General features: G+C 42.8%; 4 protein-coding genes and 1 pseudogene across 6 annotated transcripts; 3 read left to right on the top strand and 2 right to left on the bottom strand.

The window, feature by feature from the left end:
- Positions 1-12,870: 12,870 nt before the first annotated feature.
- On the bottom strand, positions 12,871-16,318 carry LOC139383584 (basal body-orientation factor 1-like; annotated as a pseudogene).
- An 8,822-nt stretch (positions 16,319-25,140) lies between these two features.
- LOC139383500 (ectonucleoside triphosphate diphosphohydrolase 5a) lies at positions 25,141-40,358 on the top strand. The gene is made up of 13 exons (XM_071128059.1): positions 25,141-25,632; positions 26,095-26,174; positions 26,471-26,614; positions 27,002-27,077; positions 27,678-27,713; positions 34,795-34,883; positions 34,982-35,061; positions 35,854-35,915; positions 36,108-36,209; positions 36,985-37,128; positions 37,348-37,404; positions 38,502-38,617; positions 38,719-40,358. Exons 1-13 carry the CDS (start codon positions 25,338-25,340, stop codon positions 38,800-38,802), a joined length of 1,365 nt encoding a protein of 454 aa, XP_070984160.1. The 5' UTR covers positions 25,141-25,337; the 3' UTR covers positions 38,803-40,358.
- Positions 40,359-41,451: 1,093 nt separating this feature from the next.
- Positions 41,452-52,236, bottom strand: LOC139383482 (coenzyme Q6 monooxygenase). Its single transcript, XM_071128039.1, has 12 exons — positions 51,859-52,236; positions 51,353-51,487; positions 48,363-48,421; positions 46,527-46,653; positions 44,696-44,826; positions 44,477-44,584; positions 44,333-44,395; positions 44,144-44,251; positions 43,206-43,408; positions 42,780-42,895; positions 42,279-42,445; positions 41,452-41,592 (listed from the first exon to the last, which is right to left on the bottom strand). The coding sequence occupies exons 1-12, from the start codon at positions 52,055-52,057 to the stop codon at positions 41,563-41,565; spliced, it is 1,446 nt and encodes a 481-aa protein (XP_070984140.1). The 5' UTR covers positions 52,058-52,236; the 3' UTR covers positions 41,452-41,562.
- Positions 52,237-52,479: 243 nt separating this feature from the next.
- On the top strand, positions 52,480-56,178 carry LOC139383480 (FAM161 centrosomal protein B). Of its 3 annotated transcripts, none has more exons than XM_071128036.1 (9): positions 52,480-52,715; positions 53,109-53,400; positions 53,507-54,012; positions 54,135-54,472; positions 54,571-54,692; positions 54,800-54,967; positions 55,078-55,177; positions 55,320-55,492; positions 55,758-56,178. In XM_071128036.1, exons 2-9 carry the CDS (start codon positions 53,120-53,122, stop codon positions 55,828-55,830), a joined length of 1,761 nt encoding a protein of 586 aa, XP_070984137.1. In that variant the 5' UTR covers positions 52,480-52,715; positions 53,109-53,119; the 3' UTR covers positions 55,831-56,178. The 3 variants fall into 3 exon arrangements, with proteins under 3 accessions (XP_070984137.1, XP_070984138.1, XP_070984139.1); XM_071128037.1 differs by having other exon boundaries at positions 52,490-52,682; XM_071128038.1 differs by lacking the exon at positions 55,758-56,178 and having other exon boundaries at positions 52,523-52,715; positions 55,320-55,688.
- A 3,984-nt stretch (positions 56,179-60,162) lies between these two features.
- On the top strand, positions 60,163-64,269 carry LOC139383992 (neuroglobin). The gene is made up of 4 exons (XM_071128624.1): positions 60,163-60,260; positions 61,207-61,315; positions 63,134-63,253; positions 64,117-64,269. The coding sequence occupies exons 1-4, from the start codon at positions 60,163-60,165 to the stop codon at positions 64,267-64,269; spliced, it is 480 nt and encodes a 159-aa protein (XP_070984725.1).
- Positions 64,270-71,043: the final 6,774 nt, after the last annotated feature.

Here is a 71,043-nt window from a genome sequence, read left to right on the forward strand (position 1 = left end):
GAGTAGTTGAAGGCCACGGAAGGAGTGTTGTATGGCATTCAAGCTTGTTTAGAGGTTTGTTAACACAGTGTCCAGAGAAGGGCCAGATGTATACAGAATGGTGTCGTCTGCGTAGAGGTGGATCAGAGAATCACCTGCAGCAAGAGCGACATCATTGATATATACAGAGAAAAGAGTCGGTCCGAGATTTGAACCCTGTGGCACCCCCATAGACTGACAGAGGTTCGGACAACAGGCCCTCTGATTTGACACACTGAACTCTATCTGAGAAGTAGTTGGTGAACCAGGCGAGGCAGTCATTTGAGAAACAAAGGCTATTGATTCTGCTGATAAGAATGCTGTGATTGCCAGAGTCGAAAGCCTTGGCCAGGTCGATGAAGACGGCTGCACGGTACTGTCTTTTATCGATGACGGTTATGGTATCATTTAGGACCTTGAGCGTGGCTGAGGTGCACCCATGACCAGCTTGGAAACCAGATTGCATAGTGGAGAAGGTACAGTGGGATTCGAAATGGTCTGTGATCTGTTTAACTTGGCTTTCGAAGACTTTAGAAAGGCAGGGCAGGATGGATATAGGTCTGTAACAGTTTGGGTCTAGAGTGTCTCCCCCTTTGAAGGGGGGTATGACTGTGGTAGCTTTCCAATCTTTAGGGATCTCAGACGATACGAGAGGTTGAACAGGCTAGTAATAGGGGTTGCAACAATTTCGGCAGAAATTTTAGAAAGGGGGTCCAGATTGTCTAGCCCAGCAGATTTGTAGGGGTCCAGATTTTACAGCTCTTTCAGAACATCAGCTATCTGGATTTGGGTGGAGAAGCGGGGCGGGGGGTGCAGAGCTGTTGGTAGGGGTAGCCAGGTGGAAAGCATGGCAGGCCGTAGAAAAATGCTTCTTGAAATTCTCGATTATTGTAGATTTATCGGTGGTGACAGTGTCTCCTAGCCTCAGTGCAGTGGGCAGCTGGGAGGAGGTGCTCTTATTCTCCATGGACTTTAGTGTCCCAAAACGTTTTGGAATTAGTGCTACATGATGCAAATTTCTGTTTGGAAAAAGCTAGCCTTTGCTTTCCTAACTGCCTGTGTATATTAGTTCCCAACTTCCCTTAAAAGTTGCATATCACGGGGGCTATTTGATGCTAATGCAGTATGCTACAGGATGTTTTTGTGCTGGTCAAGGGCAGTCAGGTCTGGAGTGAACCAAGGGCCATATCTGTTCTTAGTTCTACATTTTTTTGAATGGGGCATGCTTATTTAAGATGGTGAGGAAAGCACTGTTAAAGAACAACCAGGCATCTTCTACTGACGGGATGAGGTATGACTCCCATGTGTGCTGTCCAGCTAAATGGTTTGATTCATACATTTTTAGCTTTTAGTAATCCATCCGAAAATCACTGTGAAATTGACCCCGACATTCACCTTTGTGCCAGTTGCACTTCTATGACATTCCGGATTGCCGTAGTTGTACATTAATCCCGTCCAAACAAGAGGCCTGGAAGTTTAAAATGATATTTGCTTTTGTCACATACACCGGACAGTGCAGTGAAATGTTGTTTTACAATAGAGGTGTCCAACTCATTCCTTGGAGGGCCTAGTGTCTGCAGGTTTTAGTTTTTTCCTTTCAATTAAGCCCTAGACAACCAGGTTTGGGGATTCCTTACTAATTATTGACCATAATTCATAAATCAAGTACAAGGGAGGAGCGAAGACCCTCATACATTTGTCCCTCCATGATATGAGTTTGACACCTGTGTTTTACAGGGTCTGGCCATAACAGTACGGAGCCCCTGGAGCAAGTGCCTTGTTCAAGGGCACATAGACAGATTTTTCACCTTGTCAGCTTGGGTATCAGAACCACCCCACTATGAGGTAGTAGGATTAGTGCATCTACTTTGCTTCTCATGCTATATAGCTGAGAGTTGAAATGATACGATTCACAATAAATGCATGAACTCATGCATTATTATTATTAGCAGCAATTGCTAACCTCTTGCTTTCTACCAGAAGGTTGGGCGCATGTTACTCCTCCTCGGTGGTTAGTTAATAACATAAATAATACTTTTATAATAAACTGTTCATTATAGTGGTTGTACAGAATGACACAAATATTAATTTTCAGTCTCCTGCCTCAGTTTGTATGATGGCAATTTGCATATACTCCAGAATGTTATAAAGAGTGATCAGATGAATTGCAATTAATTGCGAAGTCCCTCTTTGCCATGCAAATTAACTGAATCCCCCAAAAACATTTCCACTGCATTTCAGCCCTGCCACAAAAGGACCAGCTGACATCATGTCAGTGATTTCTCGTTAACACAGGTGTGAGTGTTGACGAGGACAAGGCTAGAGATAATCAGTCCTGTGTCATGCCAACAGTAAAGCATCCTGAGACCATTCATGTGTGGGGTTGCTTCTCAGGTGAGGGACTGGGCTCACTCACAATTTTGCCTAAGAACACAGCCATGAATAAAAAATGGTACCAACACATCCTGCGAGAGCAACTTCTCCCAACCATCCAGGAACAGTTTGGTTACGAACAATGCCTTTTCCAGTATGATGGAACACCTTGCCATAAGGCAAAAGTGATAACTAAGTGGCTTGGGGAACAAAATATCAATATTTTGGGTCCATGGCCAGGAAACTCCCCAGACCTTAATCCCATTGAGAACTTGTGGTCAATCCTCAAGAGGCGGGTGGACAAACAAAAAAACAAATTCTGACGAACTCCAAGCATTGATAATGCAAGTATGGGCTGCCATCAGTCAGGATGTGGCCCAGAAGGTAATTGACAGCATGCCAGGGTGGATTGCAAAGGTCTTGGAAAAAGAAGAGTCAACACTGCAAATATTGACTCTTTGCATTAACTTCATGTAATTGTCAATAAAAAGCCTTGTAATTATATTCCATATTCCATAGTAACATCTGACAAAAATATCTAAAGACACTGAAGCAGCAAACTTTGGAAATTAATATTTGTGTCATTCTCAACTTTTGGCCATGACTGTATATGACAAACCGATTTTAAATTGAACATGTATTACAACCTGTTTTGAAGTACAATACAATCCTGAGTGGCGCAGCGGTTTAAGGCACTGCATCTCAGTGCAAGAGCACCATAGTACCTGGTTCGAATCCAGGCTGTATCACATCCGGCCCTGATTGGGAGTCCCATAGGGCGGCGCCAAATTGGCCCAGCATCGTCCAGTTTTGGTCGGAGTAGGTCGTCAGTGCAAATAAGAATTTGTTCTTAACTGACTTGCCTAGTTAAATTTAAATAAATAAACAGAAGCAAAGGTAAAATCTCATCATCCACGCTTCATTGCACATTTAGAAACATGAACTTGGCACATTGTTTTTGTCATATTATGGGGTTTAAAGACTACCCCTGCATGCCCTTGCCCTAAACATTTATACCCGACATATTTAGCATGCTTCTATACAATTGGTTTACCCTTACTGTTGCTCGGGTTGACTTTAATGCAAGTTACTCATTTTAAATCAGGAAACTTATTTGGTGTGTTGGCTCATGGTGTGTGTGTCTTGTTACAGTAAGAGCTTGCCAGGAGCATACTCTGGAGAAGGGCGAGACCCTGGCAGATGCAGAGGGGGATGTGTTCAGAGGATTGCATAAGTCTCATGTCCACCAGCCTTTCCGAAGGGAAATATTTGGGGATATGGTCTTTTAGCTTCTGTGGATACTTGTGGTGCAGCCAAGGAAATGGTTCATCTTTCCACGAGTGACCTAGACATTGAAATAATGTAAAGAGATCTTTGGTCTATCGCTTGTGACCGTCTCCGTGTGAGGGATAGTGACACACATTCTGTGACTGACCCAGCTTGTCTCTATCACTGACGAACATCCACTTCCGTCTCCAGAGGTGGTAGCATTCTGCTACACCCGCAATAACATCTGCTAAATATGTATGTGATCAATACAATTTGTTTTGATTTAGTAGAGCACACATGCAGCATCAACTCCCTGATGCTGGGGCAGACCCTCCGTCACCAAAGATGCTGCCTGCCCATTGGGCATGGCGGGGCAACTTCCCCGCCATGATCCCTCTGTGGATGTTGCCCGTTGGCATGGCGTGTGGCAACACCTACCTGCTGAAGCCCTCAGAGCGGGTGCCAGCCTGCATCATGCTCTTGGCCAAGATGCTGCAGGACGCTGGGATGCTATGTGGGACCCTGAACATCATCCATGGCAGGCAGGACGGTAAGAGAATAGCGACATGCCCCATCACCTGCTGTTCTCTGAGATATACAGTGGGGAGACCTATTATTTGATACACTACCGATTTTGCAGGTTTTCTTACTTACAAAGCATGTGGAGGTCTGTCATTTTTATCATAGGTACACTTAAACTGTGAGAGACGGAATATAAAACTAAAATCCAGAAAATCACATTGTATGATTTAAGTAATTCATTTGCATTTTATTGCATGACATAAGTGTTTGATCACCTACCACCAGTAAGAATTCTGGCTCTCGCAGACCTGTTAGTTCTTCTTTAAGAGGCCCTCCTGTTCTCCACTCATTACCTGTATTAACTGCACCTGTTTGAACTCGTTACCTGTATAAAAGACACCTGTCCACACACTCAATCAAGCAGACTCCAACCTCTCCACACTGGCCAAGACCAGAGAGCTGTGTAAGGACATCATTGTAGACCTGCACAAGGCTGGGATGGGCTACAGGACAATAGGCAAGCAGCTTGGTGAGAAGTCAACAACTGTTGGCGCAATTATTAGAAAATGGAAGAAGTTCAAGATGACGGTCAATCACCCTCGGTCTGGTGCTCCATGCAAGATCTCACCTCGTGGGGCATCAATGATCATGAGGAAGATGAGGGATCAGCCCAGAACTACACGGCAGGACCTGGTCAATGACCTGAAGAGAGCTGGGACCACAGTCTCAAAGAAAACCATTAGTAACACACTACGCCGTCATGGATTAAAATCCTGCAGCGCACGCAAGGTGGGGACCCTGCTCAAGCCAGCGCATGTCCAGGCCCGTCTGAAGTTTGCCAATGACCATCTGGATGATCCAGAGGAGGATTGGGAGAAGGTCATGTGGTCTGATGAGACAAAAATAGAGCTTTTTGGTCTGAACACCACTCGCCGTGTTTGGAGGAAGAAGGATGAGTACAACCCCATGAACACCATCCCAACCGTGAAGCATGGAGGTGGAAACATCATTCTTTGGGGATGCTTTTCTGCAAAGGGGACAGGTCGACTGCACCGTATTGAGGGGAGGATGGATGGGGCCATGTATCGCGAGATCTTGGCCAACAACCTCCTTCCCTCAGTAAGAGCATTGAAGATGAGTCGTGGCTGGGTCTTCCAGCATGACAACGACCCGAAACACACAGCCAGGGCAACTAAGGAGTGGCTCCGTAAGAAGCATCTCAAGGTCCTGGAGTGGCCTAGCCAGTCTCCAGACCTGATCCCAATAGAAAATCTTTGGAGGGAGCTGAAAGTCCGTATTGCTCAGCGACAGCCCCGAAACCTGAAGGATCTGGAGAAGGTCTGTATGGAGGAGAGTGCCAAAATCCCTGCTGCAGTGTGTGCAAACCTGGTCAAGAACTACAGGAAACGTATGATCTCTGTAATTGCAAACAATGGTTTCTGTACCAAATATTAAGTTCTGCTTTTCTGATGTATCAAATACTTATGTCATGCAATAAAATGCAAATTAATTACTTAAATCCAGAAAATCACATTGTATGATTTTTTTTGTTTTAGATTCCGTCTCTCACAGTTGAAGTGTACCTATGATAAAAATTACAGACCTCTATACTTTGTAAGTAGGAAACACTGCCGATTTTGCAGGTTATCAAATACTTGTTCTCCCCACTGTATCTCGAGGCATTACTAATGTGATGTGAATTATTAAATTTGTCTCTGTGCTTTGATTCTCATGCATTGACGTCGTTGTTGTATTACAAAGTGCAGAGATTATGAATTGATTTTGGCTGGCCTGTCAGTGCTAAATCTAAAATAAGTCCCTGTCTTTCATAGCTGTATACCTTATGTGATCATCCAGCCATCAGCTTTGTGGGCTCCAACCAAGCTGGAGAGGACATCTATGAGAGGGGATCCAAAAACGGCATGAGAGTACAGTCCAACATGGCAATTCTGACATTCATATGTTGTTTCTAGAAATAAACAGAGGGTGGCAGTGTTGGCTTAGAAACGGTTGTTGAAGGATGTCCTCTCTGCTTCTCTTCTCCAATTTGGCTGATTAGCTGTACAGCTGGAACAGGGATTGAGCCAGACAGCCAGTTACACACGTTGTGGAAGTTAGTCTAATATTTTTTTTTTTTGTAACAGTCTTTTTTTTAATTGGAATTTCACAATTGTCACCCATATTAAGAGAGACAACAACAGAGACAAAGCAAAACAAACAGCACTCACTTACACATACGTGTGTGTGTGTATATATATATATATATATATACTGCTCCAAAAAATAAAGGGAACACTTAAACAACACAATGTAACTCCAAGTCAATCACACTTCTGTGAAATCAAACTGTCCACTTAGGAAGCAACACTGATTGACAATACATTTCACATGCTGTTGTGCAAATGGAATAGACAACAGGTGGAAATTATAGGCAATTAGCAAGACACCCACAATAAAGGAGTGGTTCTGCAGGTGGGGACCACAGACCACTTCTAAGTTCCTATGCTTCCTGGCTGATGTTTTGGTCACTTTTGAATGCTGGCGGTGCTTTCACTCTAGTGGTAGCATGAGACGGAGTCTACAACCCACACAAGTGGCTCAGGTAGTGCAGCTCATCCAGGATGGCACATCAATGCGAACTGTGGCAAGAAGGTTTGCTGTGTCTGTCAGCGTAGTGTCCAGAGCATGGAGGCGCTACCAGAAGACAGGCCAGACGGTCAGAAACAGACTCCATGAGGGTGGTATGAGCATGTGACAGATGTGACAGAGTCTGGAGACGCCGTGGAGAACGTTCTGCTGCCTGCAACATCCTCCAGCATGACCGGTTTGGCGGTGGGTCAGTCATGGTGTGAGGTGACATTTCTTTGGGGGGCCGCACAGACCTCCATGTGCTCGCCAGAGGTAGCCTGACTGCCATTAGGTACCGAGATGAGATCCTCAGACCCCTTGTGAGACCATATGCTGGTGCGGTTAGCCCTGGGTTCCTCCTAATGCTAGACCTCATGTGGCTGGAGTGTGTCAGCAGTTCCTGCAACAGGAAGGCATTGATGCTATGGACTGGCCCGCCCGTTCCCCAGACCTGAATCCAATTGAGCACATCTGGGACATCATGTCTCGCTCCACAGACTGTCCAGGAGTTGGCGGATGCTTTAGTCCAGGTCTGGGAGGAGACCCCTCAGGAGACCATCCGCCACCCTATCCGGAGCATGCCCAGGCGTTGTAGGGAGGTCATACAGGCACGTGGAGGCCACACACACTACTGAGCCTCATTTTGACTTGTTTTAAGGACATTACATCAACGTTGGATCAGCCTGTAGTGTGGTTTTCCACTTTAATTTTGAGTGACTCCAAATCCAGACATCCATGGGTTGATAAATTTGATTTCCATTGATCATTTTTGTGTGATTTTGTTGTCAGCACATTCAACTATGTAAAGAAAAAAGTATTTAATAAGAATATTTCATTCATTCAGATCTAGGATGTGTTATTTTAGTGTTCCCTTTATTTTTTTGAGCAGTGTGTGTGTATATATACAGTGGTGCAAAAAGTATTTAGTCAGCCACCAATTGTGCATGTTCTCCCACTTAAAAAGATGAGAGGCTTGTAATTTTCATCATAGGTACACTTCAACTATGACAGACAAAATGAGAAAAACAATCCAGAAAATCACATTGTAGGATTTTTAATGAATTTATTTGCAAATTATGGTGGAAAATAAGTATTTGGTCACCTACAAACAAGCAAGATTTCTGGCTCTCACAGACCTGTAACTTCTTCTTTAAGAGGCTCCTCTGTCCTCCACTCATTACCTGTATTAATGGCACCTGTTTGAACTTGTTATCAGTACAAAAGACACCTGTCCACAACCTCACAGTCACACTCCAAACTCCACTATGGCCAAGACCAAAGAGCTGTCAAAGGACACCAGAAACAAAAGTGTAGACCTGCACCAGGCTGGGAAGACTGAATCTGCAATAGGTAAGTGGCTTGGTTTGAAGAAATCAACTGTGGGATCAATTATTAGGAAATGGAAGACATACAAGACCACGGATAATCTCCCTCGATCTGGGGCTCCACGCAAGATCTCACCCCGTGGGGTCAAAATGATCACAAGAATGGTGAGCAAAAATCCCAGAACCACACGGGAGGACCTTGTGAATGACCTGCAGAGAGCTGGGACTAAAGTAACAAAGCCTACCATCAGTAACACACTACGCCGCCAGGGACTCAAATCCTGCAGTGCCAGACGTGCCCCCCTGCTTAAGCCAGTACATGTCCAGGCCCGTCTGAAGTTTGCTAGAGAGCATTTGGATGATCCAGAAGAAGATTGGGAGAATGTCATATGGTCAGATGAAAACAAAATATAACTTTTTGGTAAAAATTCAACTCGTCGTGTTTGGAGGACAAAGAATGCTGAGTTGCATCCAAAGAACACCATACCTACTGTGAAGCACGGGGGTGGAAACATCATGCTTTGGGGCTGTTTTTCTGCAAAGGGACCAGGACGACTGATCCATGTAAAGGAAAGAATGAATGGGGCCATGTATCGTGAGATTTTGAGTGAAAACCTCCTTCCATCAGCAAGGGCATTGAAGATGAAACGTGGCTGGGTCTTTCAGCATGACAATGATCCCAAACACACCGCCCGGGCAACGAAGGAGTGGCTTCGTAAGAAGCATTTCAAGGTCCTGGAGAGGCCCAGCCAGTCTCCAGATCTCAACCCCATAGAACATCTTTGGAGGGAGTTGAAAGTCTGTGTTGCCCAGCAACAGCCCCAAAACATCAATGCTCTAGAGGAGATCTGCATGGAGGAATGGGCCAAAATACCAGCAACAGTGTGTAAAAACCTTGTGAAGACTTACAGAAAACGTTTGACCTCTGTCATTGCCAACAAAGGGTATATAACAAAGTATTGAGAAACTTTTGTTAATGACCAAATACTTATTTTCCACCATAATTTGCAAATAAATTCATTAAAAATCCTACAATGTGATTTTCTGGATTTTTTTCTTCTCATTTTGTCTGTCATAGTTGAAGTGTACCTATGATGAAAATTACAGGCCTCATCTTTTTAAGTGGGAGAACTTGCACAATTGGTGGCTGACTAAATACTTTTTTGCCCCACTGTACACATACACCCACACCATTTTCCTCTTCCCGCTCGGCGCTTCTCTCACCCCATCCTGATCATTGCGTCTCTCAATATATACATTTTAAACAAACTTACAAACAGAAATTAAACAAAAAAGCTCAGTTTAAACCAAGACGTTACAGTGTAATTCTGAAATACAAAGATCACCACCATTCTCTAAGAGAATCCTTGCAGCATAATAGCTGATACCTCAGGTTCTAGGTAATTTAGATAAGGTTCCCATACTTTGTAGAACTGAAGTCTATTTTTTTTACACATTCACATCATCTACAAATGAAATGCACTGGTGTAATGTAAAGCACTTACAATATTGTACTTTCTATTGTTTGTTCACTAAAGTTCTTTAAGAGGATGAACTTTTGAGACCATCTCTGTTTGAATCTGCATTCAACCACATTGAAGACATGATGTAATGGGCTTTTACTTGAATTGGATCACTCTCCTTGGTATTGAAGTCAAGTGCTAGGAGGCTAAACATTTCCCTCTTATGCTCTGCTGTAGGGAGCAAAGAACCATGGTGTGGTGATGCCTGATGCCAATAAGAACACTCTGAACCAGCTGGTGGATTTAGGGAACCAGAACAGCGCTGCATGGCCCTCTCCACAGCCATCCTGGTGGGCAAAGCCCTCAGCTGGCTGCCTGAAGTGGTGGAACGTGCCAAGGCTCTGCGCGCTAACGCAGGTACCTCACCCTGCTCACACCTCCCACCCTAACCAGCCCTAATGGGCCCTCTGCTTAGTCCTCTTAAAGCCACCCACGCAGCCCTAACCACGTCTCGCCTCTTAGCTGTACCATAACTTCAGATGGGGCTGAGCTGGGAGAGAGGGCTTGAGTCACTCATGCTGCAAATTTGCGGTGTCATTTGCGCCAAACGCTTAAGAGTAGCTCAGAGCATCAAGTCTTTGTGAAAAGAAGTTGTTGGGGAGAAGAATAAATGATGCCTCTTATTTGCAATGATATACTCTCTAATTTGTGTGGCTGCATTTAAACAGCCATTTTAGAGGGAGTGCTGCTGGGTGCCCCTCGCCCTAGCTGGGCTTTTGTGTTTGTGTTTGGCTAAAGGGGTATTTGTGTGGCTGTGAGGGAGAGTTCTCACCGCAGGTTCTTTTTCGGGAACCCTCTCAGGGGACAAGGTGTGAGTGGACGTGGGGCCCCTGATCTCTCAGGCCAAGCAGAGGGTCAACAGCCTGATCCAGAGTGGGGTGGATGAGGGAGTCCAGCTGCTACTCAACGGCAGGAAAGTCAAGGGCTATGATAATGGCAACTTTTTGGGACCAACCATCATCGGCAAGGTCACAGTAAGTTTGTGTGTGCTTGCAGATGACACGCTGTAATGCCCAAAATTATGTTCATTTCTGTGCAAATCCTGAATCTGTCAATTCATTTTATCTTAGCCCCAGATGAAGTGCTATACTGAGGAGGTCCCTGGGCCTGTTTTGGTGGTCCTGGAGGCTGAATCTTTAGATGATGCCATCAGCCTGGTCAACGATAACCCCTATGGCATTAGCACAGCTATCTTCACCACAAACGGAGCCACAGCACGCAAATACACTCACGAGGTGGACATAGGCCAGGTGAGTAGCTGTGGACCCCTGTGTGTCCCCCTATGTCCTGGGAGAATGGAGCCATTCATATCCTTCTGCCATGTCTATACCTTAAACAAGGCGGACATCGCACCTCTGTTCTAAATCATACACTCAACAATAATTATTTTCCATGAAAAGTATAGCCTTGTTTGCGTCTGCTCTAAAATCAACTCTTCTGCCCCTCACCACCTGGCCCCATGTGGACTACAAATAGCTATAGCAAATATGTGCCTTTTTAATCAAAACAGGGGGACATAGAAATACATTTTCCTGGTAGGATTATAGGAGAGAATCTTAAATTAAACTCAAAAGGGATTCCTTAGGACCTGTTAAATATTTTAAAGCATAAATATGGCCTGACTTTACCCTATTTGTTTGCGGGCCTCAGCTATACCCAGTTATCTCTTCACATGACGGAGGACACTGTGTAGGGCAGGCCATGTGCTGTAATCACCTACAAACCTCGCTGTAACAAAAGCCTCATCTTTTTTCGCTCCCTCAGCCAAAAGGTTTGACTCCGGTGTCCAAAATTACTCCTGCTTTTTCAAACATTCTCAACCAACCGTGAGTTTCCAGTGGCCTCAAAAACAACAAGCAATGCTTTTCGGTTTGATGTAATGAATTTCATGCATTTAGTACACCTTCCTCTCCCAGAGTTACTCATCCAGTTGCTCTGATCCTGTTTGAGTCAACAGCTTGTATTTCCAGTGCAGTAATGGAAGTTTGTGTTTTTCAGATTGGGATAAATGTTCCTATCCCTGTTCCTCTGCCCATGTTCTCCTTCACTGGCTCACGAGGTTCTTTCAGAGGAGCCACCAACTTCTACGGCAAAAGTGTATCAGTTGACATAAGGTAAGGTAGACAAACAGGAGGTTGTGCTGGACAATTTCCACATGAAGGTTGGAATTTCTGTGGCTGACTAGTGATGTAAACCACCCGGTCCTCTTAACTAGTTATAACTGGTCAAAGCCAACTGTATTCAGTCCAGATTTTCAGCTTTGTTTAATGTTCTCAGTGATGTAATACGGTCATGATGCCACATCTAGTTACAGAGCAGCATATTATAGTTGTCTTCCCTACTTTCTACTGGTTCTTACCCTACTTTCTACAGGTTTACACACAGATCAAAACTGTTCTTCACAATGGAAGGCAGAAGACTCCACTGTGCAAACTCCTTCAGTTTACATGCCAACCATGGGACGCTAACTGGTCTGGAGGAAAACATTTCCCATGTCTTCTATGAAGCAAAATGTCAAAACTTCTGTGCAGTCCCGTCGTCATTAGTTGCTAATTACCCACAGATGTGTTTTTTTCTTCTTCAATGGTATCTCAAGATTCACTCACTCACTATGCATAAATAGTTTGGCTTCATTGTTGATTGACAGTACCCTTGTTCTATGCAAGTTTCTAGTAATTATGTGTATATTAGGCTAGCAGCTCCCAAGGGTTCTCACAGATCATGACGATCTATGTTACGTTTTTGGCAATAATGCTAAAAAGGAGTTAAAAAGGAGCTTAAACAGTGTGAAGTACTTGCATAGCTTTTCTTCTATGCAACGTCAGTGTTCAAAATACACTGCCTCAACAACATTATGATATTGATGAATGTGTAGCTGCCAAATGGGATGCCACTATTAATCATGGATTCAGTTCATCTGGATCTTAGAAATGTGTGTTATGCACACATCCTGTGGTGCAGTTATTCCTGCATGTGTCAATATTTCATTACCTTCAGTACATGTTGCATTTTAATAAAAAGCAATCCATTTTAATTGAACCCTTTATCGTTCGTCTGTCTGTCCTGACTCCTTTTAAAAAGTTAAAGTTTTCCTTTTGTACGTATTAAATGATGTCTATCAGAAAATACCACACAAACGTTTTTCACAAAACCATCAACATAATTCTGGAGACTTCATTTGGAGCAGCAAAATTCTCAGACCGACCGTGACATTAACACCGCAGGGGACTGTCGGGGAGCTCATGTGTTCTGGATATCCGGCTGGGGTTGGAGGGCAGGGTGTACACAGGCGCCTGGGTGATGGTCGCAAGGGACGGCTCCTCTGTAATTCTGCAAGGCATATGTCATTATGTAACAACAAATCTACAAGGTCTGATGATAAATCACTCTCACTGCTGGTGTTTAAACATGCTCCATGGGACAGATAAATCTACCGAAGCTTTGTAATTACAAAGAGAAACCAGGACATTCTCCTCAAGTATTGTTTTGGTGTCTTACCCGGGATCTGTGTCGTTCAGGTTCCTATCTGGGGATGCCAACAACACCAAAGGTTGGCTCAGATTCCTGCAAAAGGAAGAGTAGATTGAAATGCTGTAGATTTTAAAAAGGAATGTTTTCCCCTACTGTGGCAGCTGTTCTCTCTAGCTGTAGACTGCAGAAATGAGTCATTATGATTCCTACTCTACTGGGTTTCTGTAAATTCATCCTAGGTCACCAAATGCTCTGTTTGCAAGGCTAGACGCCAGGAGATCCCCTGCACTCAAGTTGACAATGATGCTGCTAGCTGTTCCCTAACCACAGGCGTTCAAAGAACTAAATCAACTGCTTGTGCACGTGAAGTGGGGCCAAGAGGCTGAAGGCAAATCGGCGTGGCCAGATGTTTGTTTCCAAGCACAGGACTGTGGCCGGTCCTATTTTTACTATTGTGCCCAGACTCTTTCTTCCTTCTTTTTAAGCAGCTGTACGGAAAAGAAAATGATGTTGATGTTACCATAAACTGATGTTTTATGGTATCCTCTTCTGCTGACCAAAGAGCTGTTTATTTGTGACTCCTTTTTAAATGTCTTAAAGGCCCTCAGACTGTAGCACGGCTCGTGCTTCTTATGGTATCTCTGCGTTTTCATCTCAACTCTTTATTGTGCCAGGGGTTTTGTTTTCATGTTTAAATGATTCCAAATTGATGGTATCATCTAAACTGAACGCAGTAGAAATAGAAAAGAGGGAAGCTAACAATGAGCATGTCTGCTGGCAGACAACACAGGACCCACACGATGTAGTAGCTAGCTGTTACCTTGCTTTCTGTCTGTTCATTTTGGCAGTCTAAGCTCTTTCTCCTTCTGCTCCCACGTGAGTTCAGAGATGTCAACCCTGTTGCTCTGGAGATTTTTCCTGAAACACAAGTGTAGTGGAAAAATTGATTTTCATGTAGGAACAGTCTAGACATTATTTGTCAACTTTTGAACAGTGTACTGTGTTTTGAATAGATGACTGCTGAATCATATACAGCTGACAAGTAGTTGCTACCAGAGAAATGGGGCAATGTACGGTAAGTGGTGGTGATTACCGCAGGCAGGCCACTTCTCAGCCTCCTCCAGGTCGGTGTGGACACTGTTGGTGCTGTGAGGGTTTTTTGGGGGAGGTGTGGATTCAGGAGTACTCCTGCTTGCCTGACCAGGCCTTACGCATCCTCCTGCGGTGGGCCTCCTGCCTGTACTGCAGCCAGCAGGCCTGGATCTCATGCTTCACCTTGCCCAGGGCCTCCTGGAAGAATCGTTCTAGCTTTGTGCATTGCTTCACAATGCTGTGGCTGCCGCTTCACTCGCCCCATCTCCTTCTCCCGCATGGCCAGCAGCTTCTGCAACTTGTCCAACTCCACTTGGCCGGCCTGGGTGCTGTCCAGGGCCCGGTGCTGTGTCTCTCAAACTCCCCCACCATGAGCCCTAGGGCCTGCTCCAGGGTCCCCACCTTCCCCCTCAGCTCTGCTATCTCCTGGGCCCTCACCTGGGACACATTCTCCATCAGCTCACTGGTCTTCTAGGGGTGGGAAATATAGGAATGGTTGAGGGGTTAGTCTTAAAATATGGTTGCAATCATCATGACAATATACATATGGCTTTCTCCAAGGTAACGTAGTTAATTAAAGCCACTAAATGGCATGTTGATGAATGAATCATGTTTTGGGGGGGCTTAATTGCCGAATGGAAGGAGGTTTGAGCATGGAAGGAAATGGAAGGAGGTTTGAGCATGGAAGGAAATGGAAGGAAGTTTGAGCATGGAAGGAAATGGAAGGAGGTTTGAGCATGGAAGGAAATGGAAGGAGGTTTGAGCATGGAAGGAAATGGAAGGAGGTTTGAGCATGGAAGGAAATGGAAGGAGGTTTGAGCATGGAAGGAAATGGAAGGAGGGTTGAGCATGGAAGGAGGGTTGAGCATGGAAGGAGGGTTGATGGATGGATGGAGCGAGCGTGGAAAGGAATGGATGGAGCGTGGAAAGGAATGGATGGAGCTTGGAAGGGAATGGATGGAGCGTGGAAGAGAATGGATGGAGCGTGGAAGGGAATGGATGGAGCGTGGAAGGGAATGGATGGAGCGTGGAAGGGAATGGATGGAGCGTGGAAGGGAATGGATGGAGCGTGGAAGGGAATGGATGGAGCGTGGAAGGGAATGGATGGAGGGTTGAGCATGGATGGAGGGTTGAGCATGGATGGAGGGTTGAGCATGGATGGAGGGTTGAGCATGGAAGGAGGGTTGAGCATGGAAGGAGGGTTGATGGAGCGTGGAAGGGAATGGATGGAGCGTGGAAGGGAATGGAAGGAGGGTTGAGCATGGAAGGAGGGTTGAGCATGGAAGGAGGGTTGATGGAGCGTGGAAGGGAATGGATGGAGCGTGGAAGGGAATGGAAGGAGGGTTGAGCATGGAAGGAGGGTTGAGCATGGAAGGAGGGTTGAGCATGGAAGAAGGGTTGAGCATGGAAAGAGGGTTGAGCATGGAAGGAGGGTTGATGGATGGAAGGAGGGTGGAAGGGAATGGATGGTACGTGGAAGGGAATGGAAGGAGGGTTGAGCACGGAAGGAGGGTTGAGCATGGAAGGAGGATTGAGCATGGAAAGAGGGTTGAGCATGGAAGGAGGGTTGATGGGTGGATGGAGCGTGGAAGGGAATGGATGGAGCGTGGAAGGGAATGGATGGAGCGTGGAAGGGAATGGAAGGAGGGTTGAGCATGGAAGGAGGGTTGAGCATGGAAGGAGGGTTGAGCATGGAAGGAGGGTTGATGGGAATGGATGGAGCGTGGAAGGGAATGGATGGAGCGTGGAAGGGAATGAATGGAGCGTGGAAGGGAATGGATGGAGCGTGGAAGGGAATGGATGGAGCGTGGAAGGGAATGAATGGAGCGTGGAAGGGAATGAATGGAGCGTGGAAGGGAATGGAAGGGGTCTGGAGCATGGAAGAAGGACTGAGCTGGGGTGACTTCAAACTGTCCTCGCTTTATTGAAATAATGGGTGAGATTATGGTATTTGCTTCAGAGAAACAGTGCCCCGAAAATGCTGAGGGGGAAGCCACTGACTTGGAACCCAGAAGCCAGTGGAAACTTGCCACAACCACCAGCCACCAGCTCGCACTGGAGGTGAGGGGTATGAGGGGCCGCAAGCAAAACAAACATGGGGTCAGCAAATATAAATAAAATGGGAAATACCATCTGAAATATGTCCTCTGGAGATCTGCCACGTGTTTAACAATTTAAAGACAAGTTATTGAGATGGTATTGAGATGATGAATGCCTACAGTTCTGTTTGTGGCGCCATTGGGGCTGGTGTACCTTATGCAGTGCCAGGGAGGCGTTTTCCTCAGCCAATGACAGTCATCTTCCTCCACTTAGTCTCAGCCAGGCACTAGGCTACCAAAGTTGTTGTTGAACATAAAGCGCGATGTGTTGTCTCGCTGCCTGACAGTTTTACCTTTCATGTGCCAAACTCTCTCTAAGGTATAAATGGCATAAAGGTGGTGTGCTGGGTTTGGTGATGTAGTAGAGAAAATTGAGTGACATCAAATTCCAAGCTTAGAATGTTGGGGAAGATTTGGTTTTAATTTGCCTTAAGTCACCAAATTGGTCTGAAATCGCAGGTGACATTTATTTCTACAATATAAATCACCAAGAACTGAAGTATAGAACTGGCAATACAATATAGAACAGGCAATACAGTATCAGTGTTGAAGATCATTTATGGACTATAAAAGAACAGACTTCAAAGTGTATATATAGTACCTAGTCTGTCCTCAGATGGCTTTCGAACTATACAGTACACAGAGAGGTCTTCCCCACTGTTCCAAACCAGGACCCTCTTCCCTGCAACCCTGCAAGGCATTCTGGAACTGCTTGGGATGTCATCATTGGCTTAGGTGATGTACACTATCTTAAGGAAGACAAACTGGTGTGGTCAAGAACCTTGGTTTCCCTCCCATGTTATTTATTTTGCCTCCTTTTTTTTCTCCTGGCCTGAAGGTGCAGTTTGAACAGTAAAATTAGCCTGTAATTGGCCAGCGAAGACACTCACACAACGGCTTCATTGTGGGCCCTCTCATCCTGTTGGGCGATCCTCTGCTCTGCCTCCTCCTCTAGGTGAAACTGCAGCGAACACAGTACTCACTGTTCCTCTCGCCCCCCTCTCTATAGCGCAGTTAGGCTTTTCACACCTAAACATCTTTACCCATTAAATCCAATACTTTTAATTAGCCCAAGGCTAGTTTTCCCTAAGTGTATTTTTCATGTACAAAATAATTTGTCCCTTTTTTAAAGTCATCATACCTTTTTCACTGAAGAATGTGTGCTCCATTCTAGCTAGGCTTTACTTGTGCTCCCCCTCTGAAATGTACATGCTTTCTTTAATCTAGAAAATAGAGAGTTGATGATCATTGATAGAACTATGAAATCATTCACAATACTTCAGGGTATGAAACAAGGTTTCTGTCCATCTTGTTCTCATACTACTGAGCTCCTGTCCATTCGTGCTTTATTTTTCCCCAAACTCCTTGATAGTCTTCAGTTCACCCTGGATCATCCTGAACTCGATGGATCTCTTGAAGTTCTCATCCAGCTTAATGCATTTAAGAGTGTACTCTGAAACCTGCAACAACCAATCAGTTAGTTATACTGTATATTACTTGGATTTTGGAGTCAAAGAAAATGATATTCTCTATACAGCAGGTGTAAATACTGTATACCGATATTATTAGCTACTTTACGTATACAATGAACATTTTGAGAATGTACACTTTCCAAAGCGAAGTGTGTGTCCACTTCATATTTGTACGTGAGATGGCAGCTGCTATTTCAGAAATATAACTGATGCAGATTTTCTGAGAAATTACCATAGCTTCCAGGAACCGGAGGAGAACAGCTGGGAATAAAATCTAAAAGTTAAGATGAAGTATTGCCTTTGCAACCAAACCCAAATCAGTCTGAGGCTGAAATCCGAGTTTAAATGCTGCTGTGTACACCCCAGTCAGAAATGACTAAAGTGGACAAAGTTATGGAAGGCAAGCAAAACATTCACCCACAGTCAGGTACAAGATGACTAAATGATAGGTTAGCAACCATTTGATTATAATGTTATGCCTAATTGTTAATTCTTTAGATTAATTTATGAATGCCATGCTACTTTAGATGCCACTTATTCTGCTATGTAACTGTGTGCTCTATACACTTAGGACAGGGATCAATTCAATTAGCCACAGCTTTCTTTAGAAAGCCTGCATTCTTTCATCAAATGGCCAGATTTGTGCTTAAGAAGTTTAACATTTCTCTCTTCTCTGTTATTCCTAATGCTGTGCTTTAATTTGAAAAGAAAATATGGCACTGACCCAGTGGAATGACTGGAAAATGACAACTGCTAAATATCTTGATGATATAATTGTTTGGTTGCTGACTTTTTCAACATTGTCAGACTAATTTGAGACAGATGCCACGGGGCTCATGTTCTCTGAGTGCTTTTATGTGATGATTTCCATTAGCTAAGTCAATTTTCAAGATGAACCATTTTATCACTTTACAATGAGCAAAGGGGGTTGAGGGGCATGTCGTGAAGTCACATCATTAGGGTCAACCACGAAAATAATTTTCCCGAATTAGTGCTACAATGGCATAAGTGACAATGCCATGCATGTCTAAAATGGGCGTGTTTTAAGTTGGTCCAGACCGAGCATCTTATTTCTCAAAAGCTTATTGGGTCCCATTTTTACCAGCATGGAGATGGAAAACAACTGTCAGCAAAAGTGGCACATTTTGTTGTTTGACCATTCCAATGGCAGTTAGATATTTAAATTATCTTTACTCCAATCAATGTGATGTATTTTTCTCTGTAGAGATCAACTGTCAAAATTAACCCGTAAATAACGTTGCACACCAGCACAAACAATCCATATGACACATGAGGGAAAGAAACCTTCTTAGCCTATACAAACTAGTTTTTATATGTTTGAGACCATGCACATTTTAACAACTTTTTTTTCTGTACCCAAAGAAGGGCATTACCAAATCATCATTTCTGACTATATGGCTGAAAGTGTATGGGGTAGGTTTTTGTTTTCTTTGTTTTTTCATATAAGTTAGCATAGGGACTGCCTAATTATAAAGAACACTGTGCCCTGTAAGATGTAAACTGTCGAGTCACTCCGTGTTCTTTTGAATGTGGCTGTTAGGTCAACATGATGGAAGACTTACCTGGGAGGTTAGTTACCCAAACTTAATTCACAAAGACTAAATACTTACCAGCTGTTCATTTTCCTCAAGGGCCTGTTTTATTTATTTAACTTTTTTTAAATGGTCCTTCCAGCCTTGTAATCGGCAACAACAACAAAGTTAGGGAACAGGGGCGTTATGGATATGATAATTTTTTGTAATTAAAAAAAAAAAAAAAAAAGTTTGTATATCGTTGTATTTTACATTTTGTGTGACTATCAGTGTACCCGTTTTAGTTTTTTTGTGGACACCAGGAAGAACAGCTGCTGCTTCTGCGAAAGCTAAAGAAGAGTAGCATTGACCTTTTCCGTCTCAATGTCAGACTCTTTGGCTTTTGACTCCTGTTTGCCTCATTTCTTTCCTTTTGTAGACATACAATTTGGACAAAGAATTGTAGTAGCTATACCTTGCCTAACAATAGCTAGCTAAAGTTAACTACCCCCAGTGTGATAACTAAGTTAGCTGCTGCTAACGAAATTCAAGCCATGACGACAACGCAAAGAACTTGTCTTACCCATTAACATGATCATTATTTCCCTTTTTTTCCATTTCTTCTTGGGCATTGTTTAGGATACGATAATTGAACTGAGAAGAATGAATGGGGCACTTATAGGCTAGCTAGGTAAGCTTCACTTCAAGCCGCTGGGGAACCTGTGTTTTACAATTTTGATACCATAGAAACCACATCATGTGGCACTGGCTGTGGACATGTTAGCAGTCTACTTCACAATCACCTGAAGCAGGTAATGTCATATGCACAGTATACAAAACTATTCCAGGTCAATTTGACTTAGAATGCAATCACACAAACACATATTCAAATGAACAGGCTACACGCCATAAAGTTAGGCTAGCTACATAATACAAAAAATAGGATCTCTGTGCTACAAACACTCAAACCAATAAAATATGGAAACTTCCCATCAACAGCCCTTTGCATGAATATCAAGAAAGACATGTTCATGTTCTGCTTCTTGATCCTCTTGTCATGTGAATATGTTAAATATAGCACATGTGACACATTGACACAGATCTGTTTATAGGCCTACATGAGGGAGGAGGTGCAGCCCCTGGTATGTACCATCATTTGCACCCCTTCTAAGAGGTATATTGTTCTGCGTGTCCTGGGAAGAACCTTGGGCCGCTGACAGCTTACACAACCACCAGGATCACACTGTTTTGTTGGATTACATAAATTGCGGAGAAGCCACAAAAGGTCAACAAATTGCAGTTGACTTTGCAGGCTCTGAACCACCTGAACCAACTGAAATAAACAATGTAAAGTTATTGCGGGTCATTTCAATCCAAAAGCTACTGTCACATTACATGCCCTCTCTCAACTGGCTTCCAAATTGTGCTTTATGGAGAAACTTGAAGGTGCCCAAGGAACATTCTTCAACCAAAAGTTGAACAAAAAAGTATATCACAGATGTCAGGGTGTAGTTACTGTAAATTTAAGCATATAGCTTTTTGCACTGGCATCATGCACAGAGTTTGAGGACTACATTTAAAGCTAATTGCTATGACAGTGAGTAGAACACTGAAATAACCCTGAGCATTTTGAAGCTGTCATTATCATTGGAATTGTAATGACATGGTTTAGGTCTCTTCAATAGAGTTTTGTGGTAGGACACCCGCAAACATGATATTCCTGAGGGTAACATTGCGGTATATTAATAATAGATTGCAAGGCTTGGATAACAATGCTTGGGTCACCTCTCATGCTTTAAAGCTTTTGGTTAAGATGCAACAAAACATCAAAAGTTGTGTTTAAGATACCACTGAGGATTTATTTTTGGACCTTTGACTAGTATTTGCTGTGTCTTACTGCCACCTAATTTCCACAAAGCCCTATAGACTAACACAACCTTTCATATATATATATATATATATATATATTATTTACCAACTAACTAGCCTACATATTCTGAAACAAAGGATGGTTGTGTACAATAAGCAATTACCTTGCTTTACTAAAGTGACTTTTGATCTATTTTCATTTTCAAACTAAACATACTCTTATCATAGTATTCAACCACGACCACTAGTTCGTAGTTTCACAGTTTACAGCTCAGCTCAGAAGTTGTCCGACCATGGCTCTCCTCTAAAATCATTGTAATCTGATCATGAAGGTTTGGCATGTTTTGACACAATAGGGACAAGTAGTAAGATTCCAAGGAACAAATCAATCTAAACACTGCACATGATCCAAATACATCATTTTCTATAGTAGTACTTACTGTACGTTATTGTATGTCTGAATGCCAAACTTAGTTATGCAGTAGTATACATTTGTCTTTGTCAGGGTATGATTCTTCTTCTCACAAAGGACCTTGGAGATAGCAGCATGGGGGAAAAGCAGACACGACATCATGGCTTTTGCAAGGACTGGAGTTAGTAACTCTAATATGACATCTTGTGTTTTTTGAGTGTGAGCAGCCAGCAACCTGTTAAATTGGCTCATATAGCTTTGCTGTTGTCAGATCTCTGTCGATGTGATATCCCTGTGTTTTATATGCAGTATCAGTCAAATGTTGACACCTACTCATTCAAGGGTTTTTCTTAATTGTTTTAATGACTTTCTACATTGTAGAATAATAGTGAAGACATCAAAACTATGAAATAACACATGGAATCATGTAGTAACCAAAAAAGTGTTCAACAAATCAAAATAGATTTGAGATTCTTCAAAGTAGCCACCCTTTGCCTTGATGAGAGCTTTGCACACTCTTCGCATTCTCTCAACCAGCTTCATGAGGAATGCTTTTCTAATAGTCTTAAAGGAGTTTGCAAATATGCTGAGCACTTGTTGGCTGCTTTTCATTCGCTCTGCGGTCCAACTCATCCTAAACCATTGCAACTGAGTTGAGGTCCGGGGATTGTGGAGGCCAGGTCATCTGATGCAGCACTCCATCACTCTCATTATTGGTCAAATAGCCCTTACACAGCCTGGAGGTGTGTTTTAGGTCATTGTCCTGTTGAAAAACAAATGATAGTCCCACTAAGTGCAAACCAGATGGGATGTTGTATCGCTGCAGAATTCTGTGGTAGCCATGCTGGTTAAGTGTGCCTTGAATTCTAAATAAATCCCCACCTCCTCCATACTTCTCAGTGGAACCACACATGCAGAGATCATCCATTCACCAAAATCTCAAATTTGGACTCATCCGACCAAAGGACAGATTTCCACCGAACAGTTGATGTTTAGATGTGTCTGTTACTTGAACTCTGTGAATCATTTATTTGGGGTGCAGTTTACTCTAATGAACTTATCCTTTGCAGCAGAGGTAACTCTGGGTCTTCCTTTCCTGTGGCGGTCCCCATGAGAGCTAGTTTCATCATAGCGCTTGATTGTTTTTGCGACTGCATTAAGAAACTTTAAAAGTTCTTGAAGTGTTCCTGATTGACTGACCTTCATGTCTTAAAGTAATGATGCAGTGTCGTTTCACTTTGCTTATTTAAGCTATTCTTTCCATAATATGGACTTGGTCTTTTACCAAATAGTGCTATCTTCTGTATACCACCCCTACCTTGTCACAACATAACTGATTTGTCTCAAAACGCATTAAGAAGGAAAGATAATTCCACAAATTAACTTTTAACAACGCACTCCTGTTAATTTAAATGCATTCCAGGTGACGACATCGTGAAGCTGGTTGAGAGAATGCTAAGAGTGTGCAAAGCTGTCATCAAGGCAAAGGGTGGCTACTTTGAAGAATCTAAAATCTGTTTTGATTTGTTTAACACTTTTTTGGTTACTACATGATTCCATATGTGATATTTCATAGTTTTGATGTCTTGACTAATATTCTACAATGTAGAAAATAGTCCAAATTTGAAAAACCCTTGAGTGAGTAGGTATGTCCAAACTTTTGACTGGTAATGTATATATTTCCACACACTGGAATAATAGTGTGAAATTGTGAAACTTATGATGCCCTTTTAGTGTAGCTGTTTTGAAAAGACTGCCTGAAATTTCAGCCTGTTTTAGTGGGGTAGCATTTTGGCTTTCCATAGTGACATCACAATGAGTTAATAAACCAATCTGCCAATAACAGCAAATGTTCCGTTTTTCCCTCCCCCACCAAAATGTTTTTCTTTGCTACGAAGCTATTTTGTTTATTTTTGACAATTGTAATTGAAAACAATCACAGTAAGGTACTTAATTGTTACCCAGAAATTATTCCATATTGATCTAAAACAGCTGCATTGGACATTTAAATGGACACAAAGGCAATGAGAGGTCCTGCACATGCATGCTTTGATAGGGGAAATGGACCATAAGGGTGAACCACAGGATTGAAAAAAGTAGCCACAGTATTTAGACAAAAAGGAAGGAGGAAAGAAAGTGCAATATTTTTAGTCCAAATTACAGTGTTAGAACAGTGCGCTGCACAGCGGAGTGTCCTGGGATTGGAATGGCATGCTAGTGCCAAGCCCCATCCTTTCCTCGTGCCCTCTCTGTGGACCTTCTCTCTGACCTTCTCAAGTCCTGCTGCAGGACTGCTGGCCGCCCCGATTCCGGCTTAATCACACCCCCTCAGCTGAGCTCGGTGACACATGCCACCACAGTTTGTGCTTCACTCACCCTGTGTGTGACTGTGTGGTGAACCTGTTAGCAGGAGCTGAGTTGGGTGATACCAGTTCAGCAGGTCTGCAGTCTCTAGAAATATACAAATTCTACCTGTTTCAGTCCTGTCTTTGTTTACTGTTGCTGCAGCTTCTCGTGGGGACTGAGTGAAGGAAATCCCACTCTGGTGCAAAGCTAAGTTCATATGAGGTCTCTGAGTTAGCAGGGCCTCTTTGCTGAGCTGCAGTAGCACATTGTTATTGCCTCCCTCCCTCCTAGAAACCAGAAACTCTGAACATTACAGTACATTAGAATATTTTTGCTGATAGACTGGTTAATGACACCTTGCCAACCACCCAGCTAAAACTGAAAACAGCTACTCCATGCTTTTCATGGTTTCTCCTGTGAAACATGCCTTTAAATATTATTTCCTAGGAAAGCTTGTGGTTAGCACAGGGATGAGTGGGAGTGAGATTATTGCTTTCATTCTTTCAGCATTTATGCCAGTTGGAGTGCAAGTTGCATCAGCACATCTCTTATGAAAGGTTGGTTGGGTTTAAAGGTCTGCAGCATGTGTTTTTATGTGGTCATTTTCACATGTTCACATTGGTTCGGAATATGATACACACATAAAATGACTTATACATATCTAGAGAAAGGTGTATTGCCTGTCTTGCCTTGGGCTGGCAGGTTACTACCTCAGGTTACTACCTCAGGTTACTACTTCAGGTTACCTCCTGTCAGGTTACTACCTGACAGCCCAAGTCAAGACGGGCAATACAAGAAATTAAGACGAATATGAGTAATAGGCTACTTTGTGCAGGGAAGGAATTGTAGTAATCGACAAGCTTGCCTGTAAGTCTTAATTAAATACACCAATAACATTTATTTTAAGACAATTGCTTCAAATTTCTACAAGCCAGTCATTTTGATGCCTTGATAGATCCTCTTTCTTTCTTCACTTAGGGGGATTTTTGGCTCCAGCTTGCACACAAAAGATGAAGAGAGAGAAAAAGAATTGCTGCTGGTAAGCAGATAGTCAGTATCCTGCTCTTTCAGAGGGGATACTCCTGAAGGAACCTAGATGGAACGCAACAGGATTGGTGGATGACTTGTCATGGCCCAGTGCCAAGCCCGTATGTCTTTATATACTATAAACAGATGACCAGACAGTCCTGAATGTGCATTGCTACCCACACTGTCTCTCCGGTTGTCTCTCATCACCTCTGCAAGCTGCTGCCACTGCATTTTGTGCTGCTCCTCTGAAGAAGACTATCTTGAATAAGGCACAATTTGACTCTTACTGTATATCCATAGAGTAAAGTGTTTTAGCTTTTACAAAAGCATCATTGTTTCTTTGGGTGTTAAAAAAAGATGGCTCTTCAGATGCTTCTCCTGACAGTAATGTCAATGTCGGTTCTGGCTTGGAACTTCCAAGTGAAGGCAACCTACCATCCTCGCCAGACAGTCCACCACGAACACTCTGCTAACATGGAAAACCTCCTGCCCGAAAACCTCCTGCTCGAAGTCGTGCCCAAAGTCTTGCCTGAGGTCTTGCTTGAGGTCTCCCATCCTGTCAACCTCAGCCGCACTTTCTATGGGATCATGTTCGATGCTGGGAGCACAGGCACCCGGATCCACATCTACACATTTATCCAGAAAGACCCAGGTGAGTGTTTTCTCTCTCTTTTTCTGTGTATTTCATTCAGTATCTCTCAGCCTTAGCTTAGTCCCAGGAGCCAATAGGGGTTTACATTCAGCTGTTTCCCATATGTTTGCCGTTGGATCATTCGCTCTGTGGTGTAAAGGCAAACATGTGCCGTCAGCATGGGGAGAGAGTAATCATGGGCAAGACCGAACCAAGAGGCAGCTGAGTTGTAGTTTTAATCATCTGTTAGTGTGGCCGAAATCCCTAAAAACGAACCTCTAATAATGGACTTTGATTTGCTGTTTTTGTATTTACTTTACCTTTAACATCAGTGATTGTAAAGCCTAGCAATGATTGAGGCAACAAAGCACATTTCAAAGCACACATTAATGCAACAGAGTTCTGTTATTTCACACATTTCAAATATTTCTATCTTGTTTGAAAATTGAATGCATTCTCTCCATCTACTTTTTGTCTTTTTAGTTGAGCTGCCAGTTCTGGACAATGAGATGTATCATGCGGTGAAGCCTGGTCTGTCTGCCTATAAAGATAAGCCTGAAGAGGTATGTATCATGTCTATCATTTTCTCATTTAGGCATTGCGATGTAGACCATGCAATTACATGAACTGATTCTGCTGAAGCTGTCACTTAAGTCTGATATTTACTGTCTTGGGATCTACATCTTAAAAACCAGACGATGTGAAGTCCTATGTGGACAAACATATCAACCCTTTAATCAACTGAATACGTTGAAATATCTATATTGAAATATCTATATCAGCCCTTTTGGTCACGGCTGTGATTTGAGTGTCCCAGTGGAGACCATGCTCATCTGTTAATGCCTTTTATCCCATTCAGGGTGGGAACACGATCAGAGCGCTGCTGAAAGTGGCCAAGAAGACGGTGCCAGAGGACGAGTGGAAGCAGACCCCGGTGGTCCTGAAAGCCACGGCCGGGCTCCGCCTCCTGCCCAAGGAGAAGGCTAATGCTCTGCTGGATGAGGTGAGGCACGTTTTCTCTCCCCTCAGTTAGTTTGGCACAGGGATGACAGGTCCTGCCAAGGATCGGGACATGAAACTGCTAAGTGCTTACAAGTGTTCTTGAAAAAACTGGGGGGGGGGAGTCTACCCACTTCGAGGTGGCGATCACTATGCAAAGAAACTGCTGTTTTGGGGTCGTCTGGAGTAGTGGAATATGTCATTTGAATTATTAAATTAGTGCGGCTACTCTAGCCATGCTTGTGGTTTTGCATTCCGCCATTCTCAGCCAAATGTGCCTAATAACAATTCCTGAGTCTTGAGATAATAAGTATCTATTTTTATTTTCTTATTGTCTTTATTCATCATGATCTTTATTAATATGCACTGTCATCATAAATTGTCTCCGTAGGTTCGGGAGGTCTTTGACGAGTCCCCCTTCTTTGTACCGAACAACAGTGTCTCCATAATGAATGGAACAAATGAAGGTATGTCACTTTGTTGGCGTCACAAACATTTGTCTTTCATTTTCTTTTATGGTACTGTGGTATCGTGGGTATGTTGGTAAAGAGGAAAACTGTAGACATTGTTTAGATTAGCTAAACGCTGCAGTATTGTCAAACCAGGTGGTTGGTATCGCCGAACACTGTCCTAGTAACGTGTTTATAAGAGCTCTATCGCTACCTCATAGAGCAATTAAATAACCTTGTCTGGGTTGTCCTTCCCACACTCAATATTAAGTGATCCTCCACATCACTCATTAAGACACCCGCAACAACTCCTGTTTCATCAGATGTGCAATTCATTAGCCTCACTTTATGAGAGCCATAACCTGAGCTCTGAGACAGTAGTAATGACCTGGGTTGGTCTATCCATGTCAGACAAATATGGCTAATGTAACAGCTGCTAAATTAATGAAAACTAGTATAACCTCCAATATCTTAACTGACAGTCTCTGAACTGCATGTGTTCAAATGGCAATATGTATCAGTACTTCCAACAACACGATTGCAAAGGCAACAATTGCATATGATTTGGGCTCAAGTGAATGTTTACCTCATACACTCTCCATCTACTCTCTCTTGTAGGAGTCCTGGCCTGGGTAACAGTGAACTTTTTGACAGGTAAGACATTGCTCATGTTTTGTTAAGGTGGTGTTAATGGTCAGGGGGGTCATTTCTGAGGTTTAAACACTGTACACAGTTGCAGAGCAGTGCAAGTCTCCTGTCTGACTGTCTTGAATGTTGGCCACCATCTGGTCACGATGGGATGCAATATTCCCTCACTTTTTACACAGAGTTAGTGTAACATTTCTTTTAAAACCTATCCTATGGCCAAAATGATAGCCGCCGCCTTTCTCTTGGTGGCCACAGACCTATAGTATCAGTCAAATGTTTGGACACATACTCATTCAAGGGTTTTTATTTATTTGGACCATTTTCTACATTGTAGAATGATAGTGAAGACATTAAAACTATGAAATAACACATATGGAATCATGTAGTAACCAAAAAAGTGTTAAACAAATCAAAATATATTTTAGATACTTCAAGGTAGCCAGCCTTCGTCTTGATGACAGCTTTGCACACTCTTGGCATTCTCTCAACCAGTTTCATGATGTATGGAATGCATATTCATTAACAGGTGTGCTTTGATAAAAGTACCTTTGTAGAGTTTCTTTCCTTCTTATTGCGTTTGAGCCAATCAGTTATGTTGTGGCAAGGTAGGGGTGGTACACAGAAGATAGCACTATTTGGTAAAAGACCAAGTCCATATTATGGCAAGAACAGCTCAAATCAAATCAAATCAAATCAAATCAAATCAAATCAAATTTTATTTGTCACATACACATGGTTAGCAGATGTTAATGCGAGTGTAGCGAAATGCTTGTGCTTCTAGTTCCGACAATGCAGTAATAACAAGTAATCTAACTAACAATTCCAAACTACTGTCTTGTACACAGTGTAAGGGGATAAAGAATATGTACATAAGGATATATGAATGAGTGATGGTACAGAGCAGCATAGGCAAGATACAGTAGATGGTATCGGGTACAGTATGTACAAATGAGATGAGTATGTAAACAAAGTGGCATAGTATAGTATAAAGTGGCTAGTGATACATGTATTACATAAGGATACCGTCGATGATATAGAGTACAGTATATACGTATGCGTATGAGATGAATAATGTAGGGTAAGTAACATTTATATAAGGTAGCATTGTTTAAAGTGGCTAGTGATATATTTACATCATTTCCCATCAATTCCCATTATTAAAGTGGCTGGAGTTGAGTCAGTGTCAGTGTGTTGGCAGCAGCCACTCAGTGTTAGTGGTGGCTGTTTAACAGTCTGATGGCCTTGAGATAGAAGCTGTTTTTCAGTCTCTCGGTCCCAGCTTTGATGCACCTGTACTGACCTCGCCTTCTGGATGATAGCGGGGTGAACAGGCAGTGGCTCGGGTGGTTGATGTCCTTGATGATCTTTATGGCCTTCCTGTGACATCGGGTGGTGTAGGTGTCCTGGAGGGCAGGTAGTTTGCCCCCGGTGATGCGTTGTGCAGACCTCACTACCCTCTGGAGAGCCTTACGGTTGAGGGCGGTGCAGTTGCCATACCAGGCGGTGATACAGCCCGCCAGGATGCTCTCGATTGTGCATCTGTAGAAGTTTGTGAGTGCTTTTGGTGACAAGCCGAATTTCTTCAGCCTCCTGAGGTTGAAGAGGCGCTGCTGCGCCTTCTTCACAATGCTGTCTGTGTGAGTGGACCAATTCAGTTTGTCTGTGATGTGTATGCCGAGGAACTTAAAACTTGCTACCCTCTCCACTACTGTTCCATCGATGTGGATAGGGGGGTGTTCCCTCTGCTGTTTCCTGAAGTCCACAATCATCTCCTTAGTTTTGTTGACGTTGAGTGTGAGGTTGTTTTCCTGACACCACACTCCGAGGGCCCTCACCTCCTCCCTGTAGGCCGTCTCATCGTTGTTGGTAATCAAGCCTACCACTGTTGTGTCGTCCGCAAACTTGATGATTGAGTTGGAGGCGTGCGTGGCCACGCAGTCGTGGGTGAACAGGGAGTACAGGAGAGGGCTCAGAACGCAACCTTGTGGGGCCCCAGTGTTGAGGATCAGCGGGGAGGAGATGTTGTTGCCTACCCTCACCACCTGGGGGCGGCCCGTCAGGAAGTCCAGTACCCAGTTGCACAGGGCGGGGTCGAGACCCAGGGTCTCGAGCTTGATGACGAGCTTGGAGGGTACTATGGTGTTGAATGCCGAGCTGTAGTCGATGAACAGCATTCTCACATAGGTATTCCTCTTGTCCAGATGGGTTAGGGCAGTGTGCAGTGTGGTTGAGATTGCATCGTCTGTGGACCTATTTGGGCGGTAAGCAAATTGGAGTGGGTCTAGGGTGTCAGGTAGGGTGGAGGTGATATGGTCCTTGACTAGTCTCTCAAAGCACTTCATGATGACGGATGTGAGTGCTACGGGGCGGTAGTCATTTAGCTCAGTTACCTTAGCTTTCTTGGGAACAGGAACAATGGTGGCCCTCTTGAAGCATGTGGGAACAGCAGACTGGTATAGGGATTGATTGAATATGTCCGTAAACACACCGGCCAGCTGGTCTGCGCATGCTCTGAGGGCGCGGCTGGGGATGCCATCTGGGCCTGCAGCCTTGCGAGGGTTAACACGTTTAAATGTCTTACTCACCTCGGCTGCAGTGAAGGAGAGACCGCATGTTTTCGTTGCAGGCCGTGTCAGTGGCACTGTATTGTCCTCAAAGCGGGCAAAAAAGTTATTTAGTCTGCCTGGGAGCAAGACATCCTGGTTTCTTCCTGTAGTCCGTGATTGACTGTAGACCCTGCCACATGCCTCTTGTGTCTGAGCCGTTGAATTGAGATTCTACTTTGTCTCTGTACTGGCGCTTAGCTTGTTTGATAGCCTTGCGGAGGGAATAGCTGCACTGTTTGTATTCGGTCATGTTACCAGACACCTTGCCCTGATTAAAAGCAGTGGTTCGCGCTTTCAGTTTCACACGAATGCTGCCATCAATCCACGGTTTCTGGTTAGGGAATGTTTTAATCGTTGCTATGGGAACGACATCTTCAACGCACGTTCTAATGAACTCGCACACCGAATCAGCATATTCGTCAATGTTGTTATCTGACGCAATACGAAACATCTCCCAGTCCACGTGATGGAAGCAGTCTTGGAGTGTGGAGTCAGCTTGGTCGGACCAGCGTTGGACAGACCTTAGCGTGGGAGCCTCTTGTTTTAGTTTCTGTCTGTAGGCAGGGATCAACAAAATGGAGTCGTGGTCAGCTTTTCCGAAAGGGGGGCGGGGCAGGGCCTTATATGCGTCGCGGAAGTTAGAGTAACAATGGTCCAAGGTCTTTCCTCCCCTGGTTGCGCAATCGATATGCTGATAAAATTTGGGGAGTCTTGTTTTCAGATTAGCCTTGTTAAAATCCCCAGCTACAATGAATGCAGCCTCCGGATAAATTGTTTCCAGTTTGCAGAGAGTTAAATAAAGTTCGTTCAGAGCCATCGATGTGTCTGCTTGGGGGGGGATATATACGGCTGTGATTATGATCGAAGAGAATTCTCTTGGTAGATAATGCGGTCTACATTTGATTGTGAGGAATTCTAAATCAGGTGAACAGAAGGATTTGAGTTCCTGTATGTTTCTTTCATCGCACCATGTCACGTTAGTCATAAGGCATACGCCCCCGCCCCTCTTTTTACCAGAAAGATGTTTTTTCCTGTCTGCGCGATGCGTGGAGAAACCTGTTGGCTGCACCGCTTCGGATTGCGTCTCTCCAGTAAGCCACGTTTCCGTGAAGCAAAGAACGTTACAGTCTCTGATGTCCCTCTGGAATGCTACCCTTGCTCGGATTTCATCAACCTTGTTGTCAAGAGACTGGACATTGGCAAGAAGAATGCTAGGGAGTGGTGCGCGCTGTGCCCGTCTCCGGAGTCTGACCAGTAGACCGCCTCGTTTCCCTCTCTTTCGGAGTCGTTTTTTTGGGTCGCTGCATAGGATCCACTCCTTTGTCCTGTTTGTAAGGCAGAACACAGGATCCGCGTCGCGAAAAACATATTCTTGGTCGTACTGATGGTGAGTTGATGCTGATCTTATATTCAGTAGTTCTTCTCGACTGTATGTAATGAAACCTAAGATGACCTGGGGTACTAATGTAAGAAATAACACGTAAAAAAACAAAAAACTGCATAGTTTCCTAGGAACGCGAAGCGAGGCGGCCATCTCTGTCGGCGCCGGAAGTGTGTGCAAAGAGAGCAAAGAGAAACGACAGTACATCATTACTTTAAGACATGAAGGTCAGTCAATGCGGAACATTTCAAGAACTTTGAAAGTTTGCAGTCACAAAAACCATCAAGCGCTATAATGAAACTTGCTCTTATGAGGACAGCCACAGGAAAGGAAGACTCCGTTACCTCTGCTGCAGAGGATAAGTTCATTAGAGTTTCCAGCGTCAGAAATTGCAGCCCAAATACAACTTTCACAGAGTTCAAGTAACAGACACATCTCAACATCAACTGTTCAGAGGAGACTGAGTGAATCAGGCCTTTATGGTCGAATTACTGAAAGAAACCACTACTAAAGGACACCAATAAGAAGAACAGACTTGCTGGGGCCAAGAAACATGAGCAATGGACCATAGACCAGTGTAAATCTGTACTTTGGTCTGATGAGTCCAAATTTGAGATTTTTGGTTCCAACCGTCATGTCTTTGTGAGACGCAGAGTAGGCGAAAGGATGATCTCCGCATGTGTGGTTCCCACCATGAAGCATGGTGGAGGCGGTGTGATGGTGTGGGGGTTCGTTGCTGGTGACACTGTCTTTATTTATTTAGAATTCAAGGCACACTTAACCATCATGGCTAACACAGCATTCTGCAGCGACACGCCATCCCATCTGGTTAGTGGGACTATCATTTGTTTTTCAACAGGACAATGACCCAACACACCTCCGGGCTGTGTAAGGGCTATTTGACCAAGAAGGAGAGTGATGGAGTGCTTCATCAGATGACCTGGCCTCCACAATCACCTAACTTTAACCCAATTGAGATGGTTTAGGATGAGTTGGACTGCAGAGGGAAGGAAAAGCAGCCAACAAGTGCTCAGCATATGTGGGAACTCCTTCAAGACTGTTGGAAAAACATTCCAGGTGATGATGGTTGAGAGAATGCCAAGAGTGCACAAAGCTGTCAAGGCAAAAGGTGGCTACTTTGAAGAATCTCAAATATAAAATATATATTTATTTGTTTAACACTTTTTTGGTTACTACGTGATTCCATATGTGTTTTGATGTCTTCACTATTTTTCTACAATGTAGAAAATCGTAAAAATAAAGAAAAACCCTTGAATGAGTAGGTGTTTCCAAACTTTTGACTGGTACTGTATACAGTTGAAGTCGGAAGTTTACATACACTTAGGTTGGAGTCATTAAAACTCGTTTTTCAACCACTTCACACATTTCTTGTTAACAAACTATAGTTTTGGCAGGTCGGTTAGGACATCTACTTTGTGCATGACACAAGTAATGTTTCCAACAATTTTTTACAGACAGATTATTTCACTTATAATTCACTGTATCACAATTCCAGTGTGTCAGAAGTTTACATACACTAAGTTGACTGTGCCTTTAAACAGCTTAGAAAATTCCAGAAAATGTCATGGCTTTAGAAGCTTCTGTTAGGCTAATTTACATAATTCGAGTCAATTGGAGGTGTACCTGTGGATGTATTTCAAGGCCTACCTTCAAACTCAGTGCCTCTTTGCTTGACATCATGGGAAAATCAAAAGAAATCAGCCAAGACCTCAGAAAAAACATTGTAGACATCCACAAGCCTGGTTCAACCTTGGGAGCAATTTCCAAATGCCTGAAGGTACCATGTTCGTCTGTACAAATAATAGTACGCAAGTATAAACACCATGGGACCACGTAGCCATCATACCGCTTAGGAAGGAGACGCGTTCTGTCCCCTAGAGATGAACGTACTTTGGTGCGAAAAGTGCAAATCAATCCCAGAACAACAGCAAAGGGCCTTGTACAAGGTACAAAAGTATCTATATCCGCAGTAAGACGAGTCCTATATCGACATAACCTGAAAGGCCGCTCAGCAAGGAAGAAGCCAGACTACAGTTTGCAACTGCACATGGGGACAAATATCATACTTTTTTTTGAGAAATGTCCTCTGGTCTGATGAAACAAAAATAGAACTGTTTTGCCATAATGACCATAATGTTTAGAGGAAAAATAGAGGAAAAATAACGTTTAGAGGAAAAATGGGGACGCTTGCAAGCTGAAGAACACCATCCCAACCGTGAAGCACGGGGGTGGCAGCATCATGTTGTGGGGGTGCTTTGCAGGAGGGTCTGGTGCACTTCACCAAATTGATGGCTTCATGAGGGGGGAAATTATGTGGATATATTGAAGCAACCTCTCAAGACAAGACAAGTTAAAGCTTGGTTGCAAATGGGTCTTCCAAATGGACAAGCATACTTCCAAAGTTGTGGCAAAATGGCTTAAGGACAACCAGGTCAAGGTATTGGAGTGGCTATCACAAAGCCCTGACCTCAATCCCATAGAAAATTTGTGGGCAGAACTGAAAAAGTGTGTGTGAGCAAGGAGGCCTACAAACCTGACTCAATTACACCAGCTCTGTCAGGAGGAATGGGCCAAAATTCACCCAACTTATTGTGGGAAGCTTGTGGAAAGCTACTCAAAACATTTGACCCAAGTTAAACAATTTAAAGGTAATGCACTCAATTAGTATTTGGTAGCATGTAAACTTCTGACCCACTGGGAATGTGATGAAAGAAATTAAAGCTGAAATAAATCATTCTCTCTACTATTATTCACATTCTTAAAATAAAGTGGTGATCCTACCTGACCTAAGAAAGGGAATTTTTACAAGGATAAAATGTCAGGAATTATGAAAAAACTAGTTTAAATGCATTTGGCTAAGGTGTATGTGAACTTCCGACTTCAACTGTATCTATTAGAATGCCTGTTTTTGTCTCAAGCGGGTGGTTGGAAAATGAATAAATTCTAAATGTAGTATGTGGTCAATGTACAGTACCTGTATGTTCTACTTTCTGTTTATAATGTTGATGATGGATAGAATCCTGTCTATAGTTTTCTATTTCCAATTCTGTGTGTTTGACTTTCCATCTGTTTGCTTTAGGTCACTTGTATGCCAAGACCAGGAAAACAGTGGGGATCCTGGACTTGGGTGGAGGATCTACCCAAATCACTTTCCTTCCAAAATCAAAGGTAAATGTTCAACTGAACTCCACTGATGTTTGACAAAGATTTAGATAACCATTGCTATTTAATTAGACATTACTCAACCCCTCTCTCTGTACCCATAGAAAACAGTTTTCACTGCCCCAGCCAGTTACATTGCCAACATCAACATGTTCAACCACACTCTACAACTCTATACTCACAGGTGAGTAAACAAGCATTGGTGCAGTATTTATAGTACAGATCTTCATTTTGCAGGAAAATAATCATGCTGCAACAGGAAATGTGAATTATTATGTGGATTATAATTAATGGACATTTTTGTAGGGGTTGATACATTTTTCGTAAATGAAAATCAAGTTGGAAATTTCAAAGTGGAAATTACAAACTTCAGAAGCCTTTTTTAAACTCAAACACACTACAAGTTGTACATGTTCCTTTTGCCCCCAGAACAGACTCAATTTGTTGGAGCATGGACTCTACAAGGGGTCAAGTGTTCCACAGGGATGCTGGCCCATGTTGACTCCATTGCTTCCCACAGTTGTGTCAAGTTGCCTGGATGCCATTTGGGTGGTGGACCATTCTTGATACACACAGGAAACTGTTGAGCGTGAAAAACCCAGCAACGTTGTGGTTCTTGACACACCGTTGCGCTTGGCACCTACTACCATACCCCATTCAAAGGCACTTAAATATTTTGTCTTGACCATTCACCCTCTTAATGGCACACACACAATCCTTGCCTCAACTGTCTCAAAGCTTAAAAATCCTTCTTTAACCTGTCTCCTCCCCTTCATCTACACTGATTGAAGTGGATTTAACAAGTGACATCAATAAGGGATCATAGCTTTCACCTGGATTCACCTACGTCATGGAAAGAGCACGTGTTCTTAATGTTTTGTATACTCATTGTATATCATGGCATGTAATGAAAACAGCATACTCACATTACCTTGGCATTGTCATGAATGTATTCTGAATATCTGTCCTCATTCAGCTACCTTGGAAATGGACTTGTAGCGGCTCGATTGGCAACTCTTGGGGCTTTGGGGGCTGATGGTAATTTGAATTGTCATACAGTATTTGCTTAGCTATTCAAGCTAGGCAACTGCAGTCATTCATCTGTTCAGGCTGGATAAATATATTTGTATAATGCTGCAAGACACACAAGATTTCTATAAATCAGACACACTATTTAACTGTCATCCTCGTTGGGGACAATGCAATAACCAATCTGGTTTACTCTTTCAGGTCTGGATTGGAAAGTTTTCACAAGTTCCTGTCTACCCAAGAAGTTCAGAGAGGACTGGACTTTTGGTGGAATCACCTACAAAGTTAGCGGAATTCCTGACGGTAAGCACAAGATAAAACATACAATTTCAATAATATTGTATTTTTTATAATCCTCAAAACTATAAATAAATTATTCAGTCTCAGAGCACAATGTTAGAGTTTAGTTCAGTCTGAGTTGAGAACATTTTCCCACTGGACAGTGCAGAATGCATGTCTTGTCATTCTTTCTCTCTGCATGCAGACTTTAAACAGTTATAATAGAGCAAACCTTGTGTTTAAATGAGAGGAAAATTGTCAGTTAACTCTGCAAATAATGCAACACTCCCATACCACGGTCATGGAGCCAAAAGATACTGGGTTAGTCCCCGAGCTGTAATTTTTCTGTGTAAGGAGAGGCTTGATGTTGACCGCTTACAATTATGTGGTAAAAATAGATAACCCAACAGGCGTGTGCTACTCTTGTCAGCACTTGGTTTCCCCGGTTGTAACCAACAAACCAATCCAAGGGTGCTGTGAAAGTATCCTTTTGGGGTTTTTCTAGTGTAGAGCCCTGGAGAGCCCATAGCCTCAACCCCATTTGATCTCATAAAGAGGCTCCGGGTTCTCCCAGTGCATTCCACCACAAGCATGCAGCAAACTCAGGTATTTTACTCTCATTTGAAAATAAAGCTTTTATTGTTGGTGCCAATTTCAAATTATTCTGACTTGTTAACAATTGACTTGAGTGTTATGTTGTCATGAAGCTCTATACTTTTATGATACCTGCCTTGAAGATTCAGTACAGTTTGTGATAGATAGTAATGATTATTTTGATGTTATCTGTGTGTCTCTCCAGGCTATGCAGGTTACAAGCTGTGTTACTATGAGGTGATGAGGGTGGTGAAAGGCATCGTGCACCAGCCGTTTGAGGTGAAGGGCAGCAGCATCTTCTATGCCTTCTCCTACTACTTCGACAGAGCTGTGGAGTCAGGCCTCATCGGTGAGTAGACACAGACCAGGACGGATACAAAACCACCATTCAGAAAGCATCCAGTTAAACCTCATAATGATATGAAAGGATTCAATTTTTTTTTTTTTTATAAAAAAAATGTTTAATTATTTTCTCCTCAAATACATTTAACTGCAGTTTTTAGGATTTGCTTGGAAAACTGAAATGACAGCTGTTGTTGCAGATGAGAATAAGTGTTTTGTTTTCCAGATGGCAGTCGCGGTGGCATGGTAGAAGTCAGGGATTTCAAGAAGAGAGCCAAAGAAGGTGAGTGCTAGGCTTTCCCCCCCTCAGAAACATGTTGACTATATTGATGCAGTACACAGTGTACAAACAAGAAATGTTGGTGCTTATTTGCATGTTAGACTCAATAATCTCACGGGCCTTACAAAACATCAGTTCCTCACCACAAAATCTTGCTGTAAAAATACACGCTGTTCTAACTCACACAAACACTCAACCTTGTTTATGCCCAAACATCTTGGCACTACTGTAACCTAACCTGGAACATTGGCACTTTCGTCTGCCATTTCCAATATAACCAAGGACCATCAGATGAAATGTCTGATTCATAACTGTTCTCAGAGCATAAACAAATATGTTGATATTTTACATACACATTGACGTTTAGCTATTTAACTCATTTACACATCATTTACAGTAATCTGATGTGGAAAGTGCTCTGGCACGTTAGATTGACATATAGCCTTGGTACTGTTAGAGCGCGTGGCTCAATAAATGCCTGTTCTAGATTTACAGCTTGCAGGAACGAGTTGGTGTGTTATGTAAAGTCTGTTTGCATTGCGAAAACAGTCATATGTTCTCGATGAACACGTCAGGCGTTGGGCAGGTCGTCAGGTGTTGGGCAGGTTGGCAGGCAGTTGACCTGGGCAGCTGTGGGCTCTCTCTCTCGTACCTGACAGCCACACAACACCAAACTGACCTGGGGGCTGAGCCTGAGAGAGACACACTGTGTACAGCTAGTCTGTTGACTCTGCCATCCATCCCCAGAATCACCAACATGTGCAGACCCTCAGCACTTGACTCTTCTCACACCCCCTTTCTCAGTCAGCTAAACAAACCAAATAAACCAAACAAGATGACCAGCTTTCTATTATGTGGTGTACAGGTTAGAGGTTGTCTGCTGTTTGACCCCACATGAGACATGATACAAGATGTCTCAAAATATGCCCACGCGTGTTGTCGTCATAAAACTCAGCATTAGCAGGACAGAACTATGTTACTGTTAAGTAAATAATTGTTAAATATCCACCAAATAAGGTGAATACATAATATTTCTATCACAGTGCTCTCTGCCCTTTGTGATTTGTTGTTAACGTAGTGCCTACCTGATTTGTTTTCAGTGTGCAACAAGATGACCAAGTACCGTCCCATCAGTCCCTTCCTCTGCATGGATATGACATATATCACCTGCCTGTTGAAGGAGGGCTTTGGCTTCAAGGACAACACAATGCTGCAGGTGAGACAGGAACAGGTCACTGGGCACAAAGGTAGGGGACAGGCACCAAGACGTTAATAAGTCGAAACTTAACAAACATCGTTTTTTGTTCTGCTACACAGCTTGCCAAGAAGGTGAACAACGTTGAGACAAGTTGGGCCTTGGGAGCCACATTCGATCACTTTAACAACCTCAACATCCACTAAGGGCAGCTATCCTAACTGTCTGCCCGGCACTGAGAGGGACAGCCTGTTATTTGGGGCATCTCCTCCGCCACCGACCCCTGACTAGCCCCTCCCTCCTGCTCAGCAGCACTGCCACGCTCCTCCAGCCTGCCCATCCCCTCCCTCCCTCAGCAATCTCCTGCAAATAATCCAAGAACTGTTGACAAAGAAATCACTATATTTTTTATAAGGAAGGACAGCTATTTCTACTGTATGTTTAACCCATAATTAGTGAGTTGACTTTATTTTTGCAAAGCAAGCGTTTACATTTTCACTTCCTTAGGGCTGTCTGACCTGAAATGCAGTCTTATTTGGCTACCTTTGAGTGTGTAGAGTATTTAAAAGCAATGCGACTAGTAAGGTATTGAGAGAACTTTGGTCATGGAGTGCACTGTAAAGTACAGTGGAATATTTGAAAAATTGGTTGCAGGAATGACAGTGAGGATCCTGGACTTGGGTGGAGAATCTACCCAGATCACTTTCCTTCCAAAATCAATGGTAAATGTTAAACTGCAACTCATTCTATCTGGAAATGTTTTTCCAGTACATTATACTGTAGGACAAGTGGATAAGACATTTCCCCTCACAAGGCTTATAACAATAGATGGTTGAAATGACTTAGCCAAAGCTTCCCCCCTCATACTTTGCACAGAACACTTTAACTGCAGATACTGTATTGGAGATCTGTTGCTTGGATGTTGTCTACAGAGTTGTTCATAGCCATCCATGTTAAAGGGAGGTGTCCAATTTGCAACAACTCAGGAGGCAAGTAAAGCTCAGAGGAGGGAGACGATAGTGTTCTCACTGAGTAAGTCTTGCATTTGATACATGAATACTGTATGGTGTATGTGTGGTGTTAATGTTTAAAAGTGCTGCCTTGGTAGATGTGTGGCCTTGTGTAGGATGGCCGGTGGTGTTGAATCAGAGTGAGTGACTTGTGTTTCTGACTGTTGGTGAACTCTGTGTTATTTGTGTTGTCTACGGTGGCACACTAAATGATCATTGTTCGATCAGCCGTGTGCATGACGACAGGACCCTGTCAGAGGTTTAGCTTGTTGCTGTATTCAGCAACCAGTCATAACGTTATTATTAGAGCGTCTAAGCATGTCAGGTATATCAAAGACCTTCAACCCATTAATCGTTCATTTGTAGGAATATAGCTCTTGGTTCAAGACACACATAATGCTTAATACTGTTTGTAATTTTCTTCTTGTGAACTGTACAAATATTTAAAATGCTGTTGCAATCTGTACAAAATTAAACTTTGCTGTATTATTGCTCCTGGTGCAATAGCCGCTATCTGTCCAATAACTTCTGTTGTATATAAAACTACAAAGTAAACCTGTATTAGTAAAATACTTACCAGTCTGTAACTGCTTCGACTTTGCAGATGAAAACGTTATTTCTGCTGCATAATGTTCACTATGCTTTAAGGTGAACTGTTTGACAGATCATGTCAATATTTTATGAAAACCTGGTGCAAGTAAAATGTGTGTATACACTATACATGTATGTTTCAATAAAATACTAAAAGTGTATTTTTTTTCCTTAACATGTTCAGTCTTTAAATAGCCCAATATACAGTGTACAAAACATTAAGAACACCTTCCTAATATTGAGATGAACACCCCTTTTGCCCCTAGAACAGCCTCAATTCATCAGGGCATGGACTTTGTGTTAATTGTTCAACAGGGATGCTGGCCCGTGTTGACTCCAATGCGTCCCACAGTTGTGTCAAGTCGACTGGATGTCCTTTGGGTGGTGGACCGTTCCTAATGCACACAGGAAACTTTTGAGCATGAAAAACCCAGCAGCGTTGCAGTTCTTGACACAAACCAGTGCGTCCGGCACCTACAACCATATCCCGTTCAAAGGCACTTAAAACATTTTCTCTTGATAGTTCACCCTCAATGGCACACATTCACAATCTGTCTCAAAGCTTCAAAATCCTTCTTTAACCTGTCTCCTCCCCTTCATCTTTAACCTGTCTCCTCCCCTTCATCTTTAACCTGTCTCCTCCCCTTCATCTTTAACCTGTCTCCTCCCCTTCATCTTTAACCTGTCTCCTCCCCTTCATCTACACTGATTGAAGCGAATTTAACAAGTGACATCAATAAGGGATGAAAGCTTTCACCTGGTCAGTCTGTCATGGAAAGAGCATGTGTTCATAATGTTTTGTGAAACTGGGATACAGGATATTTAATAAATTCTTATTAACAATGACGGCCTACCTGGGAACAATGGGTTTGCTGCCTTATTCAGGGGCAGAATGACAGATTTTTACCTTGTCAGCTCGGGGATTCGAGCCAGCAACCTTTCGGTAGCCTAGTGGTTAGAGCGTTGGCCTAGCAACCGAAAGGTTACAAGATTGAATCCCCCGAGCTGACAAGGTAAAAATCTGTCATTCTGCCCCTGAACAAGGCCGTTAACCCACTGGTCCTAGGCCATCATTGAAAATAAGAACTTGTTCTTAACTGACATGCCTAGTTAAATAAAAGTAAAATCATTGTAAAAATCGAACCACTAGGCTACCTGCCGCCTCTACACTCTAACCACTAGGCTACCTGGTGCCCAGGAAATGCTTGGAAAAACCCAAAATCATCTTCACACAAAGAAACGCGCAGGAATAACTGTGTTCTAGTAATAACAGAGCATAAAATAACTTTATTAATTTACACTTTTACATTCCATTCAAAGTCATTGGCGTACCATGAAACTGAAACGGTAGGACCAGTGTATGTGTCACTTGCTTGCAAACGCCATGATCTGAGCCTGGAGAGAAAGAACATGAACTCACAAATCTAAACATACATTTTGTCAATTCATCCATACCTATCCACAAATACACGAATCCAACAGCCACGTATAGCACTAGCAAGTTCTACAAAAAAAACTATGACTAGCATCTTTCCCATCTATGTAAAAAGTGGCACTACAAACCTCTGTATACGAGATCTGTAAACTCAACATTTAATATGGAAAAATGTCAAGCATAACTTTGGGTCTCCAGAGAGAAATGCCTTTACAACCATTTACGGTTGCTTTGGTCTGAATCACTTAGTAGGGAATAAAGCCATTTCACATCAGCGGTCTGTAATAAAAGGGGTGTGAAAACACAAGCCAACACCACTGTAACACAGCCCCGGGGCCAGCCCTGCACCCCACCCACACACTTTCTGTAACACTACATTTGGGGCTAAACTAAGCTGCCGTAGTAGTAAGTTGACAACCATGTAAATTATAGGCAGAGCTGAAGTAAAAAGACATGTAATCAGAAAAAAGGTCAGGATCGGGTGGGGTCATGAACGAAGCCAAGGTGGGGCTTACTTCTGACATGTGGCCAAACCTTGGGAATGGAAGAAGAGATGGCTTCTACTTGAACAAGTGTTGTGGCTTCACTTTGACAAGGGACATGACATTCGAGAAAGGTGGGGTTAAAGAGGAGACGGCATACTAACTTTCATGGCTGGCAGTGTATTGGTGGCCTGCAGACCGAAGGTGCGTAAGACAACCATGGGGGCAGCGTTAGTAGAGTACAGTCGTTTCATCAGGTCGATGGCAGCCATCATGGGCAGGTTGTGTCGCTGGCGCTCTGTCTCATATTCCAACAGGTGCTGCATGGTCCCTGCACAACAACACAGGCCGAGCAAAACACCAGGGGTTAATAAATCATGGAGAAAATAGTTTCTGGACCTGTGTACATTGTTAATGTGTTTTCTGCATTGGAGCTATTCAGAACAAATACAAATATTCACATAACAGGATTTCTATTTCTGTGAACTGTCCTTTCTGCCAAGAACTATATGAAAAAAAACATCAAATAAACTTTGGAAGAAAGACTGTTCTTTTTATAATCAAGATCAACAGCAAGCGTCCCAGCCTGGGCTGTGGAAAAGAGCTTCTGAGAAACCACTGGCTACGGCTACTGTGTTTGGTGTCTGTTTAGGGTAGTCACTAACCCAGATCCTTCCCGTTAAAGGCCGCCTGGCTCAGGAGCTGAGTGAGGCAGGCCACATCCCCAAAGCCCAGGTTGGCTCCCTGGCCAGCTAGAGGGTGGACGCGGTGTGCTGCATCGCTGCAAAGAAAAATAAAGACCCCCGCCGTGTAAATCTAGTCACCACATCTACAGGATTGGATCAAAGCAAGCATTCCCTTCAAATAGACAGAAATAATTGGAAAGAGGCATTAACCTTTAATTTTTTTTTGCAGTTGATAAGTATCTTTTAAAAAAATGTTATATGATCCCGTTATACCTTCATAGAATAAGGGCATATAATCCTTACATTTACAAAATGCCAGGTCAAATATCAATAGTCACAGTTTTCTAAAGCAAACCGATGTGAAGTTCAATAATGTTGTGTCCCCAGGGGTGAGTGGGGATTTACCCGATGAGTGCCACCCGGTGCCTGATGTACTCTGACGCATGGCCCATGCCCAGGGGGAACATGACTCGACTCTTTGGGCCGATCCCGGCCACGCTGGGCGGTAGCTGGCGTGCCGAGCCTGCAGACGGCATGAGGACTGACAGGGCAGTGCGGAACAGAGAGCCAGCAGTCTCCACCAGCTCACTGTGGTTCTCATTACTCCACTGGCAGAAAGAGACGACACAGAGAGAGAGAGAGAGAGAGAGAGAGAGGAAGAGACGGGGGGAAGAGAGGAAGAGTGAAAGAGAGAGAGAGAGGAAGAGACGGGGGGAGAGAGGAAGAGCGAAAGAGAGAGAGGTAGAAACAGCAGGTAGAGGAAGAGACAAGGGTACAGGAGAGATAGAGGGGTGTGGTAGAGAGAAGAGAGAAGTTAAAGAAACAAACTAGAGCAGAAATGCAGAGTGAGTGTACTTTTCCTCACTAACAAAATGGTTTGGCAGCGTTACAGGACCCTTGCTAATTAAAAGAAGAGGCTGGTCAGGCCTGCTGTTGAATTAGCTTAGTTTAAAAAACATTCCATGCAGTAATGACCAACTGGCAGACCACAGGTTTAATTAGCAAACCAGGCCTGAAACCAAGCATGACAACCGTGGTGACCCCATCAGCAGGACCAGTAAAAATAGCAGGCTTGGGAAAGCGACTTTATGCTGGCAAAACGTTGGTATTGTCTACATGTATGATGTAGAGTAAACAGAAAACAGTGACAAGTGCACCCATTGGCATTGGCTAACCGGTTCATTGGTGCACTTGCAGCATGTTGGTAACAAGAGGATTTCCGTTCATAAAATGTACTATTCATAACGCATACAAATGTATCAGAAATCCATTTCTTTCTCTGCTGTATAAAGGCACTTGTTCCTAATCATTATCTGATTCGGTGGGGTCAGTCCGGGACTCACAAAGGCAGTGTTGATGGAGTCCACGAAGCTCTCCTCATCCAGCTGCAGTAGCTCCTCTGCATGGCGGTGGCTGGTCGACCACACCAGAGAGCTCTCTGTGTCCGACAACTACAGCCACAAGAGAGAAGATTAAGGGACAGAAAAAAGCAAAGAGCTCAGCTGCACTTTGAACCTATGATACAAACTTACTGGTAACATTGCTATGGGGCCTGTTGGAAGGAACCTCTGCCAGGCAACATTGTTCTCTGTTGGCTATAGAAAACACACGATAACAATTAGTATGGCCTCCATGTGTCTTGATGAAATAGACAGGTTGTAAGATGTAAATCTCACCTCAGACAGATGCAGGACAGCCACAACAGCTGATTGGTCGTAATTCCACTTGACCGTGGGTATCCCCGCCTCCTGCCTTACCATCGAATTTGGCCCATCTGCTCCAATCTGCAAACCAGCCAATCACAGCAGTTACATCCTAGAGCATTATGGTCAAAGGCAAAAATATTTTTCAAAAACATAAAAAAATAAAAGAGTTACTACTCAGGATGGACTGACCAGTAGTTTGGTTTGAAGAGTCTGTCCGTTGGCCAGGGTGACCTGAACCCAGGGGATGGCGTCAGCTACCTGGTGGGACTTTGGCCAGGTGTATTTCACCACCTTGGATTTGTACTGGACCCTCACCTGATCTGAGAGACCGAACACAGAGAAAGGAAATGGTCTAAAGCAGAGCCAAGGGGATTTTGGGTCACCACAGAGAATCATTTTCACTAAACAAGGAATGGGCCAGTAAGTATTTTTCATCACAATTGGTCACACTAATCAAGACTTTGCTACTTGTACACCAGAGACTCTGGGTTCGCGCCCAGGCTCTGTCGTAACCGGCCGCGACCAGGAGGTCCGTGGGGCGACGCACAATTGGCATAGCGTCGTCCGGGTTAGGGAGTGCTTGGCCGGTAAGGATATCCTTGTCTCATCGCGCACCAGCGACTCCTGTGGCGGGCCGGGCGCAGTGCGTGCCAACCAAGGTTGCCAGGTGCACGGTGTTTCCTCCGACACATTGGTTTGGCTGGCTTCCGGGTTGGATGCGTGCTGTGTTAAGAAGCAGTGCGGCTTGGTTGGGTTGTGTTTCGGAGGACGCATGACTTTCAATCTTTGTCTATCTCGAGCCCGTACGGGAGTTGTAGCGATAAGACAAGATAGTAGCTACTAACAATTGGATACCACAAAATTGGGGAAAAAAGGAGGTAAAATAAATTAAATGTAAAATAAATTTAAAAAAAGACTTTGCTACTTGTTTCCTCCAAAAAGGAAAAAAATAGAGTAAGGTTTGGCTGTAAGTGACTAAGGAAGTGGAAGATCTACAAACCACCTTGTAAAACACCATTGGTTTACCTCTCTGGCAGGGACCAGCTGCCGAAGCTCACATTGACAATCTTCTTAAATGGTCTTGGCTTGCCGCATAGCATTGATTAATAGTGTTTATCTACAAGCAGACCATTCCACACTTTCCGCTTGCTGCCAGCATGCTGGGATTACACCAAAACTCCCACTTTCTTTGAATTATCGGTAGTCGGTCATCCCAAACATGAAAGTATCTGGAATTACACTTGGCGTTGCCCACTTGGAGAGGTTCCCGTCTGCAGATTGACTACTGGTTCCTGAACACGAGCGACAAATATTGGTCTGCAGTGACTGGAGAGCAGAGTTACTACCAAACTAGCGAACTGAGTGCACGCTTTTCATGTACTGCCTCAGAAGCAGAGAAACATCATGGCCAAAGGGAGAAAAAATTAAGTAGAGGACCAACATGATGCCTTTAAGGAAAACCTGCTGCCTGCAACCACACATCTGTTTAGTGCAAAATGTAGAAAAGCCCATTTATTAATATGCTGTTTTACAGTCGGACGCAAGGCAGTGCTAAGGTTTCATTTCTGAACCTCCAAAAAGTCGGCCTAATTTCAACAACAATACAGCACGTCGTCAGCACTTTAGCATCCTTAATGGCGTGGGAGCACATGTCAATGTGAAATAGGTCATTGGACAACTGCACGTGCCTTTACATGGCACCCGGTCTATGGAGTGCACTAACTGGCACACAGGAAATATGGAGCTTGATTGAAATAGCAGGAAAAACATGGATGTGTCCAAGAGCTGCACTGGTCTTTAAAAACGGAAACTGGGGAAAATACAAATAAACAAAACACAGGGACAGGATGGAACAAATGTGCTGACATAACATGAGCTGCCAGACCCAGTGCTCATTAACAGGATGTCAATGAACTCAAGATCTCTTCTAAGGAGAGTCACATCACTACTTGTGCATAGTGAGGGTTTCATGGAAAAATCAGCAATGCAACTGGACTGTGTGTGGCGCTGCTTTTCTTACCAGAGAGATTCTCCAGCTGCTTCGTCAGGGCTGCCACAATGATGTTGTTCTCCACAATGTATGCCATCTCGTCTTGCAGGTTCTCCTTATCAAATGTAATCAGGGCATCCGAGCAGGCATCCCAAACCTAAATGAGAAATCAATTATCCCTGTGGTCAAGAACTCTATCCTTAAATGCATCCCCATTCCCTATATTAAGCCGGCAGCCTAATTGAACTGAACACATCAAATTTGTTCAGCTGCAGCCAGAGCTTGGCAGCCACTACTTAAATGACCAAACTAAGATCTAGAAAGGTCAACAACACCCTTCTAGATCTATGGTTGACTTAGGGAGCTTACTGATGCACGATGAAATGCCATTTGTGATGTGGATTTATGGCAATATTTTTGGCCCGACAGAACATTACCGAGCGGGTAAATATTGGTTACTGTATCCCCAAAAAGTTGAGTGTCAAAATAAAACACATAATTGAGGCACATAATTTCTGAGATGGTAAATGAAAAGACTTTTCATGTGACGCAGGGAAGTGGTTATGCTTATGTAGGACTCTCTCTCAGACCTTATCATTCAGAAGTAACACAGCTAAACTACCCCCCCCCCCCCCCCCCCCCCCCCCCCAACATGCCATAAAGTAGTGGGTTTTACCCTACAAAAAAAACACTAATGGTGGTGGGTTTCCAACTTGTGACAAGTGGTTGGCTGCTTGAAAGATTTAATGAAACCAAATGATTGGCTGCTTGAAAGATTTAATGAAACCAAACTGCAAATTCCAAGGAGTTTTTTATGTTGGAGAAAAACATACTTCTGTTGATAAGGAATGTGTTGCTATGTACTTATTGTCCTCTTTGCTAGGAGTAATCCCCAAATGGGAGCTTTAAAACCTGCTTATCTTTCCACCTTAACACCCAGACAGGAGAGAGACCATTGGAAATGGTCTACTAATATTCAGGTTATTTTTCCTTCTTCAGCCAGTAGTTCACTATTTAGGATAGGGAATGAAGATTTTTTGGGGGGTTAACCTCAAAGCGCTGCTCCTCTATCCTTGTAATATGCATCTGCAAACAAACAAGCAAAAAAAGGAGCAGAGCAGTAAAGGAATTATGGAAGAGGTATATCACCATAATCACCATATTACATTTTATGATGACATCCTTGGCCATGAGAGAAACCCTGTGTTTTTTTCTTTGGTATAAAGTGACCACATCTTACAGAAGGGACTCAGCCTGCGCCCACAGCTGTAAAACACAGTCACTTTGCTACTGACATCCACACATCCTGTCATCTTCCATCTTCTGCCTCCTGCTTGTCACATTCATCTTTATAATTAGTACACACAGGGGATGAACGCCTAGTTGAAGATGCCAAATAGATGTATTTTTCCTATTAAATATGATTCTAATTAAATAAATAAATAAATAAATACTCTGCCATTGTGGCCAGAGGGAGAAAAAAAAAACATTTCACTAAGCCAGGGAGCTTTGATCATCGTTTTAAATTGACCTCCTGTCCTTTGGGGTTTGAGGCACCCTGGCATTTGCATGGCCTCTGAGGATGTATAAATTGGGCAGAGGAATGAACAAAATGCATGTTTTAAACCGCCATTGGGGTTGCTTTTTCTTTGTTAACAATTACACGCTCGAGGGAAATGGCATTGTAAAGTACATGATTGAGTAGAGGTTAAATGGCAGGGAAGATACAATTTTCCTAAAACTTTATATCCAAACAAGTTACTGATGCATGGAGAATGAGAGTAAGTATATAGCAGTATAACTAACGACCTAAAAGGGCCTCTCAATAAAAAATAACTTTAGGGCTTGGAGTTTCCAAGAACTGACCTGCATCTTCTGATAGGGCTTACATCTCATGTTCATAATGTGATCCCATGCACCAACACCTGAAAGGCACACACAACATTTTAATAGAATACAAGATCTATCAAATCTAGGGATGTTATGTATGAGGTGTAAAAGCCCCATAATTACTTGTTAAAGGAGTTTGATTAAATGAGACAAGAACTCAAGTGGGCGAAGTCAACAAAAATATAAATGCAACATGTAAAGTGTTGGTCCCTTGTTTCATCAACTGAAGTAAAAGATCCCTGAAATGTTCCATATGCAGAAAAGCTTATTTCTCTCAAAAGTTGAGCACAAATTTGTCTACATCCCTGTTCATGAGTATTTCTTCTTTGCCAAGATAATCCATCCATCCACCTGACAGGTGTGGCATATCAAGAGGCTGATTAAACAGCATGATCATTACACAGGTACATCTTGTGCTGGGGACAATAAAAGGCAACTCTAAAATGTGCAGTTGTGTCACTGAACACAATGCCACAGACATCTCAAGTTGAGGGAGCTTTTCGATTGGCATGCTGACTGCAGGAATGTCCACCAGCGCTGTTGCCAGAGAATTGAATGTTCATTTCTCTACCATAAGCCACCTCCAATGTCATTTTAGAATATTTGGCAGTACATCCAACCGGCCTCACAACTGCAGTTTACATGCATGGCGTTGTGTGGGCAAGCTGTTTGCTGATGTCAGCGGCGGTGGGGTTATTGTATAGGCAGGCATAAGCTACGGGCAACAAACGGAATTGTATTTTATCGATGGCAATTTGAATGCACAGAGATACCGTGACAAGATCCTGAAGCCCATTGTCGTGCCATTCATCTGCCGCCATCACCTCATGTTTCAGCATGATAATGCACGGCCCCATGTTGCAAATATTTGTTACAATTCCTGGAAGCTGTAAATGTCCAGGTTCTTCCGTGGCCTGCAAACTCACCAGACATATCACCCATTGTTTTGGATGCTCTGGATCGATGTATACAACAGCGTGTTCCAGTTCCCGCCAATATTCAGCAACTTGGCACAGCCATTGAAGAGGAGTGGGACAACATTCCACAGGCCACAATCAACAGCCTGATCAACACTATGCAAAAAAAAATGTGTCGCGCTGCACGAAGCGAATGGTGGTCACACCAGATACTGACTGGTTCTGATCCACGCCACTACCTTTAAAAAAAGGTATCTGTGACCAACAAATCCATATACACTACAGGGCCAAAAGTATGTGCACACCCCTTCAAATTAGTGGATTCTGCTATTTTAGCCACACCAGTTGCTGACAGATATATAAAATTGAGCTTCCCTGGTCAACTGTTAGTGCTGTTATTGTGAAGTGGAAACGTCTAGGATCAACAATGACTCAGCCGAGAAGTGGTAGGCCACACAAGCTCACAGAACGGGACCCACCGAGTGCTGAAGCGTGTAAAAATAATCTGTCCTTGGTTGCAAAACTCACTACCTAGTTCCAAACTCCCAAACAGCACAAGAGCTGTTCCTCAGGAGCATCATGAAATGGGTTTCCATGGCAGAGCAGCCGCACACAAGTCTAAGATCACCGTGTCCAATGCCAAGCATTGGCTGGAGTGGTGTAAAGCTCGCCACCATTGGACTATGGAGCAGTGGAAACATGTTCTCTGGCGTGGTGAATCACGCTTCAACATCTAGGAGTCCGACCGTCAATCCCAGATTTGTCAGATGCCAGGAGAACGCTACTAGCCCCAATGCATAGTGTCAACTGTAAAGTTTGATGGTGGAGGAAAAATTGTCTAGGGCCGTTTTTCATGGTTCGGACTAGGCTCTTTAGTTCCAGTGAAGGGAAATCTTAATGCAACAGCATTCAAATACATTCTAGACAATTCTGTGCTTCCAACTTTGTGGAAGGCCCTTTCCTGTTTCAGCATGATAATGCCCCCGTGCACAAAGCGAGGTCCATACATAAATGGTTTGTCGAGATCGGTGTGGAAGAACTTGACTGGCCTGCAGTGCCCTGACCCCCACCCCATCGAACACCTTTGGGATGAATTGGAACGCAGACTGCGAGCCAGGCCTAATCGCCCAACATCAGTTTTGCTGAATGGAAGAAAATCCCCGCAGGAATGTTTCAAAATCTAGTGGAAAGCCTTCCCAGAAGAGTGGGGGATGTTATAGCAGCAAAACGGGGACCAACTCCATATTAATGCCCATAATTTTGTAATTAGATGTTCGACCAGCAACTGTCCACATACTTTTGACCATGTAGTGTATGTATTCCCAGTCATGTGAAATCCATAGATAAGGGCCTAATGAATTTATTTAAATTGACTGATTTCCTTATATGAACTGTAACTCAGTAAAATCTTGGAAATGGTTGCATGTTGCATTTAGTATTCAGTATACATGTTCAGTATACATCCAAGTCAATTTAACTGGGCTTGACATAGCCATGGGTATCCAAATCACTTCCTTCACTTCCTTATTGACATGCAGCACATCCTCAGGGTGTCAAGTAAAACCCAAGGAGACATGAATAATAGTTGAGAGGATTCCATCAATGATTGATGTAGACTAGAGGCCAGATATGATCCCTGCTGAGCATGTGTGACTAGACAAGCTGGGCCTGATCACTAACCTACTTCCTGACAACCTTTTATACTGAGCCACACCACAAATAGGCTTAATCAGACAGGAAGCTGGCCACTTAAACATGAGCTCTTTTGTCATTGGACAAGATGTACTGTTCTTTTCAAACGGATAAACCAATAAACCAACCCTGACAAATAATAGACAACAACTACCAAACAATCTACACACAACTCTTCACCCCTACTGTACTTTATGAAGCTCATACTATTGCAGCCATGTGTATCTGTTTGCAGAGAGGTTCCCTACATTTTTATGATGCTATTGGCTGCCAATGGAAAACAGAGATTCTAATGCCATTAGAGAGATTACTTTCTCGGGGAACATGATAATAGTGTTTCGTAATATGGTTGTGTACCACTGAGGAGGGTGGCAGAGCCCGGGCTGATGGAGCTGACTCTTGTACTGTAGGCGTCTGGGACCTTGTCCATCACTTTCTTGTTGCCTGCCTCAAGCAAAAGAATCTTCTTCCCCTCCAAGTTTGGATCCAAGCCTGTCAACAATAACGAGGATGCATGAAATTGATTGATGCTCTGTCCAAAATGATAAACAGACAGATTAAAAGTTGTGGTGGGAGTAGCATTGATATAGCCTATATTTTGGCATCACTAGTGGTGCCATGAGAACAAGAAATTAAAGTTCCTCTGCATGTTTGTCTTAATTATACCTTACTTGTTTAGCAACACAGAACTAAGGCAAATGCTGTATGGTGTAAATCAGCAGCAAAGCCACAACTGCAACTTAGTTGTGAGGATGAAGTCTGAGAATTTGCATCCAGCAGCGGAATGACGGCTCCTCCTCCTTTAGATGGGGGCAAATAGGGGCAGTTTGACTGGGCAGCATCAGGAGATCACCTCGACTCACCTAAAGAACAAGCCATAGCGGTCCCAACCATCCCTCCTCCAGATATAATGACATCATAGAGCTCATTTTCATGTTCCCCGTGTTCTGCTGTGCACGTGAGTCCTCTGCAAATTATTCTTGTTTCTGAAAAACGGTTCAGAGCAACACACCGCCGCCCGATTCCATTGAAAGACAGTGCCGTTTTAGTGAGACTATGCATCTTTAAAACAACGTAACGACGTGGTACTCGTCTAACCCTTAAAATAACTCCAACTGTATTGTTTAGAATCAGAACGAAATGTTTCCCCTTGAATATGTCCTACTAATCGCAGCTGTGTCCATTCTATAATGCAGCCATGTTGTATATTTTGACATACGTAAGAGGCAAGAACTTCCTGTAGTGCTCAACCAATCAGAAAAAGGAACCGCACTAGTTTCACTTCACAAGTTGTCCGCACTTTGGTGCTATTGATATTTAAACATAATTCCGTTTTATTCAGGAGGACAATGTAGAAGGAATAGTTAAGGCGCTTCTTGAATAAAAAAATGTGTTACAAATGTGTCAACATGATAGTGCCCAATCGAGATGACTGAGGTATAGATCGAGATACAGCAAGCGTTTACTTCAGCCAATCAAACATTAGAATGTTCCAGGGGGTGGAGTCAAATATCTTAGCTTTGACAACAAGTAGCGAAACATCATCCAGTGATTCGAAGTTATTACTTTGTAACAGTCAATATATGATGTCGATACATGACAGTCTTTGTTGTGAAGCAGAGAAGCAAGAAGAGATGGACAACAATGGACAATAATTATAATAATAATAATCCACTGGAATAAATAAGTATGCTGTAGTTCTAAAGTGCACGAGCATCAGGTTATATTTTCTATTTTACAATATTCCAAAATTGTCATCTCAATATGTATTGTAGTTATGCATTGTGTAACAATACACATTTTCTGCCCTAAAACAGTTTAGCATGTAGCCTACTATGTTAACGTAGACATATAATATGACTTCTCTGGCAATGTTTTGGAGAAGCAGTTTGGTTGCTAGGGCAACCCTTGCGTAGGCTCACATCATGTGCTGCTGGAGTTTTGCATAACTTTTCATTATATTAATTATCATTAATTGGTCAAATGTGGGACACAGTTCTGTGTAAATTAAAATGTCTGATCTAAACAAGGGTTTATCTCACTGTGGGAGGTGTTTTTGGAAGAGGTGTTTTTGGAATATAAAAATGTCTTCCCTTTTTCCTTCTTTCCATAGCTGTTTGGTGAATGTTGGGTTCAGGAGGAAACACTGCTGCTAGGATGCAAGAGCAGAGGAACATGGCTGACCTGCAGGCTTTCCTGGAGGATGGCCTGAGTTCAGAGCTGCTGCTCCAGCACCAACTGCAGGAGATGAAGGAGGCCCACAAGCAGCAGCTGCAGGAGACAGAGAGGAGACAGAGAGAGGGCCTTGAGAAGAGGATCCAGCAGAACTCTATGCTGTCAGCAGGCTTTGACAGGAAGTCTAGTGCTGACAGACAACTGGACGAGTTTTTCAGCTCTCAGGCCAGGTATGTCAAGTCACCCAATGATGCAAATAGGTTATCACAATATATTTGTTTTGTAAGTCTCAAATATCCTATTGTTCTATGTTAAATAAAACAATCTCAAATGTAGGGGACCGAGGAAATCCAGTTCCATGTCTGAACTGATGTCAGGTAGGAGGTCTACCTCGAGGAAATCCCCGCTCAGACAGTCAGGGAGGTTTTTCACATCCTCTGCAGCCTGGGCTTCTGCCACAACTGTTTCACACAGAGGACCACAACATCTTCAGCACCAAGGCCCAACAGAAACAGAGCAGCTCCAACTAAGCAAAGAGGAGAAAGAGGAGGCGGAATGTCAGAGGAAGTTTCGTGCTGTTCCTGTGCCTGGCCATGTGTTTTTGCCCCTTTATGATGAGATGACGCAGGTGCGGCAGAAAGAGAGGAAGGAAGGCCATGAACAGAGGAGGGACTTCCTGCTCTCCATGCAGAAGCCCTTCAGCTTCCTGGAGAGAGATGAGAAGAAGAGAGAGAAGCTGATGCAAATGATAAGCACGGTGGCACAGTCTCAAAAAGCCACCAATGTTAGGAAACCAGTACCGAAAGCAATCAAAGACCATGCTGTCTCTGAGCATTTAAAAGGTGTGTTGCCTAAATAATATATCTCCAAAGATCTTGCTTAGGTGCAGTAAATTGTATTATAAAAGTATTATAATCCTCCCTAAATCTTATTTTTTTCTCATTAAATTCTGTATGCTCTGTAGAGGAGGAGCTGCGCAGGAAGGTACGCATCCAGCTGAGGGCCCAGGAGACTTTGAGGAAGTCCACAGCACCTATAGAGAACCAAACTCATACTGAGAACCCGGAGTCTCGCACCGCTCAACGGACTAAGAAGGAGGTTCTGGCCTTCCTGGATCAGAAGCCTACCTTCCAGCCAAAGACCAACTCCCAGGTCCCTGATTTTGATAGGCTGCACAAGGCCTTTCAGAGGGAATCACTGAAGAGGGCAGAGAGGAAAATTGTTACCAAGTGTCAGCCCTTCCACCTGCGGACGTCAACTCTGCCTTCAAGACCAAGCAGAAGCAGCTCTGAAAAAGAACAGGTGAGCTTACTGTAGAACTCTGCAAATAGAACTTGAAATTAAATTTCTCTTTGTATCTTTGGAAATGTTTTGTTTCATTGTGTTATTTTTGTCCTCAGGAACCCATAGTCAGTGCCGTTTTGAAGAGAAGCAATTCCTTTGGAGGCTTAACATCACTGTCCACAGAAACGCTTCCCACCTACATCACAGATGCAGCAAGGAAACGCTGTATGGCCATTAGGTAAAGGGGAACTGTGAACTTCATTATCAGGTGTGTCTGTCTCAATAAGTAAAGATACAGGACATAGTCATACTCATCTCTGTCCTGTCCTCTCCCTGGTCCATCAGAAAGTCTGTGGAGCAGAAAGAGAGCAAGGAGCAGGAGAGTGCAGAGTGGATGCGGAGACATAGGAAGAGGTCTCAGGCCATGAAGAAGACAGTGGTTGTCCGCGCCAAGGTCATGGACCCTCATAGCAGCCTGAAAGAGGTGTATCATGAGAAGCTGAAACAGCACCGGTGAGTACTGGGAAATTCCTCCGATGAAAACAGAAAAGAACAGACTGATTAAAGAGTTGTTGATCTGTACTTAATGTCGAATTAATGTTTATGCGGCTCTGTACATGTAGGGAGGCCGACCAACAAAGGACGAGAGAGTATAAGAAGGAGCTACAGGATATAAAGGCCAGAGTAACTGTCCGTCCTTACCTGTTTGAACAGGTGTCCCAGGTAAACTATGGGCTTGCATTGACCTGGAAACTAATTTTCTGGAATTGCAAACACTTGAGAAGAGCCTTTAAGCGGTCAACTGTTGTATAATTTACTGTTGTGCACCTTGTCTATTCCCTGGCCTTTGATGGAATTGCTCTAGAAAAACGCCAAGGCTGATGCGGAGCGTATATACCGAGACAAGCTGAGGGAAGCTGGTTTGAATGAGCAGTTTGTTAAAACAAAGGGAGAAGAGTTTGGAACGGCACCCGTCTTCATATTGGATAACAATGACGATGTTGATGACCAAAGTGTTGAGAGTGACATGGAGAAAAGGTACCTACAATGACAACAAGTTTGTGTCGCAGTGTCTTCCAACTAACAATTAGTTTTAGTCATACAGTCATAATGCCAATAGGAATACCACTGTAGCTGGAAATCCACGGACGCCATGTGTTATAGTTCTATATACAATGTTGCATTACATAATACTGTGAGACTGTTGTAAAGTCTTTAGTGAAGAGAAGACAAATACTGCAGTCAAGCAAAACTTTGATGCAGTTACAATATAGACATTTTCTAACCGACATGTCTGATTTAGGGATGGAAACGTAGACGTCGGGGAGAAAATTGAAGAGGTAGAGGAAGAGAGCGTGAAAACCAGAGTGGAATAAATGCATTGATGAAAAAGGTAGACCCCGCATGTAATGTAACTCCATATACAGTAGCTATTCTGCTTCAAAGAGCACTATGTTCTAAAATAATTGTAGTGTAGTTTAACTATGTTGACCCAGTCTTGGACTGCCTGACATGTTTTGTCATGATTTAGGATATTTCTAAAATGGGGACATCTGGCCTCTGGAGCTGTTGTGAGAAAATGAATAAAGGTTTATGGAACTGTATAAGTTTATAAGTCATCTAGAATGTTATATGTTGACATTCTGCAATGGTAGGCGATTATGGCATATTAAATGTTTGGCCGCATAATATTTCAACCTTATTAAAACTGAATATCAAAGGCTTATTTGTTTTTATGAAATTCATTTAACATGGCATTATAGAGGAGAGCTACTTGGTAACCAGAAAAAAAGTGTTTGAAAAACAAAAATAGGCCTACAATGTTATGGATTCTGACCCGTCCTGGTGTAGTTAGTATATCATACCTCACTGAGAAATCAGAGGGCTGACAGTGGTCTCAGTGACATTGCAGTACAGTAGTACAGCCCATAAATATTTTGTCAATGGACAGGTCCGACAGTGGCTGGCGAAAGTATTCACCCACCTGGCATTTTTCCTATTTTGTTGCCTTTCATCCTGGAATTAAACATTTTTTTTGGGGGGGTGGGGGTTGTATCATTAGAATTACATGTTTTCCCTCCTTACACCGTCCAGTGGTCCAGCAGGAGATTGCTGTGCACCATCTATGGCATTCCACACAGCAGTTACTATGCATACAAAGAATGCCATGGTTAACAGCATAAGAAATGCAACACTATCACCCCTCTGACCCAGAGAATAGTAGAGAAATGCTGTTCAATAACATCCTTACTTTAAATGTGTGGGCAAAAACCTACAGTATCAGTCAAAAGTTTGGACACGTACTCTTTCAAGGGTTTTTCTTTATTTGTTACTTTTTTCTACATTGTAGAATAATAGTGAAGACATCAAAACTATGAAATAACAAATGCTTTTTCAACAGTCTTGAAGGAGTTCCCACATATGCTGAGCTCTTGTTGGCTGCTTTTCCTTCACTCTGAGGTCCAACTCATCCCAAACCATCTCAATTGGATTGAGGTCTGGTGATTGTGGAGGCCAGGTCATCTGATGCAGCACTCAAGGTGTGTTGGGTCACTGTCCTGTTGAAAAACAAATGATAGTCCCACTAAGCGCAAACCAGATGGGATGGCGTATCGCTGCAGAATGCTGTGGTAGCCATGCTGGTTAAGTGTTGAATTCTAATAAAGCATGACAGTGTCACCAGCAAAGCACCATCACATCTCCCCCTCCAAGCTTCATGGTGGGAACCACACATGCGGAGATCATCCGTTCGCCTACTCTGTGTCTCACAAAGACACGGCGGTTAGAATCAAAAATCTCAAATTTGGACTCATCAGACCTGCGACTGCATTTTCAAAGTTCTTGACATTTTCTGGATTGACTGACCTTCATGTCTTAAAGTAATGATGGACTGTCATTTCTCTTATTTGAGCTGGTCTTGCCATAATATAATTGGTCTTTTACCAAATAGGGCAAATAGGGCTTCTGTATACCACCCCTACCTTGTCACAACACAACTGATTGCTCAAATGCATTAAGGAAAGACATTCCACAAATTAACAAGACACACCTGTTCATTGAAATGCATTCCAAGTGACTACCTCATGAAGCTGGTTGAGAGAATGCCAAGAGTGTGCAAAGCTGTCATCAAGGAAAAGGGTGGCTACTTTGAACAATCTCAAATATAAATTATAAACGGGGTGGTTCGAGCCCTGAATGCCGATTGGCTGACAGCCATGGTATATCAGACCGTATGACAAAACAGTTATTTGCGCTACTCTAATTACGTTGGTAACCAGTTTATAATAGCAATAAGGCACCTCGGGGGTTGTTGGTATATGGCCAATATACCACGGCTAAGGGCTGTGTCCAGGTACTCCGCGATGCGTGCCTAAGAACAGCCCTTAGCCGTGGTATATTGGCCATATACCACACCCCCTTGTGCCTTATTTCTTAAATATGACACTTTTTTGGTTACTACATGATTCCATATGTGTTATTTCATAGTGTTGATGTCTTCACATTTTTTTTTACAATGTAGGAAATAGTAAAAATAAAGAAAATCCCTTGAGTGAGTAGGTGTCCAAACTTTTGACTGGTACTATATGTAATGAAACATTTGATCAAGCATTTAAATGAAGCAGGCAATAACATGGTTGAGAAAAACATATCTTATGTGGGGTAATGACATCCTCTAAATTTGGCCATCAGACTTGGTTATTTGAGTGTCTGAGAATACGCCTCTCCAAGCAGTTAAACAATCATGTACCATTTTACAGAAGTGTAGCCCTCAGGTCTGTTATTACTTCAGCTACAATATTAACATTCCCACACATTTCATTATGAAATTGCTTCAAGTGCTCCAAATCAAGTGTTTGTGGTTGGTTAGCACTCCACAGTTTCATTCAATTTAGTTTTTGAGCATAAAACAATCTGACGATAGAAAGGTTCATAGCAAGGTTAAAGAGCAACTCCAAAAGGTACATTTAGTCCCGAAAGGGTCTGAAATGTCCCATAACTCAAGATCATGTATGTGATGACTTATCTCCCTTTGGTTCATTGACCTCTGAACTTATAGTCAGTCGGTGACAGTCCAAGTCATGGTGCTCTGTGTATGGGATTATTTATATTGAACAAAAATATAAATACAACATGCAACAATTTCACAGATATTACGGGGTTACAGTTCATTTAAGGAAATTAGTCAATTCAAATAAATAAATTAGGCCCTAATCTATGGATTCCACATGACAGGGAATACAGATATGAATCTGTTGGTCACAGATACCTTGAAAAAAAGGTAGGGGTGTGGATCAGAAAACCAGTGAGTATCTGGTGTGACCACAATTTGCCTCATGCAGCGTGACACATCTTCTCATAGAGTTGATCAGGCTGTTGATTGTGGCCTGCGGAATGTTGTCCCACTCCTCTTCAATGGCTTTGCGAAGTTGCTGGATATTGATGGGAACTGGAACACGCTGTCGTACAGGTCGATCCAGAACATCCCAAACATGCTCAATGGGTGACATGTCTGGTAAGTATGCAATCCATGGAGAACCTGGACATTTTCAGCTTCCAGGAATTGTGTACAGATCCTTGCAACATGAGGCTGTGCATTATCATGCTGAAAAATGAAGTGGGCCTCAGGATCTCGTCACGTTATTTCTGTGCATTCAAATTGCCATCAATAAAATGCTATTGTTTTCGTTGTCCGTAGCCTATGCCTGCCCATACCATAACCCTACTGCCACCTAGGGGCACTCTGTTCACAACGTTGACATCAGCAAACCGCTCACCACACAAAGCAATACACGTGATCCTGCAGTCAGCATGCCAATTGCACGCTCCCTCAAAACTTGAGACATCTGTGACATTGTGTTGTGTGACAAAATTGCACATTTTAGAGTGGCCTTTTATTGTCCCCAGCACATGGTGCACCTGGGTAATGATCATGCTGTTTAATCAGCTTCTTGATATGCCACACCTGTCAGGGGGATGGATTATCTTGGCAAAGGCGAAATGCTCACTAACAGGGATGTAAACACATTTCTTGTGTGTGTGGAACATTTATTTTTATTTTTATTTCAGCTCGTGAAACATGGGACCAACACTTTACATGTTGTTTGTATTTTTGTTCAGTGTATCTGGAGGGAGGTTGATGTTTTTGACAGCCCTTGGTTCACCTGTAGGAGGAGCTATAGCTCGTCACATCCTCAAAGGAGAGAAAGAGAGCGATCCCGCCTTTCCTTCTTCAGTGGAGTGAACAGATCCACAGCGCTGGAGAGAGGGTATAGTGGGAGAGAGTGAGGGAGAGGGAGAGAGAGACAGTAGTCAGTTTGACAAATAAGCACGGCAGATGACTTGTCTCTCTCTGAATGCACCGTGAGCAGGAGAGCAAGTAAGTACCAAGAGTACCAGCCAAGGCAGTTCTCCAGATGCACAAACACACACACAGACTCCACAGCCTGGTACAGACAGGGAGCGTGTGAAGAGAGAAGAGGTATGCTGGGATCTAGATTTGCACATGTACAACTATCATGAATTCCTCTTTCTATTGTTTTGGTTTTAATATGTTATGTTTTAGCTCTTGCACTAACACTTAGTTTCCAGGTGGGTCATCAAAGGTTTCCCAAGCGGAGTCTACCAAAGTGTAATGGGTTGCCCAGATCAGAGACTTTTCCTCTGTTCCTGCAAAGAGAGCTAGTCCTCACACTGAGCGACCCCCGGGCATGGAGAAGCTGACGGAGAAAGACAAGGAGCTGATCCGAGGCAGCTGGGAGAGTCTTGGCAAGAACAAAGTTCCACACGGAGTCGTCATGTTCTCCAGGTACAGTCATGATCTAAAGCTTTTTATTTGAGGAGTTAGGTATGGAGGAAATGAAGGAGTTAGGTATGGAGGAAATGAAGGAGTTAGGAGAAGTTGTGATATTGCTTGTTATTCTGTATTATCTATTCAGATCAAATCAAAATGTATTTGTCACACTCGCCGAATACAACAAGTGTAGACCTTGCCATGAAATAAATGCTTACTTACAAGCCCTTAACCAACAATGCAGTTCAATAAATAGAGTTGATACAATATTTACTAAATAAACTCAAGTAAAACAAATCTAATCAATCTAAAAGTAGCACAATAAATGTACATAACAATAACGAGATTATAAACAGGGGGTACCGGTGTACAACACTGTACTTTATAACCAGTGTTTCCCCTATATTCGACTCTGCTACCACGGCTGAAAAAAATCCAATGGAAAACACTGAGAACTATACATGCATGTGTTCCTCCATGAAGATTTCATGGTGATTAGTATATCAGCCTTTACTGTTTGTGTACCAAAACAGAGTGTTGGTTGATATCTGCAGCATTTTTTTGTAAGAAAGTTTACTGAAACCTAACCATTGACTACAATTTGCAGTTGTATACAATACAAATATGTCAGTATAGTGCAAAGATACTGTAAATAATGTACTTGTCATAGTAAACAGTACGTGTGTACTTAGAGAGAAAAATACACTTCACCTACATAGATACTGCATCACACACTCCCTATACTGGGACTGGTGGCTTGACTTGTTGCTTGGCGACAGGCTGCAATAGTCTTTATTTTGAAACAGCTTCTGCTAAAACAGACTAGAGAAGAACTGTTGCTGACTGTCCTATTTTCTTTAACCAGACATTAAAATCGTAGCTATTGTGGCATTCGAGGGACTTACGACTACATGTATCTGTCTGCACCTGTAGTACTGAATTGTGTTTTATGTCTGTGCAGACTGTTTGAACTAGAGCCTGCGCTCCTCAACCTCTTTCACTACAACACAAACTGTAGCCCCACACAAGACTGCCTCTCCAGCCCTGAGTTCCTGGACCATGTCACAAAGGTAACCCTGCATAGCCCATCACCATTAAAACTGACATCTACAGTGAGGGAAAAAAGTATTTGATCCCCTGCTGATTTTGTATGTTTGCCCACTGACAAAGAAATGATCAGTCTATAATTTTAATGGTAGGTTTATTTGAACAGTGAGAGACAGAATAACAACAACAAAAATCCAGAGAAACGCATGTCAAAAATGTTATGCATTGATTTGCATTTTAATGAGGGAAATAAGTATTTGATCCCCTCTCAATCAGAAAGATTTTTTGGCTCCCAGGTGTCTTTTATACAGGTAACGAGCTGAGATTAGGAGCACACTCTTAAAGGGAGTGCTCCTAATCTCAGTTTGTTACCTGTATAAAAGACACCTGTCCACAGAAGCAATCAATCAGATTCCAAACTCTCCACCATGGCCAAGACCAAAGAGCTCTCCAAGGATGTCAGGGACAAGATTGTAGACCTACACAAGGCTGGAATGGTGAGAAGGTGACAACAGTTGATGCGATTATTCGCAAATGGAAGAAACAAAATAACTGTCAATCTCCCCCGGCCTGGGGCTCCATGCAAGATCTCACCTCGTGGAGTTGCAATGATCATGAGAACGGTGAGGAATCAGCCCAGAACTACACGGGAGGATCTTGTCAATGAACTCAAGGCAGCTGGGACCATAGTCACCAAGAAAACGATTGGTAACACATTACGCCGTGAAGGACTGCTCAAAAAAGCACATATACATGCCCGTCTGAAGTTTGCCAATGAACATCTGTATGATTCAGATGACAACTGGGTGAAAGTGTTGTGGTCAGATGAGACCAAAATGGAGCTCTTTGGCATCAACTCAACTTGCCATGTTTGGAGGAGGAATGCTGCCTATGACCCCAAGAACACCATCCCCACGTCAAACATGGAGGTGGAAACATTATGCTTTGGGGGTGTTTTTCTGCTAAGGGGACAGGACAACTTCACCGCATCAAAGGGACGATGGACGGGGCCATGTACCGTCAAATCTTGGGTAAGAACCTCCTTCCCTCAGCCAGGGTATTGAAAATGGGTCGTGGATGGGTATTCCAGCATGACAATGACCCAGCAACAAAGGAGTGGCTCAAGAAGAAGCACATTGAGGTCCTGGAGTGGCCTTGCCAGTCTCCAGACCTTAATCCCATAGAAAATCTGTGGAGGGAGCTGAAGGTTCGAGTTGCCAAACGTCAGCCTCGAAACCTTAATGACTTGGAGAAGATCTGCAAAGAGGAGTGGGACAAAATCCCTCCTGAGATGTGTGCAAACCTGGTGGCCAACTACAAGAAACGTCTGACCTCTGATTGCCAACAAGGGTTTTGCCACCAAGTACTAAGTCATGTTTTGCAGAGGGGTCAAATACTTATTTCCCTCATTAAAATGCAAATCAATTTATAACATTTTTGACATGCGCTTTTCTGGATGTTTCTGTTGTTATTCTGTCTCTCACTGTTCAAATAAACCTGCCATTAAAATTATATACTGATAATTTCTTTGTCAGTGGGAAAACATACAAAATCAGCAGGGGATCAAATACTTTTTCCCCTCACTGTAAATGGTTGATTCTTGAAAACAAATCCACGGCAATAACCTCTTGCTGCGTGTTGGTGTATGTGCACATTTCTTTGTGTATGGGCGTACATGATTGTGTGTGCGTGTGTGCGTGTGTGTGTGTGTGTGTGCGTGTGTGTGTGTGTGTGCGTGTGTGCGTGCGTGTGTGTGTGTGTGTGTGTGTGTGTGTGTGTGTGTGTGTGTGTGTGTGTGTGTGTGTGTGTGTGTGTGTGTGTGTGTGTGCGTATGTGTCCAGGTAATGCTGGTGATCGATGCAGCAGTCAGTCATCTGGACGACCTCCATACCTTGGAGGATTTTCTGCTCAATCTGGGGAAGAAGCACCAGGCAGTCGGGGTTAACACCCAGTCTTTCGCTGTAAGAATATTGTCACTCTGATTACTCACTGTAATACACTGCTGTCATACTGAGTGTACTGTACACTATACTACACTGTAAAACCAAAAAAAGAAAAGTTGATTTTACGTAGTCAAGTCAATTCCAATTTAATTTGAAATTCCAATTAAAATATTGAATTAACTCATGAAGTGGAGAATTCATGTTGAATTTAATGCAAATTTTGAAAATCTTCACGTTTTGGAATTTAACTGGAATTTGGACTGTTTGAATTGGAATTGTAAAAACATTTATACATTTGGTATTGAATTGGAATTCAATATCTGTAAATTTCCCATTTATTGGAATTATTGCACTTAGTATAAAAATATGCTGCAGGATTTGTTCTAAATCATATCAAGTTCTATCTCTATATTTCCAGTATAGGCTGTCAGGACAGTGATACGATCAGTCGGAGAGAATTGAATTCAAATTGGAATTTGTGGAAATGTTGGGGATAATATTGAATTGGGAATTGAATTCTTAGAATTGATTTAAGATTGGAATTGAGATTGGAATTGAATTCTCTCTGAATTCAAAGACTGACCTGGAATTTGATTTGAATTAAATTGAATATACAGGGAGAGGAAATTGTATTAGAGGAAGTGGAATTAACCCCAACCCTGATTTTAAGACAACCAGCTGCAATAAGATTGTGAGTTTGATCAACAAAAATGTTGTTGAGCAAACTCACAATCCTATTGAAGGCATTTGCCGTACATTGAAATCAACATATTATTTTACAGTGTACTTTTAAGGAACAAAACTTGCAACAATTTATAGTTGTAGGCCAATATTCATAATATTTGCTTGCGTGCATCCGTGTGTGCATGTGTATGTTGCAGGTGGTGGGGGAGTCCCTTCTCTACATGTTGCAGTGTAGTCTGGGTCATGGGTACACTGGCCCACTGCGTCAGGCCTGGCTCAACATGTACACCATCGTAGTGGCGGCCATGAGCAGAGGATGGGCCAAGAACGGGGAACACAAGACTGACTGAAACATTTGCTGGGGTCTGCTACCAGTTTCTGTCTAATCACCTTCATGGTTGCTACGGAGTAAGGTTGTATAGCTCACAGCCTGAAGGTTTTGATTGCTGTATATTTCCTCAGTGAGTCTAGGGTTACAGTAGGGAGAACAAATAATGTTATCACACTTGACACCACAAACGATGGTTGAATCACCTGATGTTCAGAGTTAACTGTTTTTGCTGGGGATGTTGTAGCTGTAGATAATGCTGCTATAACTTTGTGGGGATGTTATGTGTCAACCAGCTTTGCACGTGCTCTAAGTCTTCAGTTTGAGTTCATCAAATTAGAGAAAGGGTTAAATTAATGTAATGACTGAATTTGCTTTGTAAATAATTGTCTTGATATACAGTGGTTTGCCAAAGTATTCACCCCCTTGGCATTTTTCCTATTTTGTTGCCTTACAACCTGGAATTAAAAAATATTTTGGGGGGTTTTGTATCATTTGATTTACACAACATGCCTACCACTTTGAAGATGCAAAATATTTTTTATTGTGAAACAAACAAGAAATAAGGCAAAAAAAACTGAAAACTTGAGTGTGCATACCCCCCAAAGTCAATACTTTGTAGAGCCACCTTTTGCAGCAATTACAGCTGCAAGTCTGGTATGTCTCTTTAAGCTTGGCACATCTAGCCACTGGGATTTTTTTGCCCGTTCTTCAAGGCAAAATTGCTCCAGCTCCTTCAAGTTGGATGGGTTCTGCTGGTGTACAGCAATCTTTAAGTCATACCACAGATTCTCAATTGGATTGAGGTCTGGGCCTTGACTAGGCCATTCCAAGACATTTAAATTTCCCCTTAAACCACTCAAGTGTTGCTTTAGCAGTATGCTTAGGGTCATTTTCCTGCTGGAAGGTGAACCTCTGTCCCAGTCTCAAATTTTTGGAAGACTGAAACAGGTTTCCCTCAAGAATTTCCCTGTATTTAGCGTCATCCATCATTCCTTCAATTCTGAGCAGTTTTCCAGACCCTGCTGATGAAAAACATCCCCACAGCATGGTGCTGCCACCACCATGCTTCACTGTAGGAATCATGGGAAGTGTTGGGTTTGTGCCAGACATAGCGTTTTCCTTGATGGCCAAAAAGCTCTATTTTAGTCTCATCTAACCAGAGTACCTTCTTCCATATGTTTGGGGAGTCTCCCACATGCCTTTTGGAAAACACCAAACGTGTTTGCTTATTTATTTTTATTTAAGCAATGGCGTTTGTCTGGCCACTCTTTCGTAAAGCCCAGCTCCGTGTAGTGTACGGCTTAAAGTGGTCCTATGGACAGATACTCCAATCTCCGCTGTGGAGCTTTGCAGCTCCTTCAGGGTAATCTTTAGCCTTTTTGTTGCCTTTCTGATTAATGCCCTGCTTGCCTGGTCCGTGAAATTTGGTGGGCGGCCCTCTCTTGGCAGGTTTGTTGTGGTGCCATATTCTTTCAATTTTTTAAGAATGGATTTAATGGTGCTTTGTGGGATATTCAAAGTTTCTGATATATTTTTATAACCCAACCCTGATCTTTACTTCTCCACAACTTTGTCCCTGACCTGTTTGGAGAGCACCTTGGTCTTCATGGTGCCGCTTGCTTGGTGGTGGCGCTTTCTTAGTGGTATTGCAGACTCTGGGGCCTTTCAGAACAGGTGTATATATACTGAGATCATGTGACACTCTGTTTGCACACAGATGGACTTTATTTAACTAATTATGTGACTTATGAAGGTAAATGGTTGCACCAGATCTTACTTAGGGGCTTCATAGCAAAGGGGATGAATACATATGCACACACCACTTTTCAGTTTAAAAAAAATATATATATCATTTTTTGAAACACCAATTTGGAGTATTTTGTGTATGCCCATTACATGAAATCCCCCCAAAATCTATTTAAATTACAGGTTGTAACGCAACAAAATAGGAAAAACGGCAAGGGGGATGAATACTTTTGCAAGGCACTGTTTCTACTCTAATAGCAATGATTGTGGGGTTCTTCGTGATGTATCTTAAAGAATCACACAATGGCTGTATTACTTGGCATCACTACCTCTACTGTGATCATTACTGTAGCTGGAATGGGCGGCTATGAGATGGGCCATTTGCCAAATCAAACCAATGATAAAGAAACATTGATCACAAAAGTAAATACAAAATTATTGTTTCGAGTGATTATCACAAATCTATTTATATTTCTTTGAGTTAGGCTAGGGATCTGATAATGGCACATACTAATGCTCTCCTTTCTTTGTGTGTGTTCATGACCTGGGGTGTAACAACCCTTAGAGGTGAACATGATTCTTAAAGACATTTATATTATTAAGTAAACCGTTTTTTTTGGACAATGCTCAATAGAAAATGACAAGAACTGTTAATGTATTCAAAAGTTTTTCTATGGGACCTCTATGACTGTAATGGCACCTTTGTCTGAAAGGTGTACACTCTTAGAAAAAAAGGGTTCCAAAAGAGTTCTGTGGCTGTCCCCATAGGAAAACCATTTGTAGTTCCAGGTAGAACCCTTTTGTGTTCGAGGTAGAAATCTTTCTAGTTCCATGTTCCCTCTGGGGAAAGGGTTCTACCTGTAACCAAAAGGAGTTCTTCAAAGGGTTCTTCTATGGGGACAGCTGAACATCCCTTGTAGGTTCTAGAGAGCACCTTTCTTTCATAGAGTGTAAGTGGCACTCTCCTCTGACAGTAGAGGTTGTAAAGATCACGTTGCCATATGCGTATTATCATATTTCAATAGACTTCAACTGACTGTTACTTACTCTAAATACACTGTTATTCTCCTCTTGAGTTCAAGCTAAATGATGGAACCCAACAGTAGATTATTTGCTTGAGTGACTTTGGGCAATTAGTTTTCACTGATTGTAAATGTGAAGTGGTGTTGAACCACATAATGTATCAATATTGTGATGATACGTTATAAACAAGCCACAATTACAGAAGTACTTTGGCTTTTTGGACCCATTAGACAATCATGGTCATTGACAAAGCCAGGATTTATTCTTTCTTTTTTACTTCTCTAGTGTGTTCATAACACTGCAAAGTGAAGTGCTTTTAGAGCTCTGAGGGTCTTTCTGTGGACAACCCTAAAACATTTATGAATAAACAAGTTTCACTACATCCTACCTGAGCCTGCTCAGGTAGTAAGAGATGATACTGTAGTTAGAGATGATAGTTAGAGATGTGTACATCCTTTTTGCCGCTATGAACACATTTACCTATATGTTTCTATACAGTGTGTATCAGTGGCATGAAAGACAAAATTCCAAGTTAGCTATAATACGTAAAGTATTTGATAACACTACACTACTGTATATCCAAGCTGCTGATATGTGGTGAATATTGCTTTAGTCCGAGATGACTTTTATCAAGTTTATTTTTGTATTTTCAAGTGTTTTATATGTCTAAATGACTATATACCATTGTGAACACAAATGTTCCTAACATGTTAAATTACCCAAAACATATATGTAAAATACATGGTGTTCCCTTGAACATGTATCATGACTTAAGATATAACAACCCCTCAATGTGGTTAAATTGCCCGAGAGCCTTGTGCTACAAACAAGAGCGCAATTTCTCCTCAATCGGTAAACATATTTGCCATATTATCAATTTGTCAACCCTAAAAGGAATGTTACTGTTGGCATCGGATACCGAACCATTTCATTACTATTTCAATATGAGATCTCACTTTATTGTTCAATTACCTGTGAGCTTTCTTTTCAGGCTATCGCAGTACATTACTACTTCAGGGGGTTCCTCTCTCCCACTTTCCAACTAGCATAGTGGGTTTCCCTTACCAGATGAATCCTTCTCCTGGACCAAAAAGCATTATACATAGAGAATACACATCGAAAGTGTTTTTTATTCCAGGAATAAGCTTCATCTGAGTCTAGGAAACCAGCCCTATGAATTAAACACATTTTGTAATATCTATATAATGTACTATGCAGATTGTTGTGGGTAATGTCTTTATTTTCAATTTTCTGAGAGTAGGTCTGTTTAATGTGTATGTGTGGATTGCATTGGTACATGTAAATAACCTGATATTTTGATTATGAGTGTCTCCATGTCTACCTCATCAAACTCAGCTGCTATTGAACAGCAATGATTTCACCTATGTAATGTGTTGTGTGCTTACTCAATTAAGACTAAATAAAGGTGATCTTCTGTGGACATACAACTGAAAAAAGGGGACAATGTTTATTGTTTTTCTTCCACTTTGAAGGTTTGTTTGTTTGTGTGATGGTATTAATGTTGAGTTCAGGGTTTGTAATCAGTTACACTATGCCCGGTTGTTCTCGCTCCGCTTGGTTATTCCTTGGGATTATGTAACATCAGTGTACTGGCTGGCTCCTTCCCTAGGGGTATAGAGACTTTGTCTGAAAACCAGAGAGCTGAGTGAATATCATCCTACTTAATCATGCAAATGCCACATTCATCGCATCTCCAGGATTCCAAGAACTCTTAGCCGCTACACAGCTAATGTGCTTTCTTGACCTTAAAATGCAGACAGCTCTATTTTGTAAGTATTAAGATACGCTCTAAAGCTTTGTGTGTGTGTGTGTGTGTGTGTGTGTGTGTGCGTGTGTGTGTGTGTGCGTGCGTGTGTGTGTGTGTGTGTGTGCGTGCGTGCGTGCGTGCGTGCGTGTGTGTGCGTGCGTGTGTGTGCGTGCGTGTGTGTGCGTGCGTGCGAAAGAAGAGAGAAAGAAACAGAGAAAGACAGAGAGATGGCAGCTAAGTTGTTCTGTCCCAGATGGCCTGAACTCCATTCAACACATTGGGTTAATCTATCCTATAAAGCATTCACGTATTACATTTGCTTGCGTCATTGTAAAAGTCGCATCCATGGGCTGGCTGTCTGCCCTGGTGAGAAAGCAGTAACTGACATGTCCCAAATCTGTCTCTCTGCGGTGCTCTTCATCTTCCCCTCTATCTGAAAGGTTGGTTTATTGATGCTAGTAAGTCGCTGGCTGTCCTACTATGACCCACAGAGTAACACTGAGGCTGGGGTGTGAGTTCAGGGGATTAGGTTGAGAAAAGCAGTGGTGTGGCCTCCATTAGTTTAACACATGATTCATTCCATAACATGGAGAGTATCTGCTGTCCTGAGGATTGCTATAGCACGGTCACCTCCACTATACCGCCACTACAGGTCAGGTATAAAGGTCTAGTGAGGCCGCAGCTGTATAACCCGGCCATTGGCAGATGTAGGGATATAGAGACGAGAAAGGTGGATACAGCAGCACTGAGGTGATGCACATCAACAGAACTGCAGCAGAGTCAGCACTTTTAAGTTCCTCAGTGTTCACATCACCAAGGACTTGACATGGACCAACAACACCATCACTCTTGTCAAGAGGGTGCAACAGGGTTTCTACTACTTAAGGCGGTTGCATAAATTCAGCATGCCACCCCGAGTCCTCGCCAAATACTACTGCTGCACCATCGAGAGCGTCCTGACCGGTTTCATCACAGCCTGCTACGGGAATTGCTCCATCCACGACCGCAAGGCCCTCCAACCAGAGATGAAGATGGCCCAGTACATCACTGGGACCGTGCTCCCACCCATCTAGGAAATCTACTCAGAACTGTGCCTGAGGAAGGCCCTCAGCATCATTAAGGACCCCACACACCCCAGCCACAAGCCGTTCACTCCCTTGCCATCAGGCAATCGGTATCAGAGCTTGAGGTCTGATACCAACAGGCTCAGAGACAGTTTCTATCTACAAGCCATCAGACTGCTGAACACTAACTGGACTGACCACCTGCACAGACTCTCCGCAACTTAGCACATAATGTACTCACACACACCTACCAGCTCTCACAGTCTCATGTCAGAATTAGATGTTCATCCATGTTTCTCAAACATCAAATTTTGAAGTTGTTCCAATTGTACAATTTCATCGTGTTTAAGGTTAAATTCAGGCATTAACTCCAAAATCTTAAGATTAAGCATTAACTCTGAATGGTTAAGGTAAGGGTTAAGATTAAGCATGAACTTTGAATGGTTCAGGTAAGGTTTAAGGTTAAGCATTAACTCTGAATGGTTCAGGTAAGGGTTAAGGTTCAGCATTAACTCTGAATGGTTCAGGTAAGGGTTAAGGTTAAGCATTAACTCTGAATGGTTCAGGTAAGGGTTAAGGTTCAGCATTAACTCTGAATGGTTAAGGTAAGGGTTAAGGTTCAGCATTAACTCTGAATGGTTCAGGTAAGGGTTAAGGTTCAGCATTAACTCTGAATGGTTCAGGTAAGGGTTAAGGTTCAGCATTAACTCTGAATGGTTAAGGTAAGGGTTAAGATTAAGCATTAACTCTGAATGGTTCAGGTAAGGGTTAAGGTTAAGCATTAACTCTGAATGGTTCAGGTAAGGGTTAAGGTTAAGCATTAACTCTGAATGGTTCAGGTAAGGGTTAAGGTTAAGCATTAACTCTGAATGGTTCAGGTAAGGGTTAAGGTTAAGCATTAACTCTGAATGGTTCAGGTAAGGGTTAAGGTTAAGCATTAACTCTGAATGGTTCAGGTAAGGGTTAAGGTTCAGCATTAACTCTGAATGGTTCAGGTAAGGGTTAAGGTTCAGCATTAACTCTGAATGGTTCAGGTAAGGGTTAAGGTTCAGCATTAACTCTGAATGGTTCAGGTAAGGGTTAAGGTTAAGCATTAACTCTGAATGGTTAAGGTAAGGGTTAAGGTTCAGCATTAACTCTGAATGGTTAAGGTAAGGGTTACGGTTAAGCATTAACTCTGAATGGTTCAGGT

The sequence above is a fragment of the Oncorhynchus clarkii genome, chromosome 25 (genome assembly GCF_045791955.1).
Source record: "Oncorhynchus clarkii lewisi isolate Uvic-CL-2024 chromosome 25, UVic_Ocla_1.0, whole genome shotgun sequence".
Classification (NCBI taxonomy): Eukaryota; Metazoa; Chordata; class Actinopteri; order Salmoniformes; family Salmonidae; genus Oncorhynchus; species Oncorhynchus clarkii.

Bases quoted from the DNA above. Each gene is read 5' to 3' on its own strand.
- LOC139383500 (XM_071128059.1), top strand. From the start codon at position 25,338: ATGGCTCTTCAGATGCTTCTCCTGACAGTAATGTCAATGTCGGTTCTG. The intron at 25,633-26,094 runs GTGAGTGTTTTC...TTGTCTTTTTAG, and splicing joins ATTTATCCAGAAAGACCCAG to TTGAGCTGCCAGTTCTGGAC. The intron at 26,615-27,001 runs GTGAGGCACGTT...TTGTCTCCGTAG, and splicing joins CTAATGCTCTGCTGGATGAG to GTTCGGGAGGTCTTTGACGA.
- LOC139383480 (XM_071128036.1), top strand. From the start codon at position 53,120: ATGTTGGGTTCAGGAGGAAACACTGCTGCTAGGATGCAAGAGCAGAGG. The intron at 54,693-54,799 runs GTAAAGGGGAAC...CTGGTCCATCAG, and splicing joins AAACGCTGTATGGCCATTAG to AAAGTCTGTGGAGCAGAAAG. The intron at 54,968-55,077 runs GTGAGTACTGGG...CTGTACATGTAG, and splicing joins GAGAAGCTGAAACAGCACCG to GGAGGCCGACCAACAAAGGA.
- LOC139383482 (XM_071128039.1), bottom strand. From the start codon at position 52,057: ATGCATAGTCTCACTAAAACGGCACTGTCTTTCAATGGAATCGGGCGG. The intron at 44,827-46,526 runs GTAAGAAAAGCA...TCGGTCTCTCAG, and splicing joins GCAGCTGGAGAATCTCTCTG to ATCAGGTGAGGGTCCAGTAC. The intron at 44,252-44,332 runs GTAAGTTTGTAT...TTGTGGCTGTAG, and splicing joins GCCCCATAGCAATGTTACCA to TTGTCGGACACAGAGAGCTC.
- LOC139383992 (XM_071128624.1), top strand. From the start codon at position 60,163: ATGGAGAAGCTGACGGAGAAAGACAAGGAGCTGATCCGAGGCAGCTGG. The intron at 60,261-61,206 runs GTACAGTCATGA...ATGTCTGTGCAG, and splicing joins GGAGTCGTCATGTTCTCCAG to ACTGTTTGAACTAGAGCCTG. The intron at 63,254-64,116 runs GTAAGAATATTG...TGTATGTTGCAG, and splicing joins TTAACACCCAGTCTTTCGCT to GTGGTGGGGGAGTCCCTTCT.